Source organism: Rhamphochromis sp. 'chilingali' (assembly GCF_963969265.1).
Source record: "Rhamphochromis sp. 'chilingali' genome assembly, chromosome: 9".
NCBI classification, from domain to species: Eukaryota; Metazoa; Chordata; class Actinopteri; order Cichliformes; family Cichlidae; genus Rhamphochromis; species Rhamphochromis sp. 'chilingali'.
This window is the reverse complement of record NC_137936.1, coordinates 39,076,721-39,146,353: the sequence shown is the minus strand read 5'-3', so window position 1 is coordinate 39,146,353 and position 69,633 is coordinate 39,076,721. Positions and strand designations below refer to the sequence as shown.

Genomic DNA, 69,633 nt, shown 5'->3' with positions numbered 1-69,633 from the left:
AAATACCAAGGGCTCAGAGAACAGCTCGAGAGGATGTGGAGGGTGAAGGTAACGGTGGTCCCCGTGGTAATCGGAGCACTAGGTGCGGTGACTCCCAAGCTAGGCGAGTGGCTCCAGCAGATCCCGGGAACAACATCGGAGATCTCTGTCCAGAAGAGCGCAGTCCTGGGAACAGCTAAGATACTGCGCAGGACCCTCAAGCTCCCAGGCCTCTGGTAGAGGACCCGAGCTTGAAGGATAAACCGCCCGCAGGGGCGTGCTGGGTGTTTTTATATATAAAATGATGATGATGGAAAAAATGATGTGACTTACCTCTTTTGTAGCTCATGTATTATTTGTCACCTTACATACGAGGCTGCAGTCTTTGATCATTTACACCTGAACTAAAGGAATAAATAATGTAGAGATCAAATGCTATGACTCCATATGTGAAACTCTGCGTATGGGGATGAAAGAGAAGTTCCCCTTTGATGGTCCGCTCGCAGTGAACACACTCCTGTTTTATTTCCTGTTTCCGAGCTTAAGAGACAATAGAGATAATTTCATCAAGAAACCTAAACGACTTTGCCATAGTGAACACCTATCTGGCCTTTAAGGCTGACGTCATTAACTGTTTCCGGGTCCAAACTCTGCTTCAGATCCCAAAGTCAAACAAACACTGCGGCATCACTGAGAGTTACAAACTGTCTAAATTCTTTCATCTTTAATAAAATGATCAGCATTGCTGCTTTACCAGGTGTAACAATTAAGTTTAACATCCAGACATCCATGAAAACAAAATGTATTAAGTTAGCAGGGAGTTAGCTTGCTAGCTTCCACCTAAACATGATATAGCATGTTCTGACTGAGAGATTACTGAAAAATTCAAACGTACCGCTCTGCTATCACTTCCAACATAAATGAAGACAGAAAACTAAACAGCAGTGACGTTTGTAGGGTTACTGAAGTTGGGCTAGCTGGTATATAATGATGTGCTACGTGAGCGCTAGCGACACAGCTGTGTTAGCATAAACACAGTGAAGCTGGAGGATGAACGCTAACCTTGTTCAGATTAAATAGAACAAGATACAAAACATTAAAACATGTTAAAAACAAAAAAGACACACAAACACAAAAGTATTCAAAAGTATTTTCTCTCAGACGGCCAAACTGCAATACAAACAAATTAAAAAGCAAGGATCAAAAGCAAATTAGATTTTATTTTTCCCTTCAAGCGCATTTTTTAAACACAGCTGCGGGTGAATGACCCATGCCCCGGAAGTAGTCATTGACGCAAAGCCATGTAGCGCGTACGTAAACACAGAGCACATTGAACAGAGAAGAAAGCGGCGTTCCATTTCCAGCTGTCAAGGATCGGGTAGCGACACAAACTATCTGCAAATTGTAGCCTACTAGCAGCGCAAAGGTAGGACTCGCCGTGTGACAAAGTGCGCACTCCCATAAATAAACACCCGGCTCCCGCTGTGGAGAGTACCCAGAAAGTGTGAAAAAGTGGAAAATAAGTATCGTTAATTACCATTCAGTTTGAGGGTTACAACAGAAAATTATATTTCATCTAAGTTTAAGATAGCCTGGTGACGTCACGACGACTTCCTCCCTGTCTATGCGCCGTTTTAGTTGTTTACTTATTTTTTGCTCTGTTTTACATCCCCAAATCCTCTAGTTTTATAGTCTAAGACAGCAGATCACTTCTTAACGTCGGTGACAAGGTTGCATATGTAATCTTGGACACCTTTAAACCTGACCAGGCCGACTGAGATGTTAGGCAGGCCTAGACAGGCTGCTCATTCGAGGCGCAAGATGCGCCGGGTGAAACGCGCTGGCGTTCGGACCTTTTTTGATACATTTCAGTGCGTGTTGTACTTCTATAACTATGCGTGTGACAAAAAAAAGAATCTTGAATCTTATTGTTCACACGTGCTATCGTGTTATGTGACCTGTCGTGCCAAAGTAGATGGAACATGTTTCCACTGGATTGGGGTTATGCGCGAAGTTGTGTCTTTGTTTTCTGAAGAAAAAAAAGAGTGAAAAACTAGTATCGTTACATTATCATTCAGTTTAAGGGCTACAACTGAAAATTATATATTTGTTTTCACGCGATATCGGACGTGTTGCGCTGGGGACACTGACACCGGGACCCAAACACTATCCCATCGCTGGAGCTACTGGCAGTGGCCGTTGGAGCCGCTGGCGGCGGCGGCCGGACACACAACTTTCCCCAATTCCCAGCAACATAAATGTTCATGTTCAGAACTGAAGAAGCTTCTCGGATGAGAGGTGAAACATCTTCAAGCAACTTAAAGAAGTCCAGACGCTTTTATTTCCAAGCTCCTTTGACTACGATGACCTGGACGACTGAGAACCTTCACAGACACGTTCATGTTCATCCTTTTCTGGTTCAAAGTGATCTTGTCTTGTTATTTAGATCATTTTTTAATTTTTATTTTATAACAAAACACGGTAATAAGCATTTGGTGTAAGCAAAACATGATAAACCTGATATAGCACTATATTACATTTAGTGTGCTTCTGCAAAAAATAGTAATGTATCAAAATTAATGTTGGTGCCAATCTTTGGTCCATCTAAAGGCCTAATTATAATAACAATCAAATATTACTTCAAATGTATTTTATGGAAAATATTTTAATACTTTTAATAATTTATGTTTTTTTGTTTTTGGCTAAAAACCCAGTTCACTACCACTTAGTGAGTTTTCAGACACGTCAACCTCCAGTCGCCAGATGACTGCTGACCCGTCTTTAGGCCTCGAAGACTGAGGCCTTGTGACCTGATGTAAGCTCTATTTGTTTAACTGGTGATACGTGATAACCGACACGTCATGTCTTAGTGCAGCGGTCCCCAACCCCCGGGCCTCGGACCGGTACCAGTCCGTGAGTCGTTTGGTACCGGGCCGCGAGAGTTGAGGCTCGGGTGTGAAATGTATGGTTTTCAGGGTTTTTATCGGTTTTCAGCGTTATTTTGTTATCGTTTTTATCGTTAACTCGGTTTTCCTGGGTCTTTTCACGTGTGTTATGAATAAATCTTCTTTTTTTGGTACTAGTTTTATTTTGTTTTATTTATCCGCGACACCTTAAAGGCCGGTCCGTGAAAATATTGTCGGGCATAAACCGGTCCGTGGCGCAAAAAAGGTTGGAGACCGCTGACTTAGTGAGCCTTCCTTCAGTCAACGTGCCACCACGCCGAGTTTATGCTAAACAGTTTCCTGCAGTCACCGATGCCATTTTCACATCATAACTATTCACGCTGCCACAGTTTTACTGGCATGAGAGTTTCTCTTTCAAAGCTCAGTACGACTCTTATCCTGCCACAGTATATCATTCAGTGTAAGCCTCGCTCTCCTCCTCATTACAGCCTCTCATAAGGTCAGGCAGGCCCTCAAGAACAATATGGCAAGAGAAGACAGATGGGGAGAGACAGGCAGCCACTCAAACAGACAGGCAGAGCTGTGTCAAAACTGAAAGCTGCAGCTTTGCCATTCCGGCATGAGGAGCCATAAATGGGTCTCTTAATTAAGGTCCCTTAGCCCCGTGCGTGCCGCCAAAGGCTGGTGCTGCTGCTGACATCCAGCTAATATGGTTTTTATAAGGGCCTGGAGAAGGATAGTGAGGGATAAGAGAGGCACAGAGGAGTGAGGGAGACAAAGGAAGTGCACATCCTGACGGGCCACGTAAAACATGGAATTCTTTGAAATAAAGTCCGAGCATCAAAATCGGTGGAAATAAGAGCTAGAAAAGGGCGTTTAAACCAAAAATACACTTTGATTTTTACGGTGAGCCATTAAACTACAGCCCCAAACTGCTCTCACATGCCTCTGCATAGCCGTAGTTAATTTATCAGATGGTAGCTTTACCTGGCAGAGATACACCGGACCTCATTCCTGTTCACTTTTTGAGTTGTTGAGAACTTTCTGAGAGTCATCGTCGCTTTGGCCCATCAAGCGCGGCTGAACGCAGTGAGCTAAACAAGCTCTGTAGAGCGGGAATGCAGAGAAACGTACTCACAGCAGTGGCTGGCGCCGCTGTACACTCAGCACAAAATTATGAGACTGTCAAAGGTGCTGACAGATGAGCCACACACGTCTCAGTGCTGATGACAGAAATGTTTACTGTGAATAGATAACAGATGTGATGCTGAATTATTTATTTCAATAATGTCTTCCATTCCTGTAACGGCACCGCTGACGGCCGCAAGCAAGAGATGTACAGAGAGATGGAGGGCGAGAGACATGTGCTGTCAGCTATAGATGTGCCATTGTCACTCCTAATAAACCATGGCAGCCTGGTGACTAATTAGCCATAATTTTGCTCATTGGGGCTTTGAAAAATGTTTGAAAATCTTGCCCGAGTCACAGTCTCTCTGCCAGGAGGAATGTCACAGCCAGGCTGGGTCTAAGCGATGCTGGCACGGCATCAAGAGAGGCTGGCGTGTCGTCGAAAAACTCCCCGAATGCCCCCAGCCCTGCAAGAACTCGACAACAGTTGGAGGAAACTTCAGGGACAGCGCGGTTTAGTCTTTGGCCTCGATGACCTTGATTGAAATGAGGAGGAGCTCATTGGTATGAATGCTGTCTGAATGTGTCCCCAAGGCTCAAATACACGTGGAACTACTTTCAGGAAGTAGCCACTTAGTAATGCAAAGGTTGGCCGTCCGACTGCGGTCTGGAGTGTGGGGCCTCCCTGCTGCTGCGGAGTCGGGGTGGTCTGCCTCTCCCCACCGCAGGGAAAAGGGTAACACCACCTGGGTCTGGGTGCAGTTCCCCCCTCCAGGGGCAAGGGTACCTAGACCCGGTTTGTAGAGTACGCTTGGGGAGTGTGATTGTGTGTACAGCGTCTCTTTATGTCTGTCTCCACGTTGGTTGAGTGTGGAGTGAGTGCATATGAGAGCATGAGGGTGGGAATGGATGTTTGTATCTGTGTGTGCCTGTATGTCTGTGTCTATATGTCAGGTTGGGTATCAGACGCCACCTCTCTGGGGACACCTCAGGCCCTCCAAGGTTTGGAGGCCTATCTCCACCCACCACCACTTCCCCTGCCGGTGGCGGACTCCCTCAGGTGTCGGTGTGTTGGTGGTTCTTTGTGTCTGGGGGTGGGCGTCCGGGTACACACCGGCTCACTCCTTGGCGGCCGCTTGTCGGGGCCTGGGGCTCGCTCGGGCCCCTTTGGAGGTGGGGTGCCCCCGGCCTCTCGGCCTGGGGCTCGGTCACTCAGGCACAACTGGGGGCCGGCGGAGCTCACGGGCGCGTCACTGCAACTCCCCCTGACTTCTGCTCCGCGGCTGCTGGGCGAGCCCTCATCTGGGACTCTCCTCAGCTCTTACTGGAATAGTGGCGCGGCTGCCCCTCTGTTGGTCTTCCTTGGTCTCTTGTGTTCTGGGGGCCTCTGGATGTCTGGAGTTTTGATCTCCTCCATACCCGCTTCACACCCTGGAGGACGGGGCTGTGGCCCCCCCACACTCCCTAGCAGATCATTACATGGAGAAACCTTTGGAATGCAAGCATGCTGATCCACACAGGTATGCACACATGGGTATTCACAGACGCGGACTAAAGCTTTCTTGGCTGCTGCCTCAAAGCACACTGCGCGCTGTCTATCTTGCGTGCTGCACAATATCGTTTATTATTTAGTAAATATTGATATCTATGACTAGCTAGTTTATTGTGATGGTGCTTTGTTTTCTCTATTATTATGTTGCTCTTTGTTGTTTGCTGTCTCCTCTGTTTGTTTTTTTTGTTTGTTTTTTTTTTTTCTCCATACAGGTGACCCAGGAGTTCTTTTTTTTTTTTTTTTTTTCTCTCTCTTCCCCCCCCTTCTCACCGTCTCTTCTCCCCTTTGGTTTTCTTTCTTTCTCTCCCCCTCTCTCTCTCATTCATTCCCCCTGTCCTATTTATTAAAAAAAAAAAAAAAAAAAAAAAAAAAAAAATGACAAAGGATGAACTGAAGCTCTGCCATCACGTAATGTCGCATACTGCTGTTTCTGATGTCATTTAAAAAAAAAAAAAAAAAAAAAAAAAAAAAAAGTAATGCAAAGGTTATCACTACGCAGCTCAACAGTCACGCCAAATACGAGGCAATCGCAGGGAGGGGAGGCAGCTTTTAGAACAACGTTCTCTGCGGTCGGATAATCGAGTACATCTGCAAATGTGCTCCGAATAGCAATTCCACAGATTGTTTCCACGCTTAGTTTTGTGGTTGTGGTCCATAAATATGTCTGCTTCACAATCTAAATATCTGTGACAGCAATAATGAAATAGAGTTTAAGACGAGGCTGTAAATAAGGATTTCGTAGCTCTGTTTGCTGCAGCGTACACTGGATATATCTCTGGGGGGCAGAATGTGATATTGGTTACAGCAAGACAATATTTATGGGGTGGTTATATATCACCAGGTAGTGTGAAGACTTTCCAAATGTTTATGGCATTTAAAGGTCAGCGAGGCTAAGAAAAAAACAAAAATACCGTGTCCATGTTTACCCGCATTTTCGCTGACTCGACCACAAACTCCAGCTCATGCATTGACTTTTTTTAACTGAGCATTAATAAGTAAGTATTTAAAAACCATCAGGCTGATATAGATTCAACTGAGTCACATGAAAAAGTCCCCTGAACCTCGCCTAAAACCATAAATTTCACTGATCTTTACTTCAAAGTCATCTCCTCGTGCACCTGTGGGGCGCTCTCAGCTTGACTGCTTTTATAAAATCCCTCAGTAAAGGTTTTGGCCTCAGTTACAGGCCCGGAGACCAGCTGATGACCCCTGGCAACCACCCATCGCTAAGGAAATGTGTACTCCCGGACCAGCAGGCGAATTGTTGCTGGGTGAAATTAGTTGCAAAGATTGTGCTGCACCACAAACCTTGTTATTGCTTTGATTGCTAGCAGGTTGCCATGGTCACCCACAGTTTACATGCTCTGAGCTGAGTAAAACTTTAAAACTGTATGGAAATGAAAAACATTCACCTTCAAAGTAAAAGTTGTTCTTACTGCTACAAGCAAAAGGAACAGCTTTTAGTTTGAAGGTGAGTGGTCTCCCACTCTTCCACCGCGAAACGACTAATAACTGCCAACAATGTCCACCAGTGGCCTGCAGCTGCAGAACACTCCTTTTCCCACAGCGACCAGTGGTTTCCAGATGGTTGCTGACCAGTCTCTGGGTCCGTGTGACTGGGACCTCCTCAAGTGTCCAAATGATCCGAGGCAAATCTGTTGAATGGTGCAGGTCATGAATAAAGACTGTGCATCATATGTCTCACAGAAAGAGCGAGGGACTGAGATGCTTGTTGTTGGATTCTGTGGAGTTGGACGTGGTGACGGCACTTCTTTATTTTGACATTCGGTTTTACTGGTTTTACTGTGGTTTCACAATGGGACACAGACAGTCCCGCTCCGCTGTCACGTCCGCTCTCCTCCACTCCCACTGTCACTGTGAACATATAAAGAGTCACATTCACATCCCAGCACACCTGTTCGCCCCGCCCCTGCGCCGCCCCGGGAGCTCGCTGCGTCACCCCTCCTCTGCAGCCGGCCAGAGACCACACCCACGCCACAGATTCCATCAGCCAGTTTCCCTTTGGATCGTACCCAGCCGGCTGCAAAGAATGTGGGTTTGATCGACAGAGCAGCCATAGCAGGGTAGCAGAGGAAAACTGAAGGATCTGCAGTCAGAGCTCCGAGATGCTGGATCCATGTACCTGAGGAAATAAGCTCGGCCACTGTAAGTCTCATCATCAGAGAGAGAGCGACTGCAGCTTGCTCTACCGACTAGGATTTCTTTACTTTGTCTTATTCAGATTTTTGACTAGTGTAACTGATAGCATCTATAGTTATTTTTCACACTTTTATTTTATGGAAACATTTGATAACGTTTACATTTTCTGTCACTTCCACTCAAATAAGACTAAAATGAAAGTGCTCAAGGTTACAGACAGAGCTTTTATGCTCAAATAAAATCCAATTAATAACAGATGTGATAAAGCTCACCTTATCGGACATTTTTTACAAGTCTGTATCACTTTGTAATTACCAACACACTCTTTGGGTCGGACTGCCATTGTGTGTTCGGCTCTGTGTTGCTTGTGTATTCAGAGTTGACGGAGCTCAGCTGGTTGAGAGGATGTTGGCTCTAAAAAACGCTGAACAACAGTAATTTATACTTTTGTGAACATATGCACTGGCAGAACTTAAAATGAGTGACGAGGACGCTACGTCACGGCCAGAAACGTGTATTTATACCTAATGTTTCAGAGAAGCCTCCGTATGATGGCTTTATGCTGCTGTAGGTGCCGACACGCCATGTGGGACAGTCACGTGATGACACTGGAAAGCAGCCCATCGTCCCCGGCTCGGACTAATGAGACAGATGAATCCAGACAGCTCAACAGTCGCCGGTTACAGCCGAGCTGCCCAAAACCTTCTGATTCTGGTCTCGGGATCAACGACTGTTGGTGCCCACAAAGTTCTTTTAACAAGTACTGAAGGAAACTTTGGCAAATGATAATATTTGAGAATCATTTACACCATAATACTGCATCACCCAGCTAAGCTGCTGTGTTTTCAGTGTGACTGGTTTTCTGCTGGGATTCGGGGTTGCCACCACACACTCGCTCCATCTTTGTCTGTGTCACAGGCCGTGTTACCACAGCTCACTGCTTTATATAACCAGGAGATGCAGTTTTCTGACTGCAGCATGTGGGCATCGTCCTGAGGCAGCAAAACATAAATGTTTTTTTTGTTTTTACTTTTAAACTACATTTGTTATCCTTTTCTTGCCTTGATTTTATGGATACACAAGATCAAGGTAACTTTATTTATACCCAAAGGCAAGGTAAATTTGCTTTACAGAAAAAATGACAGCATTTGGCATCCCTTTAAAAACACACATACCTAGTAAAGATGTAAACCTCACTGTGGCACATATATAGTAATTTTAATATTTCGAATCAAAAACAATTCTTATTTAATTCAGTGACAGCAACGGGGACAAAGCTATTTCTATAACGCTTTGTCCTACATCTCGGAAATAGAAGCCTCCGTCCTGAGGGAAGAAGCTGAAATCCACCCCTTAGAGGATGGGAACCATTTTTAAGGATTGATAAAGCCATCCTCTGTACCTGCTCAGAGTACAGGGAGGCTAAACAAGACTGTGGCTCACCTATCGGACGACTGGACCATCTCACTATCTGATTTAGTTTTTCTCTGTGGCAGAAGTCTGACCGAACCATGCCACCAAACAAAAGGATAAAACAGACTCAATAACAGAACGAGAAAACAAAGTTACAATTTTTTGGTCAATGTGGAAATGAGCGAGTTTCCTAAGACGATAAAGGTGCTGGTGACACTTTTTACAAACTGATTTGCAATTTTGATCAAAGTTCAGTTTTTCATTGATTATGGTGACAAGATGTTTATATGATTGTACTTGCTCTATTTTCTGACCTTTAATTAAAGTGACTCCGTGCCCATTCTGTTAATGTTATTACCACTGGAGTTTTGATCTCCTCCATACCCGCTTCACACCCTGGAGGACAGGGCTGTGGCCCCCCCCACACTCCCTAGCAGATCATTACATGGAGAAACCTTTGGAATGCAAGCATGCTGATCCACACAGGTATGCACACATGGGTATTCACAGACGCGGACTACAGCTTTCTTGGCTGCTACCTCAAAGCACACTGTGCGCTGTCTATCTTGCGTGCTGCACAATATCGTTTATTATTTAGTAAATATTGATATCTATGACTAGCTAGTTTATTGTGATGGTGCTTTGTTTTCTCTATTATTATGTTGCTCTTTGTTGTTTGCTGTCTCCTCTGTTTGTTTTTTTTGTTTGTTTTTTTTTTTTCTCCATACAGGTGACCCAGGAGTTCTTTTTTTTTTTTTCTCTCTCTCTCTTCCCCCCCCCCCCCCCCTTCTCACCGTCTCTTCTCCCCTTTGGTTTTCTTTCTTTCTCTCCCCCTCTTTCTCTCATTCATTCCCCCTGTCCTATTTATTAAAAAAAAAAAAAAAAAAAAAAAATGACAGAGGATGAACTGAAGCTCTGCCATCACGTAATGTCGCATACTGCTGTTTCTGATGTCATTTTAGAAAAAAAAAAAAAAAAAAATGTTATTACCATTATTATTCTTATGATAAATTATTTGACATTCAAGCATTTCAGGAGCAAACCTCCGGTGCCGAACCTTCCCATCGCTCATCGGCTCCTGCTCCCTTTGCTCCGAGGAGTTTTTTGTGTGCGATCAGACTGCATCACTCCTGCAGTCACAGATGACTTCAACACAGTTTTTTCAGAGTTTTATGCCAAAACGATGTGGGAACTATTTGTTAACCCCCCCCCACCGTGTTCTGTATTTAAGTTGAACACTGCCTGGAGCGAGACATGGTGTAATTAGACTCATAGGTGAGAGACATTGTGCAAGCCTAGCAAGACTTTGGCTAATTAAAATCTGGAGTTACTCCAATTAAAAGGAACAATGTGCCAGTCTAGCAACTGTGAGGCCCCCAGAGTCACCAAAACGGTTATTCAGATTTATGGCTTCATTTAGGTTATTAGATTTTGAGTGAAACGCTTTTTCCTCTCAAATATTCATTAAAAGCTGATGTAGGTAAAATCTCTCAGAAAAGTGGATTAAATGAGAGTAATTTCAAACCGGAGAAGTGACGGGCTTCCCATTGGTCCTCTTTAATTTTCCAAACTCACAGAAAGTGATCAACAGGGTGGAGGAGAAGTTTTCTCAGCTGTACCGCTCCACACAAACAGCAGACTTGTCAGCTGTGCAGCAGTGAGGACACGGTTTAAAAATGTTGGGTCACTCTGATAGATTTCAGTTTGAGCACTAAAACACATCAATCTGGGACAGAACAGTTTACTAAACTGAACAGGAGCACTAAGACACTAAAGTCTAAGGCTGATCAGGGACAGGATGAAGCCCCCGAACACTTAAACTACAGCCTGTAACTCAAAAACTCATTTTCCTGCATAAACCCCACGTTTCAACCCTCAGGCTGCGAAAGCTCTGACCTCATCAAAAAAGCAGATGGAAGAAGCACCTGAAAACAAACAAACACACAAACAAACCCAGCAAAACAGAGACTAAATAGGAAATATCTGTCTAAAAATAGCTTATGATGCTGATCAAACGTTGCAATGAACAGAGCTGCATTAAGTTTGGCCCAAGTCACCTGCAGGTCATGTTTTGCAGCAGGTCCAGGCAGCGGTGGCAAACTTGTGCCTCCCTGATGGAGCTGGAACTCCTCCACCCTGCGACAGAGCTGCCTCCCAGTTTGATTTTTATTTAGTGGAGGAACTCGGCCACTGACCCCAAATAAATTTAGCATAGCCTGGCTCTGATGCCGAGTGACACAAATCTGAGTTTTGTTTTTGAATGAATAATTATTATAATAATAATTATCAATCTCTGGCTCTCTTCAGCAGCGTCTTTGTCCTGTCTTTCTCCCCTCAACCCCAACCGGTTGTTGGGCTTTTCTCTGCATATAGGGTCTCAATATAAAGCGCCTTAAAGCTGCTGTTGATGTGATTTGTTGGTATGTAAATAAAATTAAATTGAAACTGAAAGCTGAGTTTGGTAAAGCTTTCTACTTTCTACTGGACTTTAATAAAGACGATAGTCACAAATGAAGGTGGATCAGAATCGCCTTGTTACGCCTCACCTCTTTACAACCAGAGGCGCCCCCTGCTGGCCATCGGAAAGCTTACAGCTTTTAGAGATCAGCGCTAATATGACTAATGTGTATCTTGAACATGTTTTGTATGATTCAGATAACTACAAGATGCAACTACAAGATGCAAAAAATGAATGTTTAGTTTCTGCTGAGTGGAACCTGGGTGGATTTTGTTTATGTGTATAAACCCAGCAGTGTCATCTATCATAACAGACTTGCATTTAATTATTATGAGCTATGATGAGTCGATGTGGATGTGAAAGCATCACGTCAGTTGAACATTGTGTTGGGAACAACAGAAACTCTATCAAACTGATGAAACGTTCACGTGTTATACTAAAAGCAGCGTCTTCAGTCAGTTCAGCAGTAACCGTGGCAGAGCTCGCTTCTTTAACAGAGGTTATTAAGGGTGAGTGGACTGCAGCCCAAGGCTGCTCGACAAATCACTAATCCTGCCTCATAACGTGCAGGCTCCACTGTCATGACAAAACCAGCACAAATATGAATCATAAACTCTGGACATGCCGAAGAAAATCATTGTGCAGGAGATTTGGATCTTTAATACCCGAGCCCATATTGACTGAGCAGGCAGGTGCGTTACCCCTGAGAGACGCTGTGCTGGCAGCAAAATCATCCTGCATTTGTCTTACTTTGGCCTCCAGATGCTCCAAAAGGGGAAAAATCTCCAGCACTGCTTGCTTTGCAGAGGTTTCGTGATCTTTATGGAAATAGCGATCATGTCACAGTTAAAGGGATTATCACTTTTCATATGGACGACAAAAAAACACGCGTCAGTTTCTACGTTTCGCCGAGTGTTTGCTCAGCGAAGAGCAAACCGGAGGCGTCTGTATGTGAGGGTGGAGGCCATGCTTATTTTTCTTCCCCTGGTTTATGCATCACCCACAGAGATCACAGCGCTCATTTAAATACTGTTTGTCCTCGTACACACGTTTAACTTTTGCCTCTGAGAGCGTCAGGGCTTTAAAATAAGAGGTAGGTTCATGGTGATCGGCAGCTTCGTCCTGATCTCCAGCGCATCAAACAACTTGTCCTCCAACCTGAAGCTCGTTCCTGGGATGCAGCAGGCAGTGCTGAGGAAAAAGGAAATCTGTCCTCTTTTTAAAAATGAATGCATTTCTTTCTACCTTACACTACATGTTACTCCAGGACATTAAATAACACTATGTTTCCCACATGTCCACACTTCTCTCTGTCCTTATAAGGACACAGAGTTTTGTTTTAGCGGCCTGGTTGCGTCAGAGGAACGACGGCCAGTACAGACGAGTACAGACGAGTACAGGACGTGTTGAACCCTGATGTATCTGACAGGTTTTTTCTGGCAGCTGTTAGCAGACAAACAGCTGCTTTGCCTGAACTGCATGTGTGTATACACCTCTCTGCATTCAATCATAATTATTATTTATCTCTGGCTCTCGTCCACAGCGCGTCTTTGTCCTGTCTTCCTCCCCTCACCTCTTCCTGAGTCCGGTTCTGCCAGAGGTTTCTTCCTGTTTATATTTCAATCCCAACACTGTTCAAAGAGAGTTTTTCCTTCCCACTTTTGCCTTTTTGGGCTTGTTCATAGGGATCGTTTGATTGTTGGGTTTTCTCTGTATTATTGGGGCGATCGTGGCTCAAGAGTTGGGAGTTTGTCTTGTAATCAGAAGGTTGCCGGTTCGAGCCCCGGCTTGGACAGTCTCGGTCGTTGTGTCCTTGGGCAAGACACTTCACCCGTTGCCTACTGGTGGTGGTCAGAGGGCCCGGTGGCGCCAGTGTCCGGCAGCCTCACCTCTGTCAGTGCGCCCCAGGGTGGCTGTGGCTACAATGTAGCTGCCATCACCAGTGTGTGAATGGGTGGATGACTGGATATGTAAAGTGCTTTGGGGTCCTTAGGGACTAGTAAAGCACTATATAAATACAGGCCATTTACCATTGTAGGATCTTCATCTTCTGATATAAAGCACCTTCAGGGGACTATCGTTGTAGTTTGGTGCTCCATAAATAAAATAAAATTCAGTTTTTAAATTTCAGTTTGTTCAGAATTAGAAAAACAAACTGAAGTAAATATCAGAATCTGCTGTCAGACAAACTGTCGTCTCTAAACATCGACTTGAGCTCCGCGTTCGACAGTCAGCGTTCCCGTAACAAGAAAACGTAACGCTGATCTGAATGAAACAGTGATTTCACTGCTCAGAAAAATGTGATTTGTTCACGAGTAAAAGAAGCATTCATGTTGACATGATGACATCACATCAAGTGATTGGCTTATTTCACCACATCCTGAACTGAGATGTGCTGAGAGGTCATCTGAGTACAGTGGTCAGCAGCAATACTCAGGGAGGCTGCGGCGTTTAAACGATGCTCGGTGGGTCACCTTAAACCGCCTTTCTTCCACCGTCTGATGCTCGATTTGATTTCAGCAGAGGGTCTGGACCGTGTCTTGTTGCTGCCATGTGATTGGCTGATTAGATATGTGTGCTGAGGAGCAGATGAACAGGTGCATCATCGAGCACTGCATGTGGAAACATCTGAATTTCCCCCCATTAAATTTCATTTAATGTGACTTTTTTCCACAGCGGTGAAACTGAAGGATGTGAAGCTGTGTTCACGTGTTCAACACGTCGACTCCTTCCTGTCTGTAACTCCTCCTTCCTGTCTGTAACTCCTCCTTCCTGTCTGTAACTCCTCCTTCCTCTCTGTAACCCCTCCCTCCTCTCTGTAACTCCTCCTGACTAACATGAGATGTGCAGATATGTTTCCAGGACCATTTTTCACCTGCACCTTTCATGTGAGGGTAAACTTTGTTTTTGGCTCAGTATCTTTCACTTTTGCTAACCTTTTTAAGTCTTTCTAGGCCTCCTGCCCATTTCCCCTCACTTCACTCCTCTCGCCTCATCCACCAGTGTTCAATGTCAGTCTGCCAGAAAAAAAAAGAAACTCTTTAATTAAGTTTACTGCTCTGGAGACTTATCCTCTCATCAGAGTCTTCTCCCTCTCTTTGCAGCGCTCTCAATAATGTATTTCTCGCTCTCCCTCTCTCTTCTCATTCACAATATCCCTTCTCTTCCACCTCCACTCATTCACTTCTTTGCCATCACTCTCATGCATCCTGCTTCTCCCCCGTCTCTCTCCGACTCTCCAACCCACTCACATTCCCATCAGACAAATTCAAGCATTCTTCTTCTCTTCTCTCCCACTTTCTCCTCGTCTGCTCTACAGCTCTCATGTTCCCAGCGCTCTGATTGGCACGCAGCAGATGTTAGACAGCTGTTGCAGAGGAGATAGGTTGCTCATTTTTGCCTGTTCAGCCTCCAACTCCGTTACCTCGCCTGCTCCCCGTCCGTCTCCATCTGTCTGTCCAGCTTTCTGTCTTTAGTCTCAGAGGAGAGCAGGACCCGTCCTGTCTCTTTGACCCTGAATCTCACTCTGGTGCTTTGTTGTTTGGCATCAAGCCTTCTACACACACACACACACACACACACACACACACACACACACACACACACACACACACACACCTACCTGTGTGCTTTTCAAGGTGAATTGCCAAAGTTGATGCTCGTGTTGCAGGCTGGCTGCTGGAAAAGCAGCATTGATTTCTCTAAACTTTTTTTCTGACATCGCCGCAGACCTGAGGTGAAAAATGACATTTCAGAGTAGGGTTGCCAACTCCCTGAAAAATAAATAAGGGACACCTCGTGGCCAGGGCCGGGCGACCCAGTTGTCTTCACCCTTCCCAGTGTGGTGAATTTTCTAGCTCTTTTTTTGTGTGTGAAATTATTTTTTTAACCCTTTGACTTGAATTTGATTTAAGTAGATGTGTATTCTTTGTGATATGAACACATGTGAAACAAATGATCATTTAGCCATTTATTTTTAGCTCAAAATGACAACATTAACACAATAAAACAGGTCTCCTTCTTAAACAGAAGCCTGTCATGCTTAATTTTTGAGAATATAAGTAAATCTTTCTTTAAAAGAACTCTGTCCTGCTTAACTTAAAATAATAGAAAACAATAGAAAGAAAAACATTCTTGTAACAGTGCACATTTAGTGCATTTAGTACAATTGGCTTCAGTTGAGGTATTATTTCAGCTTTTCTAATGCTAATCAGCTGCTCCTGTTTGTAAACCCGCTTGTTCCCATGATTACGCATCTTAACTCATCATCATTATTCATCTATGTATTACTTTTATGTATTAGTCATCTATTTGTTGTAATCATCTATCCTTGCAGTTGTTTATTACACAAAATAAATTATATTATCACACTTCTGGCCACATAGTGCTGATATTCACTGCACATGCCCATATTAACTTTTTCCAGCCAGGTGTTTTCCTTTTCCCATTCTTCCCTTTCTCTGAGGGGAACAAACATTGCTGCTCTAATGCTGGGCTTACACTGTGCGGTTTTTGGCCCATTTTGAGACGATTTTTGAGTGATCGGACCGATTTTGGCCTTCATCGTGCATCGTGTAGTATACGTGGGGTAACGAGAAGTGATTAACACCTCACGACCAGCTCCCGATCATCAATCGCTCGTGAGCCGCTCACACTGCTCGCGCGCAAACACGTAAACGCCGTGAAAAAGACGGAGCAGCACGGCTGTGCAGCGTGTGATCTGGACACAAGCGATGGAGGCACAACTTGTAGAACTTTGGAAAGCTCATCCGAGCCTTTTCGATGTGGCCTCACAAAATTATCACGACCACAACAACCATGAAAATAGTTGGATGTACATGCTGCTCAATCACAGCTGCCTGATCATGTTTTTCATTAGCAATTTAGCAAAGTTGATGGTGGTGGTGTGTCTGTGTGAGTGAAAGACAGAGAGCGAGCGACAGATTTTCTGTTATAACCTTCATGTTATGGAGGCACAGTGTGAGCACTCAGGTCGCATCAGAGCATCGGGCCGTATAGTGTGAGACCTGCATCGTGACCTATGAACTTCTAACCCCTGCGAGTCAATCGTGCAGTTTGAGCAGGAGCTGAATAACGTGACTGAAAAAATCGCACAGTGTCTGCCCAGCTTTAGGTGTACTGTCGTCCGAGACTTGCACCGCAGTGTCGGCGTTTGTTCCCCTGTTGGCCATGCTTCTTGTTGTGGTCATCTGTTGTCTTCCGGTATTTTCTCCGTAAGCGACCTTTCCTCGACCAATGAGATGAGCGGTAATCTGAATTGTCATACTCGAATTGTCATAAGTGTGCTGTCAGCTCATTGGTCACAAAGCAGGAGAGGGGCTGGGAATTATGTTTTCCAACAAAGCGTTAATTCCATTAACATTTATAGACTACTTTTGATTCTCACTGTATTACGGGACAAAGTGCGTCCCTTATTAGCTCAATACGGGACGTGTACTTTTGTTTCTAAATACGGGACGATTCCGTATTTTAAGGGACGGTTGGCAACCCTATTTCAGAGACATTTCTGAAAAATCACCACGACAGTCGGCGCGTGGTTGCTCGGCTGAGGTCGGCACATTTTCCCACTCGAGCACAACTCTGGATCAGTGTTGGACGTAACACATTATTGCAATCACACCTTTTTTAAATGCAGAAATGTAACCTGTCAGGTTACTAAATTCAGTAATCACATTACAGCTACAGTTATTAAATGGACCCAAGAAATTAAAAACATATGGTTTCATATTTTCTGTTTATCAGTTTATTTTGAAAATACAAGAATGAGGACGGAGGATGCAGGAGCTCAAACACTTCCACGTCAGTCGTTTTTCCACAGTCACAGTGGGAAAACTCAACACTGTCACATTTTGGAAAATGTAGCCTTTGGAGCTACACCACAGTCCATAAAGCATGAGGATGTAATTCTGGACATCCCGTGTTTAAATATTTGATTCCATCCTTTCAAATAAATCAATATTGTTTTAATTCAACGGCATTAAGTTTTTTTCACAAGCCAATAAACTCTGAGCCACTCTAATCTGCGGGTTGTTGGTTTGGACAATAAATTATTATTAATAATAATTAATGTTTTCAGCAGTGCAAAAACTGGTCTCGTAATAATGTCAGGGAGTTTTTATGCCTTAAATAAAATAAGATATATACGTAATCTACACTGACTGTGACCTTTGACTGGACCCGAGACTATTTATATATTGTTACATATAAAAGATCTAATTTTCAAATACAATCAAAGGTTTTAGTTTAGTTTTTTTTCAGCAGATGCTGTTTGCAGGTAGAACCAGTTTCTCAAATGGAAACCAGTGAGCAGTTTGTTTTGAAAGATGTGTTTGTTTGCTTTTGAATATTTATTATTGCTGATTAATATGACAAAGGTATTTCTTATCAGATTACTGGATTATTAAAATAATCAGCTTGTCAGAGTCTCTAAGCTGACCGGATCCCAGATCGAACGATGGAAGTGTTTTTTCCTCTATTATTTCTGATGACTGAAATATACAAACCAGACCTCGAACACCTGAAAACTTTGGTTTTAAAGGAGAACAGACTCAATTGTTTTCTCATCAAAGGTTAGATATGAAGATCAACAACTCTCATGCTTGTACAATAAATTTAGGCGTGCAGCGAGCAGCTGACCAGCTGTCATAAAAAGGATTTCCAGCCTGCCCAGGTCGGTCTGATTTAGCCACGCCACACTGAGCCGTGCCGAGCCGTGCCACGATGACATGTGTTTCCATTACAGCATCACTGCAGGAGGCCAAGCTGTGCTAATGCGGTCCTGCTCAGCAGCAGCAGCGACCGTCAGTGGACGTCAGTTTCCTCCTCTCGGGTGTTTCTGGCAGCTAAATTTGTGTCAGTGCTGAAGATGTGTCTGTTCAGCTGCTGGGACTTTACAGCTTCCACCTGAATCTGTTCTGAGGGGATGAAGTAGTTTTCCTAGAGTTTCATTTGGAGCCCGGTCCTCTAAGGGTTCCTAGTCTGTCTCTGACCTGGTAACAGTTATTTTTAAAGGATTTTCTCTGGGTGTTTGTTCTTAGGTCAAAGCAAATCGATTGTGTGCAATATCCGCAGTACTGCACTGAAATTAAAGCTGGGACATGGATTATACTCAGAGGAAGAATAGAAACAATAATACATGAAAGCAAAGCGACAATCAACACAGAAGAGCAAGAAAATTTGAAAAAATGGAACCAAATCATCTTTTAATGTTACAGCTACAGCAGAATGGAATCAGCTGCTTTGTGTGGTCCTATGGTGGCTGCTATGGGACAAACATGTTTTAGTCGGCCAACTGAGATCAAAAACATTTAGAGGCCCTTTAACAGCTGCAGCTCGGGCTATCAGTTCACCGTTTACCTCAGCTGGGTGACGAGTGCCCACCTTCATTATTGTGGAGGAGTCTGAGAGAAGTCAGTGAAGCAGAGAAGCTCACGTCTGACTGATGACAGTGATACTGAGGCTGAGGACATGCTACTCTGTTCAAATATGGTGGGGGAACATGGTCGCTACCAAAAACCACAAACCTGCTCTTATTATTAATGCGTTAAAAATACACAAGTTTATGAGAATATATCTGTTTGTTGGAAGACACTATCCTATGTATATTTATGAGTATCCTATAATAATAAAGCTCATACAGGGGACAGTTAGTGAAAGCAGAGCAATGTTAACGAGGCTGTACAACACTTACTTTACCATAACACTGCAGTTCCTCCTTAGTACGACTAATGAACCATAATGACACTACAGCGCACAGAGAGTCCAAGTGCTGCACAGTCTCAGTGCAGTTAAGTGGCAGCGATGCGCTTTTATCAGAATTTACTGCTCCGCTCTCGTGGAGGTGCCGTGGGTTTAATTTAACGAAACATCTGTGTTGGGAGGCGCCCGTTTGATAACCCCTATACCAAACTAATTACACACACACACACACACACACACCCACACACACACACCCACACACACACACACACAGGAACTGGCAGAAAAGATGAGGAAATGTGTTCATCTGAGTTTAATAGAGCAGCACAAAAGGTGGTTGCATAAGAAGCTGATGTAAAGGCTGATTCACAATGAAGCGCACCAAAAGAGTATATCGATACAGAATCTGAGTGCATTCAACCTCTTTACAGGAAGGAAGCTCTCTTTCTGGTGAGAGCCGAATGAATTATTCATCAGGAGAATTTTAAAGTGAACTCGGCGTTTGCTGTTTAACATGTCGGTTAACTTAGCGTGCACAGTTTTTTCTTTCTTTCATTCTTTGCTCTGATTTTCCTGAAGTAGAATAAACTGGATGTTTGCTCCGTGTTGGTTTATATGTCAGTAATTGTCCGGATCCTGGGAGTCTGTTCAGCTTCAGCTCATTCTCACCCCCAGTGCATACGTTACTGTGTGTTTCCCTCTGGTGTGGCTAACTTACAGCTAAGGTGCTGTGATGCGAGTGAGTTTTTCAGTGCCAAAATCTAAGGAGCAAGTGGAGTATAGAATAAAATAGAATAGAATAAAATAGAATAGAATAAAATAGAATAGAATAGCACTTTATTGCCATTGTAAGAGAGGAAGCAGAAAAAGAACCTGAGGGTAAGACTTGATGTCCTAAATGATGCAAACCCGGGTCAGTTGGCTGCTCACCGTCCAGCAGGGAGGAGGTAAAATCTTATTTCCTGTTATGACTCACAATTGCTGATTCTGTTTTTAGCTCGGTTTAATTTATGTTACTTTCCAAAGCAGGATGGCTCATTTCAGTTTATTTAGTTTCTGTTTTTCTAATTATTGTGCTGCTGTGTGCAGAAGTCTTGAGCCACCCCCCAGGTCTTTATATTTAATGACTTTCTGCTCAGTTTCTGGAGCAATAACTCTTCAGCCTTTCTGAAAGTCTGGCAGATTTTTTCTCCTGAACATTTTCAAACCGTTGTCTGTCTCAAAAGTGTCCAGTCAGAGCCATTTCTGACATGTTGTAGACTTCCACTAGTCTACAACACCCGAGTATAAAATGGACAGCTGTACTATATCCAGTACAAATAATTAAGCGGTGCTTAAAAAGTATTCAAAGCATCCCGAGCCGTGGGCTCTTTGCTCGTTTCTTTGAGGCCTCGAACACTTCCAGGATCACACGTTTTCTCCTGATTAAAGATCAAATACGGAAAATGATCAGGAAAAACTCTCCCTGATGTCCCGTCTAATTTCCAGGAAGAAACACCTCGACATCCATTGATCAGCTTCAGATTTTCCATTTTGATATGATTTCGCTCTCACGCCAGTGGTTTTAATGTTTGTGTTAAATTGACTGCCCCAAACCTCAGAGATCATCTCTGCTTTAATCTCACAGATCAGAGACGTCTGCACGCAGAGGAGATTAACGTCCAATTAATTTATGCAGCTAACCTGCAAAGTTAAAGGTTCATTTGGAAATGAAGGCGGTTAGAAAAGAAAACCTGGTTAAATGTTTGTTAAATTGTATCAACTGCTGGAAGGGAATTCCTAAAATGAAAAGATGCTGAAGCCTGAGGGGAGCTTCAGCTCAGCTGTCTCAGGACTAAAAATCAGAGCCTGAAAATAATGTTACAGCCTCGCACATCTGTTCTTTTCACCACCGTCCAGCACCTTTCGCTCCTTTGGGTCAATTAAATTCCCCTTCTCCCGCTAAACCTTCTATTTTGCTCTTCAAACCTCACAGCTTTTGTAGTTGTTCGATCTTTTTTCATAAAAATCATCTACAGTTGGGTCCAAAATCATTTTGGGGGTAATTTTCCCTCTGTACACCAACACAGTGGATTTCAGATCAATCAAAATGTGATTAAAATGCACACTTTGAGGATTTTTCCACTTTTTTTCCATTTTCAGAGGTTCAAACATGATTGGACAAAGTAAAGTAAAATCCTTTGCAGTCCGTGATGAAGTCTGGAGCTCGTGGACAGATGCTGTTTCCTCCCAGAGATGCTCTGCAGGTCGTTACTGCAGCACCTTCAGCTGCTGCTTGCTTTGGGTGTCTGCCGTCAGTTTTGTCTTGCATCTCACATTTCTGGGCCTCGAGTAGCTGCTGAGTCGTGTTTGCAGTTTCCTTTGTGAAGCTGTTTTTCTGAACCACGGTACAAACGTTGTCATCGTGCACTTCAGCTGTCTTCTCCGGTCTTTCGGGCTTTGAGCTGCTGCGTTCCAAAGTTTCTGATCACTCGTTGGTTTATTGTGGTTTCCCAGCCTAACTATGCCTCCTTTGCTTGTGCTCTTCCAAGTTCGCCTCTTGGAATCAGCTCCACATCTTTGATCTGCTTCATGTATCGTCTAATAACAGAGGAACAAACCTCTGTAACATTGTGGGGTCTACTGTACCTTACAGGAGACTGAACTGAATTCATTTTTGGCCTCTGAAAAGGAAGGAGTGTATAAAAACACAAAAAAGTTCATGCACTACTGTTAAGCCATGCGACTCAAAGCTGAACGTCTGCACTTTATCCTCTGAATTAAAATCCACTTAAAGTTGATCTTATTTAATATTTCTGGCAATGAGACGGCCTCGTTTCAGTCATCTTGCCAAATGTTGCAAATCTTTTTAAACCTGCACTCTCTCGCTTTTCTGCCCCATCGCTCCCTTTACATCATCTGCATTTGTTGACCGACTGTCTCTGAGACACGACACCCATTGATTCAAAAAGGAGGGGGGCAGAAAAAGACAGAGTGGAAAATCTTTCAAAGCCTTTGACGGTTCGTCTTTGATAGACGCCGGCACGTCCAGAGGCCAGCGGGGACAGAGATGGAGAGGAAGAGATTTCGGCGAGGTACACAGACCGCTGTGCAAACACACGCTGCGCTTTCTTAGATGTGCTCTGTTGCTTCCCAGGAACAAGCTCCCTTTCCCCTGAAGTGAACTCTAGGCTGTGCACCATCACCCCCACGCTCCCTATCCCCTCACAGTTCCTCCATGTTCCACTCAAATCATCCTGGAAACTCTGTATTCTGCATCAGGCCTCGGCTACATTAACTCTAACCCTCACTACGCCGCTCTGATGCTCGTTATGAGCCGCGGGAACGCATCTGCTAAACAACAGCCACACAGATCTCTGCACAGCTGCAGCGTTTCTTTGATGTCCTGTGGATTTCAGAAATCCTCAGATTGTTAGTTTTGACTTACTGCTTTGCATGTAAGTTCACAGAGAGGAGCTGGGTAATCACGTCGCGTGACAGCTCAGACAAAAAGAGGTGTTCTGTTTGTTTACATCAGTGATGGGTTAAAAAGAAGAACCACTCTGTACTGCAGAGGCTTTTATCTTCAAGCACATAATTGCTCAATCTACTGAGCCAATTGATGCAAAATGATGGTAGGAATTAAAGGCCGAACAGGGGAAGGCCAAAGCTGCAGATACATTTAGAGACGGGGAAATGGCTGAGACCTCAAAATGCTGATTAACTGTTACAGCGACCGCTCGCCCCGACGCTGTTCTTTAATACAGACTGCACAGCGTTCACAAACAGCGATTAGATTCCTCGCTGCTTGGAATAAACAACAGTGATTCATGTAGCGCCGCTTAGTTACAGGAAACAAATCACAGGCACCATTTTCCACAAACTTTTTATCCAATTCAGATGAAAAACTAATTGTTCTTCTTCCAGCTGCTCCTTCGCCACAGCAGATCATCAGCCTCCACCTCCTCCTATCCCAGCATCCTCCTCCGTCACACCAACCCTCTGCATGTCCTTCACTACATCCATTCTTCCCCTCCTGACTGGCAGCTCCATCTTCATCATCATTTGTCCAGCATATCCACCCTCCCTCTCGCTGTCCCTCTGACGGGGAACATCTGAACGTCCATGATCAGAAAGGGCTCACTGAAGGCAGCATGGTTAAGAGCTTGGAGGCGCTTACGACTGCAGTGAATGCTCAGAATAACACCTTTGAGCGTATGTATGTTGGATTACATCAGGAAAGAATCAACTCAGAACAACATCTCTGGGCGGAGCTGGATTACACCTCGGATCAGTTGGCTGCGGTCGTGATGTCTCAGAATCTGCTATGTGAGCAAAAAGAGTGACAAGACCACAGAATCGACGGCTAATAACATCACGGAGAAGCTCGCAGCTATTAACGGGAGACTGAGAGACCAGTGTCGGAGTGTTAAAAAACAGCTTAAAATTCTCAATTACCATCATAACCCGGCTACCCCTTCGGCGCCAGCTCAAGGCTGGAGCCGAACAACAACTCCCTGATGACGACTGTGTTGAGTCTGTTCCTTCCCATTCCCTGCAAGGCCACCTGGGTTGGCTGGAAGACTGTTTACTTAGCCTGGCAGGGCGAAGGACACTGTCTCAGCTGAACTATGGACACGCACACACACACATATACTGATACTGATAAGCACTCACTGATGCATCACCCTCCCTACCCCGGATCCAACGCCACCTCCAACGCTTACCTCCCCCATGATGTGGACATCGGGTCAGTTGGAGGCGCAGTCGAAGATTGCAGCGGTCCCAGATCAGATGTACACACTGGAACTCTTTCCCATGTTGCTTGTCTGTGTTTATTGTGCTGTGGTGTGTTGATATCTGTGCATTCCTGTATTATCCTTTTGTGTTGCACATTTCAATGTTTTTTTCCTCGCTACCTAGCCTGACCTGTCTCCCCAATGTGATGTTTGTGTATTGTATGTACGGTCGGCAAGGTCTGTCATCTCGGTTGTGGGCAAAAGACCTGCAACTGACAAATAAAGGCTATCTCATCTCATCTCAGCTCTCACCGCCATCTTTAAACCTTCCCTTTCATCTCCACCCTGCCTGCTCTCTCTCCTTAACTTCTCTTGTGCACAATCGATAGTCATCTACTTCTCGCGTGCTCGCCTTTCCACCTCTCATTCACACACATGTATGCTGTCTTAGAGCCACACTGCTGTTCTCTAATCATCACCTCTCTTCTTAGTGCATACCTCCACCTCTCCCACGGCCACCCCAACACTAACATGTACATGCAAAAACAAATACACTTCCGGACAGCGGTGATTAAAACTCTAAAAATAAAAGTAAAACATAAATAAAATCAAAATTTAAAAAAACGACAGCCTCATAATGGAATCAAACCCAAGAGTATTAACAGATCCTAGTTTGTGTGTTTTAATATACATCAGCTGCAGAAGTGTGCAGCATGCTGCAGGAGCTCCTGCTGTAGACAGCAGTGCGCTCTGGCAGATAACTTTCTCTACATCTGGTCTTACTTGGCTCTGTTGCTTCTGGCAGGACTTCACGCTCCTGTTTCAGAAAGGCTAATGGGCTCGGTCAGCCTGACCACACTCCACTGCATAGCACCGTAATGAAACTCAAAATCTGCTACCAGGGATGAGGAGTCTTTGCTTCCAGCTTTTCCTCCTCCTGCCGGCCCCGGAGCACATTTTTCTTCTTCCTGAACAATGCGCTGCGTCTGGAGATTACCGTGTTCCTGCTGTTACTGTCGTTGTGCGTCATGTCGTGTAGACTGCATTACTTTGTTTGGATGGCTGCTGATACCTCGGTCAGGTCTGTCTTGTAAGAGACTTGATCTCAACTGACCTCCAGGTAAAAACAAAAAAGCAAATAAAGATAAATTGACTGAGCAGCGAAGTTTCTGAAGCTCCAGGAGAAACTATACAGATGTTTTAACAGCAGCCGGCCCGCTCTGCAGAAAATACACCGCCACGGCAGATAAAACGCTCCAGAGGAACGCAAACTGTACGAGCGTGACACACAAGTGTTTACGAGTCGGAGAGACACGTCTCTGATTTGCTGCTCGGGTTTGAAATAATCATCGAGTTTACAGAATAAAGAGGAGCGCTTCAGGAAGGGGCAGGACTTCAACCTCATCGATTCTCCACAGACAGAAATGTGATCCCGCTGAGCTCATCTGCCCCAATAATGAACTCCAGTAAACACAGAAATGTGAATGCATTACGTTATTGTCACACAGCCGTGCAGCTACAGGAACATCCCTTAGTTATGCTGCAGTAGACTCTGGGAGGATTCCCACGATGCATTAAATGTTTCTTCGTCACTCTGTGTTCATAATGCAAAAGGTGACCAGCTGGGTTATGGCTGAAATGCAGTAGAACGACGGTCCAGATCAGAGCGTGATTTCTGACACTTTTACAGCCAAAATGACCAAAGTAGTGCACGCGGCCTCTACGGTACTTGGTGAGTAAAGGGTTAAAAGGTATCTGATTAGGTTTCAACCTTAACTTCTTTCTCAGAGTTATGAGTCGATGGTCAGTAAGTCCCAGAACAGATCAGATGAGGGAATGATGAGTCAGCCAACTCAGGGTTGGCAACGTCACAAGTCTGGAGCAGTTTCTCGGAGCTCTAGCTCGACCTGACCTGTATCTACAAACACGATGTCACCTCACTCTCAATACAATTCTTTCTTGTATAACAACTGAATTTTAAGTTCAACAATTAAACAATAACTGCAATTTGCAATTATTTAACATCCAGAAAACGTGTGGTCCTCTCCAGGTAACCCATTCAATTGTAACTGATGTTAGAATTGCTTCAGGCTAACCAACATAGCAGCGATACACACATGAACACAAATGCTAGACAATTAAAATATGAATGTTACAGCTCACAGTTTCCTTAGTCCAAACACAACGACCAAAGTCAGCATACAAGTGATCAAATTATGTTCTCAACATACGCTAATGAGCAAGTGATTAATGCACAGCGGAAAGTCTCCTCATTGGTATGACAGATATAACAGTGAAATCATATTTTATGCGTCAAATATTGTAATTAAAATCAGCAAAAGTAAACACCTGCAACACATAAAGACAATAACACGATTGCAGTAAACATTTAGCACAGAGGCTAAGTTCAATCAGTCAAACCCGATAAAATCAAGTTTCTGCAGGTTTAATGTCTGCTTTGGTCCAAATGACATACAGTACATACCTGTGCAGGTATGGAGATGGCAGTGGACTTTTAACCAGATTAACACAGTGTTGGAGAGTTAGATGACAGCTGATGAATGGAGAAGAGTACATCAAGAGCGAGGCTGATGTGCAGCTGCGGTAAACACAGAGGGATAAATCTGACGAGCCGTACTTTGAAGATAAAGAAAGAGCTGCTGAAGCTCGGTGAAGAAGAGAGCTGATGATCAGTGAGCAGCTTCATGTTGAGAATGTTGAAGCAAACATCACATCTACAGATGTTTGAGAGTGTGGTGGAAGTTTAGAGAAGGTCAGAAGGAGCTTCAGTGTGTCTTTGGATCAGAGGAAGCAGATGATTGGCTGCTAAGAGAGGAACTGTGGTACTGCAGAGAAGAATGTGAGGGTGGTGCAGGTATGAGGACAGAGAGGCAGTGGTGAACGGTGTGGTGGGACTGACAGATGGGTTAAAGTTGAGGGATCTGCTCTGAGCTCCTTCTTATGGTGACGGACAGGTGATGTCAGGCAGGAGTCTCTGTGGACCACACTGTGATTGGTAGTGAAAGTAGGGAGCAGGTGGAGGAGAACCTGGAGAGGAGGAGGCATGCTCTGGGAAGAACAGGTATTCTTTTCAGATTTTAATTTATATTTAATTGTGTTGTGGTTTGCAGTGTTTTGTGTTGTTTCATTTTTAATTTATTTAAAAGGAAAAAGCTGAAAGTTTAAATAATTAAAAGTTGAACTGTGACTAGTTGGTTGTTGTATTACATGATTTATTTATTACATTTTATGTGGAGTGAATAAATAAAAGTATATTTACGGTGGCCCCTAGAGTTTTTACGTGCTTTGTCTCTTGGATCCACCACATATATTTATATATAAATATATATAAATAAAACCACTTTTTTTTACATTAGTAATTCCTTTTGTGCATAATTTTATATTATTGTTAATAATAAATTTATTAAAGCAACAAAACAACCTGAAGAGCTGGTTTGGAGCCGAAAGAGCCGGAAGTCCCATCACTACCATAGAAGCAAGACAAAACACACGTGTGTGAAAGAGACACGCAAACAGTGAAGGTAGATGAGTTTAAATTCCTGGGCTCAACGCAGACAGAAGAAGAAGAGAGTGCAGGCAGGGTGGAGTGGGTGGAGATGAGTGTCAGGGGTGGTTTGGGACAGAAGGAGAGCAGCAAGAATGAAAGAGAAGGTTTAAAGATGGTGGCGAGAGCTGCTGTGATGGTTTGGAGACGGGGGAGGCCGAAGATGTTCAGATGTTCACTGAGCAGCATGGATCACAAAAGAGTCCATCAGAGGGACAGAGAGGAGAGGCTGAGAGGGTCTGGACATGTGCAGAGGAGGGAGGGTGGATGTGATGGACAAGGGAGGATGAAAGTGGAGCTGCCAGGCGAGAGGAGAAGAAGGATGCAGTGAAGGAGGACATGCAGAGGGTTGTTGTGACGAGGGAGCAGCTGGAAGGAGGAGGATTTTTACCACATTTTGTGCTTTTACTGAATTTCCCTTCAGGAATCTGATCATCTTTTATGAGCTCTGTGGTAATAAACATTCACAGAGCAAAGTCCTTCCTGCTGATTCCATCTGGCATAAACGTTCTGTAAACTTCGGTCACTTCATTCTGTGACGTGTAGACTTTTAATGCCCCCCGATGAGGCTGGAAAATGATTTTGTTCTTTTTAAACATGCATGTCTTTTAAAGTTCCTCCTGCACTTCAAACTGACTGAGACGTAACAGAAGCGCCTGTGTGGATATTACATTTGCGCACACAGACAGTAGGCCGCCATCACCCCTGCAGACGTATGCTGCAGATCGTTACGCTGCCGTACGTCACATTTCATAAAGGCCGGACTTCTCAGCGAGTCCGTCTTCCCCCCTTTCACCGTCTGACGAGTGAGCTGAGTGAAGTGCAGGCGCAGCAGCGACTGTACAGCAGAAGAAATGCCACCGTGCTGCAACTACGATGAGGGATGATTAGCTGTTAAAGCAGCCTGCCCGTCCCCTCCTAATGGCATGTTTGTGCCGACCCTCTCCTTGACCTGTTATTGTTAACCACCAACACAGAGGGAGGTGGCATTCACAGGCAAACGCTGGGATTCTCTGCTGCCGTACTGCAGTGTGTTGTTGTTGTTCACACATCTCCTGTTTTCCTTCCACAGAGATAATGGGCTCTGTGATGAGTCAGGCCACCTCTCCGGGTCTCTCTGCTCCCCGTCCTGTAATTTCTGGGCTGTCACCGTTTCTTCATATAGCAGTAATTTCTTTCTCTGCCATCTTCATTTTCCGATTCTGTCCGATCACTGAAAAGCACTCAGGGAGCTCAGTTCTCCTGATTGTTTGGTGAAAGTATACGGCACAATAGCGTCTGGATTTTAGCCAAAGGTGCGCTGAAATATGTGCAAAGGAGAGATCAGGACACTCGGGTCAACAGTGTCTCGTTACAAATTCACGCTTTTAGACTTTAATTGACAAAAATAATGGTTATAATGACTCTGTTCTGCTAGTTGTGTCAAACAAAGGGGGAAATGGGTCAACTTCAACAAGGGTAGAAAAATGAAGCCCCAAACCTGCAGTTCCTCTAACGTCCAGCAGAGGCAGCAGTGAATCAGTCCCCATAGACTCCAATGTTAAAACTTTACAACAGAAATAAACACGTTTACAGCCTGATGCACAAACTGATTGGTGTCTGTACGTTTTTATAAGTCACCTATTCAAAGGCTCAACGTTTGACTGACAGGCGGATGGTGACACAGGCGGCTGTAACTGCTAGCTGTCTGCTAGCTTCCTATGCTATGGAAGGTGAATGTTTGCGGTCTCAGGTTGGTATCTTCTGAGCTACAATCCTTTTACTCACTCAGTAAAATAAACTGGTTCAAATACTCATGTCACCACTTAGTAAACCTGCACCTGATCATGTAAATACACGCATGTGTCTTCACTGGGCTGCATGAGCCTCCAAATTTGGTCCCTACAACTATAAATGTGAACCTGCTGGTGGCGTTGGAGGGGTTAAGGTGAGGCTCTGGTCTGTGGGAAACAATCACTGCAGTCCATCTAGTATCTGTGGGGATATTTCTGAGTGGAGCCGGCAGCCGGAGATTGTTCTGAATGCACAGTTTCCATTGAGTTACAAACTATTAGAAGTTCCTGTTCTGTTATTTTTCTCAGTCGACCCACTTTTGTACCGACTGTCACTTCCTGGGGTTCTTGCTCTCCCTCTGCTAATCTTCCCATCTTTCTCTTCCAATTCTCCTTTCCCTTCCTTTTTTGTTCTGCTCTGTCTCATTTCGTGACCCCTCCCTTGCTCTTACCCTCCCCATTATCTTCCCGGGTGACCCCAGAGGTCTGTGCACTGAGCTAACTTGTCACGAATCATTTGGTCATCGGCTAGTGAGCATCCCCCCTCTTCCTCTGTGTCTTGCGCTTGCAGTCGCCCCTCCTCTGCCTTCTCTCTTTTCCTTTGTCGTGCATTTCCTTTATTATCTTCTTCTCCGTCTCAGTTTTCTTTGAAGAACAAGAGCACAGGCACAGTGCGGCCATAACGACGATATGACAGCAGCCTTTCGATAATCTGACCTGTGCTTTGTGTCAAAGGAATCCTTCTTCACACTCACAGCTGACAGTTAATGAAAGAGGCAAACACGCCACTGCAGGCCTGTCTGACAGGCGGCCATTTTCCCCATTTCCCTCTTCGAAATATTCTCAGCGACCGGCGGCTCCCGGGAGCAGTCATGCTTTTTTAATGAGCGGCCTGGGTTGTTTATTTTGCATTTAATGTAAAAGCGCTCACAGAGCAAAGTCGGATGATTCCATGGAGACGTCGCCAGAGGCAGTGTGCAGATTGGCACTCACCTGACACGGTGGGAGGAAGAGTGTTAGCGGAGAGGAGGTGAGTGCAGTCAGGCAGGACACATACTTTCACCTCCACTGACCCACGTTTGAGGGGTTTTCACTCGCTGTAATGTGACCATCAGGTTACACGTTTACTGGACAAGCACCAAAGCCAAACATTTTAGTGTCCACGCATGAAGTAACCAACACATCTGCATTTTTCTGCATGTTAACAGGGCTGACATTTTGCAGCTTTCTAAAGTCCATGCTGCGCTCTCTGGGGTTTTTGTTTTGGTGTGTTATATATGGATAGCTGATCAATTACAGGAAATTTGGGGAGGGCTAATGTGGCCCTGCTAGGCTGCAGGAAGAACTAACAGAACAAACCAGAAACCCAAAACACGGCGCAGTCCACTCCCACCCAGCACCGATTTGTTTTCTTTCTCCTCTTCGTTTTTTTAAATGAGCATCAGCAGCAGCTGAAATTGCAGCTTGCATGTTTCTCAGTGTGGTTTCTCTTTGGGCTGGTGAGGCCATAAGCAAAGTGCGAATGTGTAACAGGATCGCACATCTAATTGACCACATGGTGGCGCTGTTGTGACACGAGCTCGTTATTTTTTCTAAATGGACGCATGTTTGTAGGACTGGTTCTGAGCAGCACTGATTTGTTTCCAGCAACACTTTGCAAAGCTGAGCCCAACGTGGCTGCCGATGGTCTGGAGTTTCAGCTCCCACCAAAAACCTCGGACCAAACATTTATTTATCATTTATGCGTGTTTGTAATTCTTTGGTTGTGTTTGTTGATGACTTTAAGACTCTTCACCTCATGTCCCCGTGATACAAAGTCAGTCAAATTCTTATTGCTTCAGCATAACGTGAGAATAAAAATGCACCATAAGAATGGAAAGCAATGGAAAACTACATCAAACAGCAAATTCATTAAAAGCTTGTCTGTCTAAAAATGTCTCAGCTGCTTTTGAAAGAGAATTCCACCACCTCGGTGCCACTGCCTGAAAAGCCAGATCCCCATGACCTCTGACCTGAAGACCTAAGAGCTCAGGAAGAAGAATGAGGTGTCAGCAGAGATGTGATGAAACAGTCGTCTCATATTTAATTAGTCCAGCCGTTACTCTGAAGGGTGTTTTAGTGCTTCAGGGGTATTTTCCCGTGATTCACACATTTAGCTTTCCAAAGCACAGATAACAGCTGCTGCACCTGTTTATAACAAATACTAATATGAGGCTTTTAAGGCACGACGCTGCTCTTCATCCTGGATCATAAACACTTACTGAGTGTCCATGAAGTCATAGTTTTATTTCCTCTGCACATTTGGCTCACTGATGTTCCACCTGTTTACCGACGTACATACACGAGAGTTTACAGGTGTGAAAGCTAAACCTTCAAAGCTTCGGGTTTGCAACAGTGCATGCTGGGAAATGTACAGGGTAGGTGGCAATAACACACACACACACACACACACACACACACTGCTCAATCAGACCAAGGCAGAAGCAGGGATTTAAGAGACAACCAAGATGCTACCTACCTAACACACACACACACACACACAAAGAAAAGAGAGGACCAACAGAGTGTGAGCAGGTGGACAGCTTTACCAGATGGCAGCTCTTCTGTTCCACTGTTATGCACAGAGAGACACATCCACACACACCCTTTACCTTCACACACAGATGCAGCAGACGCACAAACACACACACACACACACACACACTGAGCTTTCGTTTTAAATAACACCAACCACCTCTGCCAGTCTTGGCTCCACTTTCCAATAAGATCTTATAGTATTTCAGCACGTTGGGACTGAGGTTCAGATCCGTTACAGAACTGAATGTGATTCACGATTAAAAAAACCTTTTTATGGCACGTTTCCTCCGAAAGAGCAGCTGAAAGTGGCGTATTTGAGACACAAAAGCATTACAGAAAGACAAAGCCATAAAAGCAGATTAGAGGAGCGTCTCAGTAGAAGACTGCAGCGATGCCGGGGAGCTGTAAACCAAACATTAACTGTAACTTGGGCGTTCACAGACGAAGAACTGTTCCCGTCTCAATAACCTCGGCATCGCCGAGAGCAGCTGATGAATCAGCAGCGATGCATAAATGACAAATGTGCAGAAATCAGTTTGACGAATAGCACTGGAAGCTTATGTTATTGTCAGCTGTGTGTGTGTGTGTGTGTGTGTGCGTGCGTGCGTGTGCGTGTGACACACAGGCTGGTCTTAGAGAGCAGTGATTAAGTGTATCACCTGCAGAAAATTATTTCCAATTGTGAAAGAAACTATTTTCCATATAATTACACTCCTATAACTATGGTTGAAGTTAATTGAAGTAATAAAAACTATCATCTTACAAATAATTAAAGAAATCACTGCATGTTCTTCACCAAGTGACTGATTTTAGATTCTTTTACTCTCGTTTCCCCAAAGACTGTACATAAAAGATGGGCATGACCACATGTTGTTCTTCTAAAGCTACACTGTAATCCCTAACAGTTGTCCTAGCTCATAACTAATAAGCTCATAACACTCAAATGTCGTTTTGTAGTTAAGCAAACTATAAAGTATTGAGCTCTGTTGGCTTTTATGCAGCTTTAATTGAATAGGGCTCAATATCTTTTAGCTAATTTGTTTGGAACGCTCAAAAAGTTTAAGAAGCATATATTAGTGACGTTCTGGTGGGTGGAGTCTTGTCGCTCCTTCAGGAAAGCTGAGTCAGCCATCTTGAATTTACCTTGATGCGGGGAAGATTTGGCCAGACGTGTGGATTAAGAGTCCCCAACTTCAACCCACCACGACCACCACCTTATTTCTTTTCATCAACTGCCATAAATTTGGTAAGTCTAACGTGTTTTTGTTTTGTTTAAATTTAATTTCGATAAACATTCTTTTTTTTATTTTTTACTGGAAATATATTCGTACTTTGTGCACAGTGAATGTTTGTTATAAATGAATTCGAATCCAAGTAATTGTAATTTTAGAAATTTTCGAATGTGACAAATACGTAATGTTATTTCAAATTAGAATGGTGTAACGTTTTGGCGGTTTTCCGTGGGGGACAACATTTCCCATAATGCATTGTATTCTTGCCCGGGAAGTTGACGGTGGCAGTTCTACCTCCATGCATTTGAACTTTCTACTAAAACTTTCCACTGTCCGTTTCTACCGGTTGTCGTATTCGCCGGTAATGCACGTGCGTATTGTGAGTATACTTATTTCAATAAGTGTCCGTGTTACACAGTCAGTAGTTTACGCTGTTGAGCTGTGTGTGTGTGTGTGTGTGTGTGTGTGTGTGTGTGTGTGTGTGTGTGTGTGTGTGTGTGTGTGTGTGTGTGTGCGCGCTAGCATGAAGCGAACAATAATAAACAACATGAGTGTGTTATCATGATGGTAATTAGACACATGTTTGTATTTTTTCGTAGTCTCAAATGTGTGGTTGTGAGATAATCTCGAAATCCTTTTAACAGTTTAGAGGGGTATTCCACTAAGCGAGCTCTACAAGTCAAGGCTTGCGGAAAAACGCATCGCCTGATTCAGCCTAACATTATACACTGGTCGAACTCGGTGCTACGAACGAAGTTCAGCTAAATTGTTCACGCTAATTCGACAAGGCTCAGCCAGCCAGACTGAGGCGCCTCCTTGACACCTTTAAGCCAGACCCTATCGATCTTTGATAGATAAATGAAATGAAATGAAAATAAAGAGCCGCGTTCTGCTCCCAGGCTAAGAAAAAATCATTGATGCAGACTGTGCGGATCACAAATACTCCCTAACCTGTAAGGCTGGGGTGTCCAAACTTTTTTCACTGAGGACCACTTACTAGAAATTGGGTAAATAACCTTAACTTTAGTGTATTAAAGATCACAAAATCACTTAAAAGTGGTCGAATATGTTATATTGTTGAATATAATTAAAGACAAAACTGCCTTCATCACAGCTTTCCATAAATGGATCTTTATTGATTCATTCAGAAAAAGCTTTGGTAGCTTATTTTCAGAACAGGAGCCTCAGATTTCTTCTTAGATAGAAGATTTACAGCACAGAGAAAAAACAATAAAAGGGAAAATAGGACGGGTAAATTTCAAGTTTGTTATTTAAGTTATTAAGCTTAGCAACACACCTATTAACATTAGTTTGAAACGGTTAACATTAACAGACTGAACTGGACTTAATAACAGGAGTGCATATAATCTTAGTAAATTATTGTGGTGAGTATCAGCTGCGCTGGGTATGTAAATCGGGCCATCCAGCTGCTGTGCTGATTCGACGTCACTCGTGCCAAAAATCTGGACAAATGTCACTTGATCAAGGAGCAGATCTGCATAAGATGAGATCAGCTGACTACTTGTGTGTGTGTGCTGTGCAAAAAATGTTTTTGAACATTAATAAGTCGTCTTTGTGCACATATTGTTTACAGATATGAGACTGCAAGGAGCGCTACAGAGAATCAACATTTCACCAGTTGTCAGTGGGTGAGTTATATAATTTGTGTCCTAATTTAAATAAAAAATAAATACAAAGAAACTAGAGAATTTTGCCCTGAATTATTCAAAATTTTTAGATTTTTTTTGGGTTACCCTTCAAGATTGACAGGTTTAGCCCGTTACACAAAAAGTTTGGACACCCCTGATCTATAACAATGACAATCAGAACATGGCTATCCAACACTTTGTTTTTACTCTGCATTTGTGTAAATACTATTCTAATAGATATTGTATGTTCATCTAGGAACAGCATGATGTGAATACAAGACGGGCCCTCGTCCTTCTTGCACTTCCTGTGTACCTGCGTGAAGATGCCTCCACGTTATTCAGGACTTGTGATGTAAGTGTACTGGCCTCAGCATCAACCCCTTTGCCTAGCTGTTCAGTCGAACATATGACATCGCTCAGAACTCAAGGAGAACCAGGGTGTATATCAGGAAGGAGGTTCAACACAGTCCTCATCTGACTTGTTTTCTCCCATATATCAACTATTGTTGAATAAGATTGCAAGAAGATTGTTACGCATAAACCAGAAAACATGAAAATAGTTGAAAGTTTTTATCTGCAGATTTTTTTTGTATAATAATCTATCTCCCTTTTTAAAATTCAAGTGTTCTATTTTTTTGGAGGTGCCATGTTGTGGTCAGAGAAATGTTTGATAAATAACAAAAACAAATATCTTGGCATATATTTATTATTGAAAACACTTATTTAAACATATGTTTTGAAACCAAACCCAAATTAAGATTATTGTAATGCATCATGATAATGCAATATCAAATTAAATCGTTGACATTATAATTAGGGGTGGGTTTTTATAATCGATTCATCGATTAAAATCGATTCTGGCTTGGATAACGTAAAATCCATCCATCCATCTTCATCCGCTTTATCCGGAGCCAGGTCGCGGGGGCAGCAGCCTAAGCAAACGTAAAATCGATTCATTAAAATCCTGAATCGATTTTTTAATATAAATTTATTTTGCCCGAAATGCCAGAATCTCAGGTGACATCTCACAAAATTTCAAGAACCACCAAACAGTTAAGACAGTAAATGAGAGCAGGTACACGGATTCTGCACATAGACGTAAACACACAGCGCGACCCGCGGATCAGAATCAGTTAGATGTCGCCTTTCTCACGGTCGGGGCTGAAAGCCGACAGCTCGCTGATTCTAATCTGTCGGCGGGTCCGCGCTTTGTGTTCACGCCCTTTATGCGCTGATTCTAAAGCTGTTAGTTTGATCTCTCTCCAACAATATTGACCGAACCAGCAGCAAAAGAAGATCCAAACGCTTCACATAAACATCATGAATTCACTCTGACTTTTACTGTTTTGCTTCCATCTCTCTCTCTCTCTCTCTCTCTCTCTCTCTCTCTCTCTCTCTCTCTCTCTCTCTCTCTCTCTCTCGCTCGCTACGCACAAGTCTACTGTTGCTTACAGCGCTGTCGGCCGCTGTTTTTTTCCCTTTTACATTCTTCCGAAAAGAAAACCTAATTTCTGCTGTTCAATACTGAACAAATTTAAACTTTTTAAAATTATTCAAAATGTAAAACGCTGTGTCTCTAATAAAACCGCTGTAACGTCAGAGGTAATGTTCATATGTTGATTAATGGTTTTCTTTCGTTTTTGATGTACTGCAGAATATTTTTATAAAATCCCAGGCCAGGAAAATCACCTTCATGTTTTTCTGTGTTTTATTCTCAGCTACTTTGACACAAAGGCATCTGCTGTGACGCTCACACCTTTGATAAAGTCTTGCATGTGTCAGCTTCCTTTTTATTGATACAAAAATATGTAAATGTACTGATCTGAATTATATTTCTGACTGTCAAAATTTCCCAGAATTAAATCGAATCGTGGATCGAAGCGATTCGGGACCTTGTGAATCGGAATTGAATCGATTCTAGAAATCAGTGACGATACCCAGCCCTAATTATAATCCTAAAAGAAACGTGTGACTTATGAAGATTCACACCTCTAATCAATAGCATGATTTGTGTCCTTGTGGGGCTGAACTCATTCTTGTATTATTTTTGTTTTGCAGTCAGCAGATGGTCCAGACCTCACTGACACTCCTGTGGCTCTGCTGACAGTTGTCACGGATGACACTACTGATTCGGCCCTCTTCAGTCCCGAAAGCATCTGCATCGTCGTTGAGGATGAAATACTTGTGAATGGTCCCACAAATCTGGCTGAGTCATTTCTCCTGCTCTTTGGGTACATCTATGCACTAGACCTACAATACCCAAAGAAACTTGAGCTTACATTCACATTTATCCAGAAGGTTGTGATGTGCCTTGAGGACAACAAACCACTGAAAGGGCGTCTACTGATGCTGAAGAATGATTTGTTCAATGAGTGAATCACTCACAATGGACTACTTGTTGAGCTGAGTATTGAGGAAGCTTTTTTGTTTGTTTGTTTTTCCTAATCATTTGCCTCTTCTACCTCACATTTAAGATGAATGACTGTTCAGTTCACTATTCATGTTTAATGTTCTGTTGCCTAATACGTAAATGCACTGCCTTGATGTTTGTTCCCTATAAGTACAGCAGTGGAAACCAGTACTGTTTTTTTTTTTTTTTTTAATGTATTTTTAAAAAAGAAAGTGAGCTGCAGCTGTCAAGGTACAGTAAGTGTTAAATGCCTCAATGTTCTAATAGCTGCAATTGCTGTTAATACTGAAAATGTTATTGAATTTTAGAATTGAGATGGAGACCCTTGGAGTCTTTTTCTCTTGTTTTATTTATGAAGCACTTTTTTATGAGTGAGCTCTGTTGTTTGTGCCTTTTTAAAAGCACATTGTGTTTAATAAAAAGTTGTTAAATTGTTAGTGTTGTTACTTTCATGTTTTCTAACACTTTTAGCTGATTATAATTTACTGGGCAAACAGTTTAGAATTATTTGTAAGTGTATTTCCCACAGTATTTTAAAAATATTGAAGATTAAGTGTTATTTCCCATATTATAAGTTAGAAAATATGAAAAAGTTTGAGTTTATTTCCCACATCGTATGAGTTGCAATATGTAAAATATTTTAAGTGTATTTCCAACCTTAATTAAGTTGAAAAATATTGAACATTTTGAGTTTATTACTCCCTAATTATAAGTTGAGGAATATCAACATTTATGAGTTAACATTGAGGTAATTTAAGGCAACTGCAACTATAATTTTTATTTTAGTTAAACTTAAAACTTTTAAAAACATCACTAAAAAATTGTTGTGTAATCTGTTACACAACAATTTTTGAGTTCTGTGAACTTATTAGGTTTTACAGTGTAGATGTGAATATGTTTGGGCGAGAGGGTTGAGTAATAAGTTGTCAGTTACTGAAATAGATGTCGCTGCTCAGTCATGAATAAAATCCTAGAATTCCTCTCAGCAGCGCTGGAGCGCAGCCCTCTCAGACGCACAGCAGCCATATTATTGGTCAGATAAGTGGAGGGTGATTGTCTCAAAGAAGGTGGGCGAGAGGATTGGACTAGAGTAATGATGTCAGTACTGTGATTGACAGTGTTGGAAGGCAATAGTCATGTGAAGAACAGATATGCAGCCAAACACACAGGAAAACAAGCAGTCCACTGATTACAGAACTTCATTACTGAACTTAATTCAATTCAGTTTTATTTACAAATCACAACAACACCCCAAGGCGCTTTATACTGTAAGGCAGACCCTACAATAATACATACAGAGAAAAACCCAACAATCATATGACCCGACAGTGGGAAGGAAAAACTCCCTTTTAACAGGAAGAAACCTCTGACAGAACCAGGCTCAGGGAGGGGCGGGGCCATCTGCTGTGATTGGTTGAGAAAAGGAAGACAGGATAAAGACATGCACATAAGCTTCATCATTCATACTCCAAAAGGCTCCGACAGCACAAACACGCTTCAGCGTGAGCTGCGGTAAAGCCTAGCCAGCGGCTACAGCAGTGTAACCATCCACCTCTTAGTCAAAGAGGCCACGCCCCTAATACTGAAATACGGTAATTACCGGGACCAACCGGTTTTTGTATCAGGCTGTAAATGTGTTTATTTCTGCTGGAAACTTGTAACATGAGAGTCTATGGGGACTGACTCACCGCTGGAGCCTCTGGTGGACATTGGAGGGACTGCAGCTGTTGGTTCTTTAGCGCCATCTTCATTATTCAGGCCCGAGTCTCAGCTATAAAACAACAACAAAGCCTCTCAGTTCCAACATTTCTTATTTTTGTGCTGTTTTCACAGAGGTGTGCACATTAAATATGCAGTGTGGTGGTTTGCATGATCAAATTCCTGCTCCAGTCCTGCACTTCTCTGGTTTAAAAAAGCCTCAGCAGCAGCAGCGCTTTCAAACAGCATCATCCCCTCTCTGGCCCCTCCTGTAGCTTCAGAGCAGAAATCTTCCCAGCAGGTTGCTCGCTCAGCCGTTCATTTCTCAATCGCCAGCGTTCGGCAATCACAGCCTATGTTTACTGAATGTAGAATATAACCTCTAATGTGTCTGAGGTTATTTTTCCACTGTTTATGGGGGTAGTACGAGAGTTAATGTGATTCAGGATATGGGATTTAAATGTTTTTAATATTTAATAAATGTGAGCCGCCACAGCAGCCTTCGCTCTCAGAGAGCGCGTGAACCACGGCGTGTTTTTGTGTTGAGCGGTCATAGCAGGGAAAGGGCAATATTTTCCTTTATTTTAAGGACCAACTGTTCCAACTATAATGGACAGAATCCCTTGTTATTGGCCTTATAGGATGGACATCGTTTTCATCCTTTATGAGTGTAGCATTCATCGGTTTGTTTTTAAAGTTAAGAAAATGAAATTAAGCCTGTGTAAGGCTCTCACAAGGACAATAAAAACCGGCTGCATCTTCGAACCTCGTTACGAATGCTGATGCTGAGGCCAGAGGCTAAGTGTTAGGCCAAGAGGGCAGTAATGTTGAATCAGACTAAATAAGTGACATTTTATTATCGTACAGCAATAAATATGAGCGTTTCTTCTCGCCTCTAAAGGGGTTTTACTGCTCTGAACGTGCTCCAGAGCCACGTGGGTCAGCACAAAGGAGCACATCGCAGCATTAAATGTGACACAAAAGCTCATCTGATGCACGCCTCGCCCTTCAGCCCCCGACTGCAAATCCCCCGAGCTGCTCGGTGTAAATATTTAACAGAAACAGCAGCGAGACCTGCAGTCTAATATTCAATAAATTCTGGAGTGTAGTCTCCATACATTTCCATCTGCCGCAGATAAGGTTCATTTAAAAGGAAAGAAAACAAATTACATGAGCAAAACAAACTGCATCTGAAATTAGAGTCTGATTCCTGTGGGACAAGTTTCATCAGGGGACTTCATCACCAGCATGCAGCAGGAAATTTCCTCCACAAATTGGAGACATGATCGATTTGCACAGAAATGAAAATCAGCCGTGACCTCCCATCGGTTATTACAAATAAGCAGACGCGAGCACGTGGGGATCACTTGGCCAGTAAGAACACATCCTGTAGTTTTGCTGCTACTGAAGCAATTTGAATTGATATTTCATCCAAACTTTGGAATAACTCTGATCTATCTGACGGCTTTGGCTGTGAGCGCTTCTGAAAAACTCATCAGGCTCTTAATGTGAACTAGTTTTACCTGGAGACCATCTTAAAAGCACGGTGATCCATCTAGTTGTTATTTTTCCGAGTTTTCTGTTCATAACTTGCCTTACAATTCCACTCATCCATTATCTCCTGTAATACCCAGAGGCATAAATCAGGGAACTGCTGTGTCGGTACTGTAAAATAAAACAGATGTGATTCTGACTGAGGAGGAGTTGGGGTGGAAGTGGGTCGCAAAGTGGCTGGCAGACACAGAAACAAATAAAATTGTCCACTGAGCTATCAGCTGATGTTGGCTGAACTGGACTTTGAGGCAGGCCCGCTCCCTTTCCCACATCATCAGACATTCGGTGCAATATTATTTAAATAACAGTTACCTCAAAGTAAAAGAAAATGCAAAGAAACCCCAACATACAAATATAATTCCTTTTAACAGCAGCCTACGTCTAGTGCAGCACAACTAAGGGAGGATTCAGGGTCACCTGGTCCAGCACTAACTATATGCTTTAGCAAAAAGGAAAGTTTGAAGCCTAATACTACAACCACAGAGGGTGTCAGTCTCCTGAATCCAGAAGGCTTTGCCTCCTCTTCTACTTTTAAGGAACCATATTCTCCTTCAGCTAAAAATCAATCAAACTCTGAGACACCACCGAGAGTTGAAAGTGGCTCAAATTCTTTTGGCTCCAACAAAAGGCTCAGTGTTGCTGTTCGCTGTTTAACATCCAGCAGACAAGAAGGACTTCTGGGTTAGAAGTGAGCTGTTAGCCTTAATCTAAAGGTGAAACACCGTATTCAGAGTGAAGGACTTCTAAAAGAAAGCTGAAATGTGCAGCTGTGCTAGCACTTTGGATGCAAACTGTTCCCAGCATCGTTCATGATGATGAGCTGCGTCATGTGTCAGGACTCGCTGTGAGGAAGAATATGAATGCTCAGATATACAAAAATACAGATGCATCACATTCATGTTGCAGGGTTTCTCAGCTATTCCAGGCACATCGGTTCCACACTCTGATGTCTGACTGTTACACAGCGTAACGCTGACCTCGTGCCACCCATCTAATAAAGCCCAGTCCAACCTCATGGCTTGTTTCAGCGCACTTTCTCATCTCTCTCCACAAATCTCCACCCTAAAGGCCGTGACCTGACATTATTGCTACTGCGTCCTGCTAATTCCAGCCTCTCTCTCTCTCTCTCTCGTACCCTCTTTCAGCTCTTTCTCCCTCACACCTCCTCACCTTTCCCCGACTCTCTCCCTCCTCCTCTCTCCATCCTCACAGACTATTTCCTGTGGTTTGTCATGGGTCACTTGGCTCATTCTCTTTACGGGTCACACGGCTTTGTCTCAGCCAGTTAGGGGAAGAAAAAAAACACACACAAAAAAAGAGGATTCTGGGAGTTTCTTTAATTAGTTGGTACCAGACTGCTCTCCCTCCTCATCACCCCCGCCAGCACCACTGTCTGTCTCTTGTCATGTGAAGGGAACGTCTGGGGGAGAGGTTTTTACAGCCGCACTACTCTGTAATTCTTTAACAAAGCTAGAAGCCACCAGATTGATTGGGTTTGATGAGCTGTGAAAAAAGAACGAAAGGAAGGAGGGTGAGACGGGGACGTGGACGAAGTCTGATTTGGGTTAGACAGGAAGTGAGACGGAACGAGTGGGAGGAAGGAAGGCAGAGAGAGAGTTGGACTCGGGGAGAGACGGAGAGGGAGGAAAAATGTCAAAGTCCGACATTCACAGAAATCAACGAGCCCGTCGAAAGGACGCGAGGCAGCAGTGCGAAGTGGCGCTAACGCGTTTAATCGTTCAGCAGCGTTTTGTTTCCAGAGTTCAAGTTTGGCGTTTCAGACTCTCAGATAATCAAGTCAAAGTACAAAGCTTGGTTATTAAATCGATATCACGTGACCTCATCTCGCTCACTTCCAGTTTATTTGTTTTGCCTCTAGACTCGTGACTTTTAAAATTCCTGAATTGTGAAAATGAAACAGACGATTTCATTTGTTTGCTCATAAGAAAAAATGTGCAAAGTGGAAAAATATACTGATAACACAAAAAAATAAAAACCTGAGAGTGAGAGGGTCACATGGCTGCTGTCAGGAGTATGTTGGATCCATTTATCTGCTTACGCTTGGATTAAAGCACTGAGTTTACTCTTTAAGTATTTCCATGTAGCCTGAAATGTAAATGATGCTTGTGCAGTCGTTCTGGGTTCATTAACTCAGTGTGTTTGACTTTTATTTAAATATTCTGTGTGATTCGTGGTTTTCTTAGAGTTCATATAAAGTATTTTTAGTGTATTTAGTCTTGTTCTTCGTCCTGGGTTGATTTGGAGTCGAATTCTTCTATCGGTGTTCTCTCCTCCTGTGCCAAGTTTCCTGTGTTAAAGTACCTTCTGTTATGGCTGAGCAGCCAGTGTGTTTGCGGTGTGGACCCGAGTGCAGACACAGAAGAGACAGGACTGAACTTTAACAAAAAGCCGAGCCGTTTATAAGGCTGAAAAACACGAGTACAAAACAAAACACAGGTGAAAACTAAACTGGGAAAAAACTAGACTATAATAACTGTGACCAACAGAGACGTGAACATGATTCTGAGCAGAAGCATGAGAGAAACATGAGCATGCCCTGAACAGTGGAAAGAGGACAACAGACGCACCGACACTGAACAGAGGAAGACAGAGGACTTAAATACACAGAGGGGTAATGAGGGAAGTGGAAACACCTGAACACCACAGAGGAAGCAAAACTAAACACACTGAACATGGAGCACGACACTCAAAATAAAACAGGAAACACAATGGGACGTAGATATGACAACACGAGCTTGACAACATACTGGGGAGACAGAATTCAAGGAGAACCAACATAGACAAGGACGCATAGAAACATAAAACAGACAAGCTAATAATAATACTAGAACATTATCTCACAAGTAATACAAAATACGCAAATTCAACATTATTTTAGCAAAAGAAATCAACAATATAGAATAAACTCAAGCTGCTTGTCACAAACCCAGAGCCCCGACACCTTCATGTGTTTCCCCGCTTAGTTATCACACTGCCTGTTTTATTTTATGAGGTAGTGTAATCTTCATTCAATGCCCCACACGGTCAGTAGAAACAGCTCAAGCAGCTCTCCTGAAAGCAGATGAATTGGCTGATTCAAGTCTGCAATTTGCAGGTTTTTATGTAAATTTAGTTTCATTCCAAAAGATCCGTGGATGTGTTTTCTTTTTCAAATTCAGTTCTCCAACCCTGACAATATAAAACCAAAAGAAGTGCATGTGAAGTCAAAAACACTGCGTTTGGTTTTATTCTACCTGCAGCTGTTACATTTATGCTTATGAAACAGGTTTGGAGAGCTGGCTTTGTATGCCCTGACACAAGTCGGCTCAAATCAAGCCTACTCTGGTTCCAGGGTGGGGTGGCCAGGGTCGGCAGCTAACCCTAATCCAGGTAATGTAGTGCGGTCATAACTTTTCTTTAGTCTGGCTCTTCACCCAAGACCAATTTGATCAACGGGGCACTCAAAGCCCTCCAGGTGGTGATTCATGGAGGGATTTTTATTTCTTATCAACTTTAATGATGTCAAAAACTACATGTCTCCCAGAGGTTTTTTCTTTGCTTCTTGGACTAATAAGCATTTTTTCAGATGTGTGTTTCTATATTTTCCCTCAGGTAAATATTTTCACTTGTTGCTCACAGAAAGGAAGGAAAAAAAGTCAAAACACTACATTAAGACTTCAAAGTGTCCAGAAACTAGTGCATGATGTCATAATGGTTACATCCATGTTTTATATAGAGTTTATGGTATTAACACTAGTTACCAGTTAGTTCACCAGTTAGGCTCCAGCCTTATCACCGATGGATGCATGGGAGGTAGTTTAGGATTCAGCATCTTTGCCTGGACATACAGAGGTGGTGGCGATTTAACAACCAGCCCTCCAGCTATTACAGTGGATTGTACTTTTGTCAAGGTCACCTTTAAAAAAGTTGTTTGTAAAGGCTGAAGTGATGGAGACGTCATCTTGGCTGTCCTCTGTGCAGCTTTTCTGCATGCAGAGGTGATTTATTGCTCATGCAGAATTCATGCAGAGAGGAAAGCAACACGTTTGCTTGTTAGTTCAGCAATGACAGCTCTGTTAGGAGCCATGGTCCTTATTATCTGTCGATTGTCCCTTTAATTGGCGTTCGCTTTATTTTAATCCATAACTGCGCCTCCACGATGTTGCTTTGTCCTCTGTCACAGCCAAAATCGTTCGTCGGTTGATTCGGCTCGTCATGGCAACCAAATGTCAGCAAGTTGCTAATAATATCAGTGACCTTAGCAGCTCTGGCTGGGTTTGCAGGGCTGTAAGAAGGGGCTAATTTTTCCCATCTGACAGAGTTGGGCCCCTGATTGAGGATTTGAAGGTTGGATCGAGTTAACTCTGGAGCGCTGAGGAAGTTGCAGCTGTCTTCCAGGCAGCAGCGTTTACTGTTTTCTGTGCACCGTGTAACAGATAGGACAGCTGGTCTGCATTAATATGCAACATTAAGCTATTAAAGAGCTCCATCAGTTTTCCACAGTGTGTGGAACACAGTTTTCTCTCTTCATGATGCTGGGAATCAGAACTGAGAAAGAATCTGTGAAAGGGAGGATCTGTGGGAAAGCAAAGCAGCCAAGTGACGCTTTATCTGCTGGCCATGGCGCCCAAACTACAGATTAGGGACGCTTGTTTTCTCTGCACACTGCAAAGCTGCACACTGCTGATGTTTTTAAATTATACTATTTATCATAACATCAAGGAGGAAAAGTCGTCATTCAGTTACAGCTTTACTTCCTGTCCACATTACAGAAGCTGTTTAAGTCTCTATTGGGTCTTTAAGTGATGACGATCCTGCTTCTGGGTCCAAACTACTCTGTGTTTATTAAGCCTGTTGTGTTTTTAACATGTTTTAATTCTTTGTATCTTGTTCTATTTAATCTCAACAAGCCCCTAAAAACATTCAGTGATCACTGTCGGCCTCCATCGGTTTTTCATCACCACTGTTCATTTTAAAGCTCAGTTTTTAAACCCTTACGACGTAACTACAGCCCAGGCAGCAGTATATGAATGACTAACCTGGTATTGTGGATGGATTATCTCAGTTGTTCTCCTGACTGAAGTTTGGTCCGTTTACAGCATCCTGCCATGCGATTGCATTTGTCTCTAACCATCAGGAACCTTCACGTTAACTTTTATCGAGTGGAAAAAAGTTAGCGTTCATCCTCCAGCTTCACTGTGTTTATGCTAACATAGCTGTGTCGCTAGCGGTCACGTAGCACATCATTATATACCAGCTAGCCCAACTGCAGTAACCCTACAAACGTCACTGCTGTTTAGTTTTCTGTCTTCATTTATGTTGGAAGTGATAGCAGAGCTGTACGTTTGAATTTTTCAGAAATCTCTCAGTCAGAACATGCTATATCATGCTTAGGTGGAAGCTAGCGAGCTAACTTCCTGCTAAATTTTAACTCTGTTAAATTTCATAAATCCTGTTTTCATTGATGCCTGGATGTTAAACTTAATTGTTACACCTGGTAGAGCAGAACGCTGATTGTTTTATTAAAGATGAAAGACTTTAGACAGTTTTTCAACTCTCAGTAATGCCATAGTGATCGTGTGACTTTGGGACCTGCAGCGGAGTTTGGACCCAGAAACAGCTAATGACGTCAGACTTAAAGACCAGATAGATAATCTCCCCCTAAATGTTTCTATAACTCAGCTGTTCAAATGGTATCAAATCTTCACTTTTTGCATTAATAGGTTTTTATTATTGACTGAAAGCTGGTTGGCTAATTGGATCAGCTAATTCGGCTGCCTGTGGACTGTGTTTCGATATTTAGTCAATTACAAAAGCGCGATACAAAATGCTCCAAAAACTGATCATATTAGTGCCCCAACTACAAATATTGAATCTTCAAACTGTGGACTTCAGAAAAACAAAGGATCTGCTCTCTCACGCAAGGCGGCAGAGTGCCTCCTCTGTGGCTCCACCCTCTTGTTTTCATCAGATAAATAATGACATCAAAACTTCACAATCCAAAGCAGCTGATCCGTCACACAAGTTGCCTCAGTCGAGCCTGCTAGGATGAACATTTGTGAGCGTGCTGCGAGCGCGCAGCCCTCTGGCATCCAAAACAGGAGGCAGCCATGCCAAATGTTTCCCCGAATGCCACGCTGCCAGATTTGCTGCCACTGTTGAACTGTTTGCTGCTGGAATAGACTCCATTTTCAATTTACAGTTGAAATGATTATATTATTAGCATAATAATACAAGATTAAGACTGAATGAATTACAAGTGTGACAGTAAGAGCGTCTGAAGGAGGAAAGAGCAGATACGGCTTTAATTTGTGAACAGAATGGATAGCAGGGCTCGGGCGTGCACAAAGGCTCGGGTTTGTGCACGGCACGGCCGGTGACATCACTTCAAATGAAACCTGCTCAAAGCAGAAACACATCAACGGTCGCCATCGCTCTCTGTTTTCCACACCAGTGAGCCATTGGAGGGAAGAGGGCTCATTAAGGTGCTGTTTACCTGTTGGAAGTGCACTGCACGTGCAGCTAAAGTGCACCCTGTCACATTCTGTGGTTGGAGAAGCTCGATGCCGAACACATCGTGTTTCAATTAGCAGCTCTGCAGATGTCTCGTGGCAGAAAACAATCTGTCCAGCATCGGAGTGCCCGTTATTTCACTGACTGCATGCTGATTGACTCATTATACACTGCTACACTATTTACCATGTAAAGTGGGAAAAAATGAATGCAAACATGGAACAAGCATTTTACAACCCGTCGCCCAGATCGAAGATACTCTAACGTTAACACAGAGATGCACTTTCAGTTTATTCTGCACCGGGTCATGAAGGAAGCAGCTTCGTCACACTAGAGGGGGGTACTGTGAAGCAACATTAATGTGTTACTGAGGTGCAGTCATGAGCAAAACAAAGGCCACCCTTACTGCTTCCATAGGAATTCAGAGCTCATACTGAGAATGAGCTGAAACCAGTTCTTCTTGGTATTAATTTGATGATCTCTGCCAGCTTTTTGGTGCGGTTCTCCACGAAATTGAAATGCCCACCTCCGGTCTACAACAATGCTGCAGACTTCCCATGAGTGTTGGAGAGGCTGATGACTCTGGGGACATCTCAGACCCTCAAGGTTTGGAGGCCTATCTCCCCCCACCACTCCCCCTGCCGGTGGCGGACTCCCTCAGACTTTGGTGCGTTGGTGGTTCTTTGTGTCTGGGGATGGGCGTCCAGGTACACACAGGCTCACTCCTGGTGGCTGCTTGTCGGGGCCTGGAGCCTGGAGCTCGCTCGGGCCACTTCGGGGGTGGGGTGCCCTCAGCCTCTCGGCCTGGGGCTCGGTCACTCAGGCACGGCTGGCTGCCGGCGGAGCTCACGGGCGCGTCACTGCAACCCCCCCTGGCTTCTGCTCCGCGGCTGCTGAGTGAGCCCTCATCTGGGACTCTCCTCAGCTCTTTCCGGGACAGTGGCGCAGCTGCCCCTCTGTTGGTCTTCCTTGGTCTCTTGTGTTCTGGGGACTCTTGATGTCTGGAGTTTTGATCTCCTCCATACCTGCTTCACGCCCTGGAGGACGGGGCTGTGGCCCCCCCACACCCTCTAGCAGATCATTACATGAAGGAACCTTTTAAAAAAACAAAAAACAAGCGCGTCCATGCTCACAGGTGTACACACGGGTGATCACACCCACAAACTACACCCTTTTTGGCTCCTACCTCAAAGCACACTGTGTTCTGTTGATCTTATGTGCTGCACAATAATGTTTAACATTTAGTATTTACTGTCATATTCCCATATATCATTGTGATGTTGTTTATTCTGTTGCTCTGTTTTTTTGCTTGTTTTCTCTTTTTTCTTTCTCAACAGGTGATCCAGGTGATCGATATTTGTATTTTTTGCCTGTTTGTTTTGTTGGTTTTTGTTTTTTGACCTTTATTACCGTTCCTCTTCCCCGCTGTTTTCCTTTCCGTCTTTCTTTCTCCCCTTTTCTTCCCCCCAGTCATGTCTGTCCCGTGTGTAGCAAGCGAAAATAAAATAAACGATAAAAGCAAAGATGAATCAAATAGACCAATACAGCAAGGTGTGGACCGGGATGGTCCATTTGATAAAGCAAATCCGTTGGGCATCTTTCTTTGCCTTTAGACAACAATTCTGAGGGCAAAAGAACCAAACGGGACAGGGGGGGGAAAAAAAGGAGAGGCTGATGACTCAACCTGACTGAGATGCTGTGGGGGGACCTTCAGAGAGCTGTGCATACAGGAATGCTGCAAACTTCAATGAAGTGAGGTTGAACAACACTGTAAAAGAAGAGTGGGCCAAAATTCCTCCACAGTGATGTGACCGAGTGATAAAGTCACAGAAACCATCACTGTAACAGACTAAAGTCTGAGTTTCAGCATCACAAAGATGGCTATATTTTTACTAGGCTAGATCACCATGGTAACTGATGCTGAACATATCCTGATCTGGAGCAGCTGTATGTTCTGAAAGTGACACATTTTTACTGATTCTTTTGTTTCTCTCAGCTTTAAATGTGATATAGTTTCTCTGCTGTCTGCACAAACTTTATTCACTCAGCTGATGAAGCAGAAAATGTTTTTATGCTTGGTCCTAATTTCCTGTTTGCTTTTACACAGCTGGACGTGCAACAGCTGAAACACAGATCAGAAACTCATCAGTCACATCGGTAGGCTGTTTTTACCCAAGAACATTCAACTCACTGTATTATAATATTATAGAACATTTACATTTACTAGACTTGCATTATTTCCTTTATCAGACATTGAGACAGACTCTGCACTCGCTGCATAACCTTTAATATTTATGTGTATGCAGTTTGAAGTTTCAGGGCTCTAATGTGCAGCTGCCATGCCAGAAAAAAAACAGCAGCACCAAGCAGTGAAATGAATAAATGAACTCACACACGGTACTCAGCTGATCGACGTCGCGTGGAAGACGAGTGAAATGATGCGTCAAACACCCTTTAATGTGAGCGTGCTCAGAGCCTAAAGTGGACGGCGTGGGCAGAGTAAGCTGATGGTCGTGCTTACCTCTAACTGCAGCTTTAGGTTTTGATGAACCGGCTAACTCAGGGGTCAGCAACCTTTAACACCCAAAGAGCCATTTGGAGCCGGTTTCCAGGCAAACGAAAACTCTGGGAGCCGCAAATACTTTTTGACATCTAAAATGAAGATAACACTGTATATATTGTTTTTTACCTTTATGCTTTGTGTGGACAACTAAGGTGTGTTGCTCATGAAATCCTTGAAGTGCTACAAAGAAAATTACATTTTATTTATGTATATGATATATATATGATATGATATGTTTACAATGGGACTTCTGCTCCTGAACCTCTGCGCACAGCGTCTGCAGATCGGGGCTGTACGAAGCCACTTTCATCTTTACAGGGCTGTAAGCTGTCGTCTGTGAGGCGTGAGCGGTGTTTGTTTGTAACACAGTTCACGGTGGAGAACAGCTGCCGACATAATGTGGATCCGAAGGTCCATAACTGGCCTACCTGGGGTTGAAAGTCTCGATAAATGCACGGCGTTTCTGCGGGTACACCGGTTTCCGCGAGTGTGACGCTTATTTTGAGCGATGAAAAAAAAATTAATTAAAAGAAATAATAGAATATAATTGTATTTTTATATTTCAATATCACAATAATCTTCCAATTTAGAACTACAAGTTAAAAAAGAACTAACATAAATAAAATACACTTCTGCTAAATACTTCTAATTTATTTTCCCAAACCACGCGGAGCCGCACTATGAGGACTAAAGAGCCGCAGGTTGCCGACCCCTGGACTAACTCAAAGAACATCTGGCTATGCTGAACTTGCTCCTAGTTCCACCCGTCTGATGTCTGTTATTAGTGTTCTTCTATCTGCGCCTAGAGAGCCTGGCCATGCAGAAACAATTCATCTTAATTTAGTTCAAGAAGGAACGACTCCTTTTTTAACAGGAAGAGACCTTCAGTGAACGGGGATCAGGGAGGCGTAGCCATCGACTTCAACATGAGAGAGGAAAGAAAAGAAGCACAGAGACAGGGATGGAAAAAACCTGCAGAAGAACAAAGTTAATGACTCACAGTAGCGACTAAAAACACAGCGATGCACATTCAGAAAATGAAGGTCCGTATATATCACATCATACGCAGTTTATGAAAGCACTTTAACTGAGTCTCATGCAAAGCTCTGAACGAGTCCACAAAGTAGTGCATGGTAGACTTTACAGGAATAATGGAGCAACATAATAAAAACACCACCGTACAGCCTGATACTGACAACTGCTGCAAGTCTGGGACAGTTAAGAGCTGAACGTGACGGCTCAGTCACTGTGTTACGTTTACCCGACTGACCTGATGTGAAAGGAGCTGCACGTAAAATGACATTTGTTCTGTGTAGGCTCTCAGTCATCCAGGCTACGGTAGCAACTCTTTGAAAACAAAAGCTGCTTCATGAAAAATGGATGTAGTGGGCTTTCGCTATGCTCTGTAAAGACAGTCACCCATCTCTGCTGAAAGCATCTGCTTCTGCAGAATCAGCTTTGCTGTTTCATGCCACTCTGTTAGCTTAAACCTAAAGCAATCTGCTGTCCTAGGTAAAACTTGTGAGCGACCAGATTTGTCCTGCAGGCTCTGGTTTTGCTGTTGCACCTGTGACAGGTGGTAGTTATCTGCACCCTCGTGGTTTGAGCTTTACAGACCGGCGTTTTACCTTGTGATAATGTCATGATTCAGACTCAGTAATTTAGATAATAAATCATCATTAACTGGCATTTCTATAGCACTCATCTAGTCTTACTGACCTCTTAGAGCTTCATTCATATCTGCCCCCCTAATAAACTGGAACACTGTAAGAAAACCCAGAAGACCAAGGAAGCACATCCCAGAATCATCCAGATGTGGGGTGATGGTGATAACCTCAGTGTGGCAGCAACAACAATAAGGAAACCGGCCAGATACCAAACAAAATTAGGTAGCCCTAGATTTTAACAAACAAGGACCATCTCAACTGATACTGTGCCCTAAAATCTGGACGAAACGGTGCAAAGTTGAACTTTTTAATGCCTTAGAAGAGATATTATACATGCCCACTTCTTTTATTTCTTAGTCCCAGCTGTTTTTTCTCAGACTCGCTCAGTCCAGATTTCGTTGCAGCAGGAGAACCGGGAGGGAGGCCTACAGGATAGAGGGTGTCCTCACCGACAACAACCCTGCGAGGTGTGGAAAAGCATCCAAACCCTCACCAACTACCGAGGACAGAGCCCCCCAACCCCTCACAGCAGCCTCAAACCTGCAGAGGAGCTCAACACCTGGTTTGAGACCACTCCTCCCCTGCAGCTCTTTCCCCCACCACCTCTTCCCCTTCACCCAGCTCTATGCCAATGACACCACTGTGGTTAGGCTCATCTCTGATGGAGATAAGACAGCGTACAGGGTGGAGGTAGAGAAGTTGTCCTGCTGGTGCTCCGAAAATAACCTGAAGCTGAACGTCCTTAAAACCAAAGAACTCGTAATGGACTTCAGGAGGCACAGACAGGTCCACCACGGGTGGAATCTGTCTCCACCCTCAGGTCTCTGGGCACCCACATCTCCACTGATCTCACCCACAACTCAGAGTACGCAGGGGCCACAACTGAGAACAGGAAGGCTCCACAGAGGGCCATTAACACCGCCCAAAAAAAACCTTGGGTGCCCTCTGCCACCCCTGGAAGCCATCGCCAGATCCTCCTGGGGCAGAGCCATCACAGGTGACCCATAAACCCCGCCCACCACCTATTTGACCTTCTGCCCTCTAGTCAAGCTTCAGGTCAGTCATGTCCCACAACTCCAGACTCACTAACAGCTTCTTCACCTGGTCGATTCAGACTGTTAACAAACAGTATCCCCCACACCGCACCAATCTGAGCCAGGGTCTGAGTAACCACTCAGACTACGTCTTCGTTTGCTCCGAGCACTTTGTTCTCCAGTGTGTGCCGTTCTGTTGTTTTGGAGATATTCCTCCTGACTGTATATTTATTCCTGCTGTCCTACTATTTATATTTTATTCCTGCACAGTTGGTGGGGTGCACCCATAATTTTGTTGTACATGTACAATGCCAAAAAAGGGCTATTCTATTCTGTTATTAAAACTATTGCCCACCTCCTTATATAAGCAGTTTCTACTGTGTGTGTGTGTGTGTGTGTGTGTGTGTGTGTGTGTGTGTGTGTGTGTGTGTGTGTGTGTGTGTGTGTGTGTGTGTGTGTGTGTACTGGGGAAAATGGCATTGCTGTTTGTTCATAATGTTCTCTGGAATTATATTTGCCAATTTTTTAATGAGGTTCTGCTGTGAGAAAAAGAGAAGGAAAAGCATTACACCGGAAATCTATTTCCGTAGCTTAATAGATTACGTTTTATTAAAGCGTTTCATTATCCTCCCTCCCTTTGAAGCAATAAAAATACCTCAATTACATTATTATTAATAGGAAAACGTTTGAAAATGGAGCAGTACCTCCACTAAGCTAGAAATGCCTTCATACCACGCATGGATCAAGTCACTGGATCCAGATTAGTTTGTGATATTTCATGAAGAACATCAAGAAACTGAATAAAACGTGTTTCTGAAGATAAGACAGCTGATCATCCCTGAAATGATAAAGCTGACAAATGAGCTTCACCTGCAGGACGTCAGGGTTCAACCTCAGAAACCTCCAGAGGGAAGTCAGGTGATCAGCTCCAAAAGACACAGCTTCATTATTTATTTCTACGTTTGGAGCCTTTTCTGGGCACATCCAAAAAACTGAAGACCTAAAACTCATTAACAAGATTTCCTTTCAACATGTAAATGAATCAGAACTGTAGCAATATTGAGATGTATTGACTTTTGTATAGTATTTTTTTCTCTTCTCTCTCTTTTTTCTTTACTAAATGTACCTGTTTATTGTTTACATGTTTGAAATAAATTAACGAACAAACAGATCATGTCTCCTCTGGGAGGACCTCTCAGATGTGTTGGAGAATGCAATACTTGACTAGACTTTAATGGACAGACATGCAATGGAAAGGTTTATTGCACCGCTAAAGAATCATTTGAAAACTTGATCGCTCCAAAGTTGGTTGCGTGTTTATGTAAATCAACTTTTTCAGCAATCCAACAATAAGACAAACTGATGTATGTCCCTGGCAGAGGTTTTCATAAGATGGAGAGATGAGAGCAGCTTAAAGTGCAGCAATGATGACAAATGAAGAACTTTTAATAATTCAAAGCTGATCGTTGTGGAGCAGGCGGAGACCTCATATCAACACAAGATTTGATTTTCACTTGTTCTGTGAACCTGTTAGCATCCGCCAACCAACTGTTGACTCTTCTGGGGTTAGGGTTGGGTTTCGTTTTAGCCTCAAGCTAAATGAGCAAATATTCATAAACTGCAACATTTTATCTTCCAAATGAGGTCTGGCGCTGAGCGGGCGGACGGTGAGAGGTTAGCGTTCAAACAGAAACAACAGGAGCACTGCGGAGCTGAAAAATTGGATGAGAACGACTAAATTACAGACAGAGCATTTAGAGGGGGCAGAGTGTCAACCGCTATCATGTCAGAGGTCAGAAGTAACACAGCTGATTAATTTACATGCAAATGTAATGGATTATTACTTTAACCCTAAACCGGAGCTCCGGCGCTGATTGAGCTGCCCGAAGCGAGGTAGGGCTTTCAGAAAACCTTTAGCTGATAAAAAGACAATAAATATAATGCGGTATGTCTCTAAAGGGTGAGTGGCAGGACGACACTTGCTCCTGATGAATGAACCAAATTTCCATGCACAGGTGATCTGGATCACCAGAATATACCAGAATCTGAATTTTGTGTATGAAAGTGTATAATTTTTTCGCCGCCTGCTCTCGTTCTCTTTCGACGGGTGGCTGAAGGTCAAAGAGCTAAAAGACAATACTGAAGAAACGGCCTTGGAAGGATCCAGAAAGCATAAATACATTTATTAAATCACATGAAAATATATTTTTTGTGTATGTATGAATTGACATTATGAGGCTTATTTTAAACAGCTTTAAAACAGCTCCAGTAAAACCATGAAGGAGGAAAAACCAGAGCAGTGGCTGCTGTGAGATAAAAACTTCATATCTCTAAAACGTCAGATTTACAAAAAGACTGAAACTGGTGGTGAATTTAAAGTTGGCTCAGTGATCCCTCGAGCCATGAAACCTAATCAGCGCTAAACCAACCATGTAAACTTTTAAGATTTAGAAGGAAAAACTGCAGCTAAGCCCCCAAATTTCACACAGTGTTCTCAACAAAATTAGAGGCTTGTTGCTGCCCACATCCCCGCGGACGCTCTACAAAGGGTTCGGGGGTCAGCCACCCCTGTGAGCAGCACACCTGGATTAGGTGGAGATGATGCGACTCATGCAAGGGCACTTTCACCAGGATGAATATAATGCAACTGAGCTGGAAAGCTTCTGGCTACTGGATGATCCTCTTTAACTATCAGGCTGCAGAAATCCCCCCACAGGCTGAAAACCTCAGTGAGGTGCACAACACATAAACACTCCTGCGGTGCCCCACATAGCCTGCAGAATTAATAAGCTTGTGTCTGCCCGTCACACATTGTAGAGTTGTTCCAATTTCAAAGAAAAGCAGAGTGTAACATGTACAACGTGAAGAGTCTGGAGGCTTTTTTTCAGTGGCTGCTTCATCAAATTCAAACCTCAGAGACAGTCGGTCAAATATCTGAATGCTGCAGCAGTTCAATAACCTGAATAAAGTTTTGCATTGTTTTTCTGCAATCCAGGGATTAGCACAAACTCAACGTTTCGCAACCAGCATACGTGTGAATCAGCATCAGAGAAGATGAGCCTGCTGCTCACCTGATCAGACTTCAGTAAAGTCTTCATGTTGATCTCTTTTCTGGCTTCTTGTTTCAAATCTTACCGAATGAAACACGATGAATATTTGACCATTTATGATGAACATGTCGTGTCTCTTGGTCTCTCAGTCAAATCCACTCCTTATTAATAATGGATTGGATTTATATAGCGCTTTTCAAGGCACCCAAAGTGCTTTACAATACCACTATTCATTCACTCTCACATCCACACACTGGTGGAGGCAGTTGTAGCCACAGCTGCCCTGGGGCAGACTGAAAGAAGCGAGGCTGCCATATCGCACCATCGGCCCCTCTGGCCAACACCAGTAGGCTGTAGGGTAAAGTGTCTTGCCCAAGGACACAACGACCAGGACAGAGAGCCCAGGGATCGAACCGGCGACCTTCCGGTTACAGATACGCGTCCCAACCCCCTGAGCAACGGTCGCCCCCACTACTGATGTTTAGTGTCGAAAAAAGTAAGATGGCCGTATTTAGATGCTTCAACAATCAACGACATGCCACCATAGGGCAGGGGTGGGGAATAGGGCTGGGTATCATCACTGATTTCTAGAATCGATTCAATTGGATTTGAATCTGGGAAATTTTGCCTCACACAGTCAGAAATATTATCATTCAGATCAGCACATTTACATATTTTTGTATCTTTAAAAAGGAAGCTGACACTTGTGAGACTTTATCAAAGGTGTGAGCATCACAGCAGAGGCCTTTGTGTCAAAGTAGCTGAGGATGAAACAGAAACACATGAAGGTGGTTTTCCTTTCCTGGGATTTTATAAAAATATTCTGCAGTCGATCAAAAACGAAAGAAAACCATTAATCAACATATGAACATCACCTCTGAAGTTACAGCGGTTTTAGTAGAGACACGGCTGAGCGTTTTGCATTTTGTATAACAGCTGCCGACAGATTTTTAGACAGAAAACTGTTGTTGAAGTACAGAGAGAGAGAGAGCTGTGCATGAAGTGCATCGGGTGAGAAAGCCACATCTCACTGATTCTGATGCGTCGGCGGGTCGAGCTTTGTGTTTACGTCTCTGTGCAGGATCCGTGTTCCTGCTCTCGTTTACTGTTTTACCTGTTTGGTGGTTGTTGAACTTTTGTGAGGTTTAACCTGAGATTCTGGCGTTTTGGGCAAAATAAATTTATATTAAAAAAAAAAATCGATTCAGGATTTTAATGAATTGATATCACGTTAGATGATATACCAGAATCGATTTTAATCGATAAATCGATAATCAAAACCCACCCCTAGTGGGGAACTTCTCGAGGGCCGGTGTCCTGCAGGTTTAGATGTGCTCTTGATCCATCACAGCTGATTCAAATGGCTAAATGACCTCAACATGTCCTGAAGTTCTCCAGAGGCCTGGTAATGAACTAATCATTTGATTCAGGTGTGCTGACCCAGGGTGGGACCAAAAATCTGCAGGACACCGGCCCTTGAGGCCTGGTGTTCAATTCAATCTTATTTATATAGCGCCAAATCACAACAAAAGTGCACCCCTGATTTAGATAAGATAAGATAAGATAAGATAACCTTTATTAGTCCCACACGTGGGAAATTTGTTTTGTCACAGCAGGAAGTGGACAGTGCAAAAGTTATGAGGCAAAAATTAGAATACAATAAGAATAAATACAGTACACAGCTGTACAGAATAGAATAAAATACTATATACAGTAGAATAAAATAAAATAAATATACAATAAGATAAAAATAGAATACAAATACAAATACTATATACAACTGAGTAAAATACAACGATGACAGAAAGGATTATTGCACTTAGTGTTATTGCATATGTATGGATGTGTGTGCTTGATCAGTTAAAGTCTTTATTATGGAGTCTGACAGCAGTGGGGAGGAAAGACCTGCGAAATCTCTCCGTCCCACACCGTGGGTGCCGCAGTCTCCCACTGAAGGAGCTGCTCAGTGCTGTCACAGTCTGCTGCATGGGGTGGGAGATGTTGTCCATCAGGGATGACAGCTTAGCCGCCGTTCTCCTGTCACTCACCACCTCCACTGGGTCCAGAGGGCATCCTAGAACAGAGCTGGCCCTTCGGATCACCCTGTTCAGCCTCTTCCTGTCCCCAGCAGAGATGCTGCCGCCCCAGCAGACCACACCATAAAAGATAGCAGAAGCCACCACAGAGTCATAGAAGGTCTTCAGGAGTGGGCCCTCCACTCCAAACGACCTGAGTCTCCGCAGCAGGTACAGCCTGCTCTGCCCTTTCCTGTAGAGGGCGTCTGAGTTATGAGTCCAGTCCAGTCTGTTGTTCAGATGAACACCAAGGTACCTGTAGCTGTCCACAGCCTCAATGTCCATACCTTGGATGTTCAGTGGTTGCAGTGGAGAATGCTTGTGCCTGCGGAAGTCTACCACCAGTTCCTTGGTTTTACTGGCGTTGATCTGGAGGTAGTTCAGCTGGCACCAGTCCACAAAGTCTTGGGTCAGACCTCTGTACTCCTTGTCGTCCCCATCAGTGATGAGGCTGACTATTGCAGAGTCATCAGAGAACTTCTGCAGGAAGCACTGGGTGGAATTGTGGGAGAAGTCTGCAGTGTAGATGGTGAAGAGGAACGGAGCCAGAACCGTTCCCTGTGGGCCCCCGTACTGCAGACGACCCTGTCCGACACACAGCCCTGAGTCCTCACATACTGTGGTCGGTCGGTGAGGTAGTCCAAAATCCAGGTAGTGAGGTGATGGTCCACTCCAGAGTTCACCAGCTTGTCCTTTAGAACCGAGGGAAGAATGGTGTTGAAGGCACTGGAGAAATCAAAGAACATGATTCTCACAGTGCTTCCAGCGGTCTCCAGGTGAGCGAGGGAACGATGTAGGAGGTGAATGACGGCATCATCCGCTCCAATGCCAGGCTGGTAGGCAAACTGAAGTGGGTCCAGTGATGAGCTTATTAGGCGCCGAAGCTGAGCCAGGACCAACCGCTCCAGGGTCTTCATCAGGTGGGATGTCAGAGCCACCGGCCTGTAGCTGTTGAGGTCCTTGGGGCGTGAAGTCTTTGGCACTGGTACAACACAGGAGGTTTTCCAGAGCTGTGGGACTCTTCCCAACCTCAGGCTCAGATTGTGGGTCAACAAATAAATCCCAGAGTCACATTAGAAACTGGGATTGTTGTGGAGGGCCGCAAACCACCCAAAAAACAACCAGTTCAGCCAATAAGCTGGAATCACTTCTGCTCTTTATAAACTGCTGGTGTTGAGCAGATGTTACAATAAGGCTATGAGAATGTGAAAAGGACAAACATTTAATCTATGTTACTGTTTTGTTCCTTTTAGCCCCAACTTGTCCCCTTTCAATTCACTCAGTGCACCGCTGCCACCCCCTCTGTAATCTCTTTTATGCCACGTACAAAGACGAGTGACTGGGCCGTGCCACAGACATCACACCTCGCATCCAGAGCCAAGGTCGAACCGTGGGAACCTGGTCTGGAGCGCTCCACCTCTGGGTGGTAAAACGTTGCAAAGGTTGCATGAATAAGTAAACCTGTGATCAAAGGTTTCTCTTGCCTCACTCTGACCATATCTTGACCAACAGCAAAGCTTTTGTTTCCAAAAGACGTAATGTGACTCTATGGGAACAGACTTATGTCCTCACTAATAATAATAAGAATAATGATAAGTTGTGCATAACAGGAAGGTTATGTTTTTTTGCCTTGACCCAGCCCACATTGGATGGAGGTGTGGCAGGTGAACACATCCTGTTTGAGTTGTTTTCTTTGCCGTTTTCCCCACTTGCTGATTCTTTTTCTCTGGGAATGAGAACAGCCTCTCCACCGACCACTGCTGCAGACAAAACACCCACCCTCCAAAGCCGACGGCACTCCCCAGGACAGCCTGCCCTGGCAAACTGCAAAAAACAGCTCAGCAACAGCTCGAGGGACACATTCAGGAGTCCGACCTCTAAATTCTGTAGATCACAATCTGATCAAATATCTGCTCCAGTACCACCACAGGACAGCCCCAGAGGCGGAGCGCTCATGCCTCGACAGGTCAGAGCTGCTGTGGTGACAGAATATCAGACAGAGGCAGCGTGAAAGGGCCCGAATCTGAGAGAGGATTCGTACATGCTGAGATCCCGGTGTGCACACAGAAGCAATAAAAGCACCTCTAATGGGCTTCAGTCCGGGTTGTCAGAGGAAACAAGGCCTCCTCTCTGAGCTTACAGGTAAGTCTGCATGATGCATGCTGTATGAAGCTTCAGCCTCTGCTAGCTTAGCTTAACAGCAAGGCTGGAGGCAGGGAGAACGAGTGAGTCAGCGCCTCTAAAACTCACTAATTAACACGTTATGTCTTCTTGTCTTACGCAGCGAGCTGTTTCATGGCTCTGAGCAGCTGCCAGACAAATGAAGGAGAAACACCAGGAAACTACGGAGCCAGGCCAAGAAATAATGCTGTAGCATTACTGTGGTCTAACCACTGACACTGCTACATTATGTTCAGCCTTTTGCTTTGTTAGGCCACACATGAGTGACGTTATGGTGTGAGACAACAAAGAGCGAACTCACAAATGCTCGTGAACAGGTGAACACGCAGAGTTTCACAAGGTTTGAGTCACATTTCATTTATTAGGTTCAGCTCGTCCGGGAGCTAAAACCATGAGGATCTGCCTAAATTAGATCTCCTTTAGTTTTACATCTAGTGATTTATTTCCATGTACTTCAAGTGAATGACTTGTGCCTCAGAAGAGTCAGAAGTTGGTGCACGTGTCTACCCCACATCAAAGACCACACAGAGAACCGACGATTAATGAATGACTTAATTTTCTAGTGAAAAATGAAGCCGTGGCTAATCAGACCAGGTGGTATTTCATGGTGGATCAAAATCTGACGGTCCATTTCTGCGTTTACAATTCCATAAATTTCACAAGATACCCGGCACCACACATTGGAAATATAGCTGTGCTTCCAGCTGTTGGCTGAGCAGCATCGATGGCCCGTCCATAGCTGACAGTGTCCACTGTGTGTTTTTCTATCCAGGTGTGCTTTCACTGCACTGGCCCAGTGTTTGGGATCATTTTCATCCAAAGAAATAACGCCGCTCGGATGTTTTCCAGATGCTGGATCAAAATCTGCTGGTACTTTTCAAACCATGACAGAGCCTCCACTGTGTTTAACAGATAGCTGTAGATTCTCTTTGACAAACTCCATCACTTTCGTTTTCAGCCCAGTTCTTGTGTAACGTGTCATAACTCAGCCTTCTCACACTTACTCCCTTCGCTTCCACTGAGACTGTTCTGTTGAGGTTTCTGTGAACAGTAGAAGTTTTAATTGAAGGTCCTGATGCATCTCTCAGTTCTTGTGTCAGGTCTTTGCTGGATTGTTTTCCTGTTTCTTAACAACATGCCTTTCAGATCTGAGTATCCTTCATCAGATAGCATTAAGGCACACCAGGGCTTGCAAAATCGCTAGCCCGACGTCCCAGGGCTAGCGATATCTCCAGTCGGGCGACCAAAATCTATCTCAGCCCCGCCCGTCGGGCTATATAATTTTGCGAGCCCTGCAGACGCAGGGATAGGAGCCTTTTAGGCTCCTATCCCAAGGGTAAAGCGTACCCTGGTGGCCAGTCAGGGTATGACTCGCTGCTGGTTGCCAGCAGAGGTCACCATTCGACATGCCCTTCAGCATCATGGTTTGGTGTGTTGTAGGTTGTAGAGACAAAAAAAATCCAGTTTTAGGTTTTAAAAAGATCTTTAGACATGAAAATCAGCTGGTTTAGGTTTTAGAAAAAGATCCAGGTTTTCTTTTTTTTCCATGGTGAGGCCTCCCCACTGCATCTATGCACACACTAACTAAACTGACTTTTTGTAACTACTTCACATTACGCCAGGAGATTTCTGTTGTGCGTGTGAGCTGCTTGTAAGTTTTACTGACTTCAGTTGCACCTGCTAATTTTTGAATGAGGAGACAGCATTTACCCGTCCGAAGGAAAGGTCTACTTTAGCTTTCAGCACCGATTAGATTCAAGAACCCAGGCACATGACACAAAAATAAGCACGTAAAAGCAGAAACCAGCATTTGTTTCAGTGTTGCAGGAACCAGGAAGACAAACAGAGCCAGGATACAACCAGAAGGTGGACTGCAGATGAAGCGGAGGACAGGAGGAAGAAGAGGAAAAGACCTCAGTGTGACAGTCTGAGGAGAGTGCACGGTGGGGTGATGGTGAGAGACTAATGAGGGAGGGAACAAGCGAAGACGACTGGTTTTTAATTATGGTGCTCACTTTAATATAAACTCACTGTCCAAACAGGGGAGGAGTAAAACGGAGGCTGTTGTTCCTTTGAGTTTTCAGATAATAGAGTACGTGTTCAGTTCCATCTCCATGTTTCTATTGTTGGAATAAAATATGAGAGCAGCTTTGCATGACTCATAGTTCAAAATAATCTGTTTCTTATAAGCTGCCTCGGTGCTGCCATTCAGTTCATCCTCTGCAGCCGTTTCCACTTCCAGTTAAGCTCATTGTGCAGAAACTGGCTGCAGTTCAGCTGGACGTGCTCGAGAGGTAGCCCTCAGTCAATGAGCTGAACAGGAAAAAATATTAATTTCGCTGCTTTGAGACAAAAAACACCATGTTGTTTTGATTTTTGCAAACACAGCATTGATAATGGATCCAAGGTGAAATAAAGGGACATCTGTGTGCTTTAGTTTTTTTCACAGTGAAGAAGATTCGATCATATAACACAAGGATGTGTTTTAGTCCTCGAGGATGCAACGGCCCAACGATAAATCATCATGTTTCCAAACTCCAGCAGACGATATGAACGTAACTAAATCCAAGCAGAAGCTTCACGTGTGTAGAAGAAGCAGCTGACTGAGGCTGCTCGCTTTACACCTTAAATCAAAAATGGAGGACGCTATAAGGCGCCTCTGGTATTCCAGTTTAAACCCGTAAAAGTGTTTAAAATGAAATTATAATTGTTGTCTTCAGAAAACTGCAAAGAATTCCCAGAAGAAAAACCAACACTTCTGTGTAAATTTACACTTTTGCTCTAAAGCTTCATATTGGACTAACTCGAGAGCGCCCCCTATGGAGCAGGAAGATCACAGACTGGGAAACTAGTCTGAAACAAGCTAGTCATAGTCAAAAATGTGTCCACTTTCAGTTGCCATGGTGATATGGTGACCATATGGTGTTTCCTGTGCCTGAGATGACCATATTGGCCCCTTCTCATGAAAAACTCAAACTGTGTGTTGAGAGCAGTCTGCAGGGCGAGCTGCAGCGTCACAGGGCGAGCATACACCGACCTCACTATTACAAACTTTGGTCATGTCTACCATGAACAGCCACCACTGAAATGTGACGTATATTTTCTTCTGGTGATGCATCGTGGGAGCATTAAGGCAAAGAACTAAAAGGATTAAAAGTAGCTGCACCACATCCTCAACTTCTGCCACAGACCCTTTGATCCAACACGAAATGCTCCATGTGCAAACCTAAGTCTTGGGAGATTGTGACTACGTGTGAGTGAAGTGTTTGTGCCTCCCTTTAAAGCCGTCCTAGACAAATTCTGTTTACACATCAAGAGCCACCATTTCAAATCTGCACACTTTCCACTGAAAATCGTGAGGACTTGCACACTGCGAGATAAGAAGCCGGACAAACGGGGGTTTGAACATGAGGTCAGAGCAGAAATGTTATTCATGAGTCGTCGCTTTGCCAGCTAAATGGGTGACAAAACCCACAGCCAGAGGAACTCCTTGTGTTGGTCCGCTGTCAGCTCTGCAAACACATCCGAGCAGCTCTGCTGAGCTCATTTCACTTTTTAAAAACATTCGTTTATTGTGAAGGTTTGCAGGGTTTTACTTTGTAGAGCCATTTTCTGAAGTTAAAGATCTGGTTGGTTTTTGCCAAAACAAAAACCTGTCATGTGTCGCTGTGTGCAGGCGGGAGTAGTGGACCCAAAGTGCAGGCTCACGGCAGGCAAAAGTGTACTTCAAACTCTGCTTTTATTGCTGGATGGCAAAACGTAACAAAAATCCAAATAAACGTACATAAGCAAGCAGGCAGAACACACAGCATACATGAGGGTAAATCGTGACACAGAGAAACACAGGGCTTAAATACACAGAGGGAGCAATCAGGGAATGGGTAACAGGAGGGAAACACAGCTGGGGCAAATCAGGCCTAACGAAACTGGGGAAGCAAAACCAGACACATTAACATAAGACATGGACCTTCAAAATAAAACAGGAAACATAACACAGACTGAACTTACAGACTCACAGGCAGGCACTGCAACAGAGGGAACAGAGACGTGGGACCAGGGCAGACACATACACTGACTGGACACGGGGTTATAGCAGACAGGGGAGACAGCAACTAAGGATTACACAGAGACATAAACCATAAGACAGAACTCTAACAAAGAAACCAAAGACTAGAAATGATAAATAATATAATAAACTCAAAAACCCTGGGTCAATGACCCAGGCATCGTAACAAAACCAAACAGATCTTCAACTTCAGCTACAGCAGAGTCCTGACATCTGAGACCATGTTGACAATGTCTCATATTTTCTTGTTAATGTAGAAATAATCAGAAAGTTCAAGGATCCAGTGAAATTAGAAACAAAAATGAGGTCTTCAAAGGTGAAACAATTTAGGTTCGGCTCAGGTTCTCAGTCGTTAATCAAACTGGATCAGATTTGTAGCATCGACCTCCTTTGTGTAAAGACTTGGTTCTTTCCTTTGACGCAGCATTCAGTCACATGCAGGTGGAGTCCCTGTTCCTCTGTTGGAAACACCGACAGTGTAAAAGGTGGACGTAGTTCCCATGATGTCACCCATTGACCCAAACTGTGGAATCTTGAGCTGAGTCTTCCCCCAACATATTCCACAATCATCTCAAAGTTTTCCATGGATTATCTTGGATGAAAGAAATTTCATGCACTGACTTGTTGCAGAGGTCCCATCCTGTTACAGCACCACACTTAAAATCAGTGAGTGCTTCACAAAACTTTGTACAGGTAGACTGCATGACTCGGTGCCTACACACCTGTGGCAGTGGGACTCAATGAAACTCCTGAATTCAAAGATCAAGAAGGGTGGCCCACTACTTTAGTCCATGCAGTGTATGTATATCCTTTATAGCTGAGGTTTGTGGTTAGAAATAAAGCTGTGCTTCCAGCTTCCTGCAGAATCAGAGGCAAGTAAAAGGGGAGCTTTCTAAGCACTGGACTGATACCTCAAAGATTTGACTGACTGCCATGGACTTCCCTCCACCGTCACCTGACCTCAACCTCTCTGAACAATTATGGAGTAACATGAAAGCTGAAAAATCCCAAACTTTTTAAACATTATGAGGCAATGTTCAAATCAAGTGCACAATATGCACAAACAACAATGTTTTGGTGCTAAAACAAAATCTCAGCAGAGCGATTTGGAGGTTCCTGCTCGCAGCTTCTGCCTCCGCCTTCGATCTTCTGGTCACAGCCGAGTGTGTCTCGCCTCCTCGGAGGCCATGGGAGCCCGCACCTCTCCGGTGAGCTCAGCAGCTTACCCTCCGCCTGCTGGATCTTGTTTCCCTTCATCAGCCTACACCTCATATTCTTTTATTCTCAGTGAATAATACGGGCGTGTTATTCTGAAGCCCTGTCGGCTGTTATCCTCCGTGTAGATTACAGCTGAGGTGTGATATTAAGGAATTTCTCTTCTCCGTCAGACACACAGAGCAAAGGATGGTGGATGTTTAAGGGTGTACATGTAGGCCAGTTGGTGTCTTCTCATTTATTAATTAAGGTAACTTTTTTTATGTCCTTGCAGGTTATAATTTAGCTTAAAAAAAACTACTCTTCTCTTGTAACAGCCTGTGGAGCGACCTCTGTGTGAAGGATTCAGGCTGAACTTTAATTGATGCCGCCCTCCTGAATGCTCAGCCAACCCAAAGTCAAACCCCCAACCCTGATGTTGCCTCAAAGCACTTTGATAGTGACAATGGCAGATACAAATACTTGCTGATTAGTGCTCGGTAACATCCAAAGCTGGAGCTCAGACGTCTGCAACCATCTGTTAGTAAGTAAAAGCGATTTATAGAGGTGGAGCTGAAAAAGCGAGCTAATACAAGGCCAAGTCTTAGTTTTCAGACGAGTTCGCAGAATCACAAGAACACCTGTGACTGTTGATTTCAAGATCAGCTTGAAGAGCCGGGGTGGAGCAGATTGAGAGCATGCGTGGGTTTATGTGCAGTTCAGATACTACAGTTAGCTAAGGAGAAGGCTAGCATACAGCTAGCAGCTTTAGCCACCTGTGTAGCAAACCTCCTGTCAGTCAAAGAGGCCACGCCCCCTAAAAAGGCAAACTTTAAGCCAGGGGTGGGGGAGCTCCAGGCCTCGAGGGCCGGTGTCCTGCAGGTTCAGATGTGTCCTTGATCCATCACAGCTGATTTAAATGGCTAAATGACCTCCTCAACATGTCTTGAAGTTCTCCAGAGGCTGGTAATGAACTAATCATTTGATTCAGGTGTGCTGACTCAGGGTGAGATCTAAAACCTGCAGGACACCGGCCCTCGAGGCCTGGAGTTCCCCACCCCTGATTTAAGCCTTAATGCATTTTAAACAGGTTGTCTCATCACTGCAGGAGTAACAGTGGCTTCTTCGGAGCTCCTTTCTTTTTTAACATTAATCTTTCTTTAGAAAATCAAAAACGAGACACTTGCTGGCTTCAGGCTGCAGTTAAGACCCCCTCCACACACACACACACACACACACACACACACACACACACACACACACACACACACACTACAGCACCACACTTGTTAAATTCCAATGACTCACCACATCAGCAGCTCACACGCAGGCAAACAACCCCCCGTGTTTCATAGCAGTTCTTCCCCCAACAGGTCCAGAAAATGAATTGGATATGATAATCCGGCGTGTGCACCATGACTGCGAGTCTCACGGCGCGCTGCAGGCTCAAAACTCATCTGCTCAATAAGAGCCTCCCGGCGGCCTCCCCACACTGAATCACAGCCCCGCTTCCTCCGCTGCTTCAGCTTATTCGTGTGCATCAAAACTTTCACCTTTCTCGCACGCTTTGATTTTTATTGGCTTTTTATGATGACGGCGAGCTGAAAGAAACACTGCATTATTTTGTCGTGCGTGTACTTTCTCGTACATTTATACAGCTCTGGGTGATTGGGTGATTAATTTTGCAGTGTTTTCTTGGTTTGAGCACTCAAATACTAAAAAAGCAGTTTGTGGTTAAAATATTTGATCATTCTGTTCATTTCTTAATTGTTTGCTCTGTTGTGGATCAAAGGGAATAAAAGACTGCAGTCAGAACTTGAACTGCTTCTTTTGAGTGACGAATGAAGAAACTCGTCACTCCCCAGAAAAAGCATCTCAGCGCATTTTCAAATGTGCTTTCAGGAGTGACCCAGATAAATATGCTGAATAACCCTCCTCCTCCTCCCCCCACCACACTTACAACCATCAATTATTAATTCATGCAGCTTCATCTGAAGGCCACAGACTCTCGGGTGTACCAGGACATGAACAATAAAAACAAGCTTCTGCAGCCTGGAGAAGGCATTTTAATGTGGAGAGCTTATATTCACGGCGGTTTATGCTACGCAGGAAATGTAAATATGATTCTAGCTGTTGTGTTTTGTAAATAATGATCACGTTACACTCAAAGTGTGAAAGAAGTGGTGAGGTTTTCTGTATTTTATGGGGCACAAAGGCTCCACAACATGAAGGTTTTCATAAAGTTATGTGCATGAAATTCACCAGAAGGCCTCCTGGAGCCAGACCCCGGACCAAACAGGAAGTCAGACATTTTGGATTCATTTTTGCTGTTTCACAAAAACTTCCTGGAGATTTAAATGTGTTGTTCCATTTAAACTGAACCTTGGTGATGAAGAGCGTGTCCTGATGCTTCGCCATGGCACAACTACTCGACTCAAAGGTGCACAAGCTTCTCAGAGCCTGGAGACAAGAAACCAGGATTATTTAATAGAAACATCTGTGGATGCACGTCTGCCCTGGGATCTCCTCCCTGAAACACCTCACCTCCAAATCAGCTGCTTTATTCCGTGGAGGAGCAGCGGCTCCACTCTGAGCTCCTTCCTCACCTGGAGTTGTAGCTCCACCCTTTTCTGGTGACTCGGAGGTTGCAATTCTCCACCTAGACGCTTCGCACTCGGCGGCAAACCGCCTCAGTGGATAATTAGCGATTTAGTGAAGGTTTTGGTGTGATGTTGGCACTGAATCATCTCTGTGTTCGGATTTATTTTGGATGTAGGGCTTGTTTTGAAGAAACAAAGGTGACCTTTGATTCCACTTCCTGCAGACCGTGGCTCGGGTGTCATTTTTCAGCGAGGACGGCTGCTGAAAATCACTGTCCATTACTGTGAAAGCGCTGTAGCACTAAAAAGCAATCTTCAAACATTATCCCAATTTGCAGAATAAAGTTCAATTTAAAGCCACTAAGAGTCTTATCAAGGTGTTATTTTTGTGCCACTCTTATTTAAAAGCAGAGCTTTAGGCCCTTTGGACTGGATTATCACTGGGGGAGGTGGTGGTAGGTGCGGAGAAGGGGAGGGAGGTGAGCTTGCTGAAAAACAGCAGGTAACTTTATCCAATTATTACTGCAGAGGGGCTGATTAAAATCTCCGACAAGGGCGGGCAATATTAAAATGGGAATATTCGCATACTTACCTGCGTCTGGCGGCAGTAAACGCAGTCTGGGTTAAAAAAGCATCACATCTGTGCCCCATAAAACTTCCTGCTACCTCGGCCTCGTCTGTGAGGAAAAGATGAGGCGCCCCACTCATTACACGTGCTTTATCTGACTACTTTCACTGTGCTGATGAATGTGGATCATATGCACAGAGCTGCACCTTACAGAAGCGAGCTTCTGATGTCATCTGTTTGGTGGACAGATTCGACTAATAGAGCGTTGTAGCTGCACAGTGCAGGACGAGCGGCTGTCAGGCTGCTTGGTATCTTATTTTTGAGTCGAACAGACTCACACAAGTCTGCACACACACACGGACGGCAGATTTAAGCGGATATACATGCACACTCACACGCTCACACCGACAGATGATCCCATGGGGAGAGATTTATTTGTGGCTTTGCAGTCCAGAGGCCCGCCCACCGAGGGTTGGCTTGGCGATATATATCACGCTGTGACCTCATATCCTGTTTGTGTGGTTTGTGTCTCAGCAGGAATCTGGGGAGGACACAAAGTGAGTCTGGAAGTTACTTTGACCGAGTCCTTGACAAAAAAAAAATCAAGCCTGCGTGAGCGCGCCTGGCGCCGGGCCTCACTCTAATTTCATTAAGCTGAAGGTTAAAAAGGGCTTGAAAAATGAGATAAAGCACATACGTGTAATCACTTTGGTTCACAGAGATGTTCACAACATCTGGACTGTCGGCAACTACGAAAAACTTTATATATTGCGATTTTTAAGACACCTGGACAGAGACGTCGACACATTGGGCACACGGTGACGCGGTCCGACTGTAATTTGTGCGAGCTGCTGTTGTACATGTGAGTGATTCATATATGGAGGCAGCAAAAATAGGTTAATAGGGTACACTGTCACCCCCTGCTTGTAAACTGAAATCTAAACCGGGTGCTATTAATTAAGGTGCTGTCATAGCAGACAGCTATGGCTGCCACCTGCGCCACTTCTTATGTAAAGGCAGCCCCCGCCGCCCCGGCACACGGGAGCAGCAGCATCAACAAGGGCAGAGAGGACGGTCGACAATCTCATATATGCGCGGTTTCATTAGCCGCCTGGGTCGGGGTGGCCATGGTAACAAGCGAGCCAAAGAATACAATGTGGAGCCACGGCGCTGCAGTATAACCCCTGCTCATATTATTGAACAGGATCATTATTTTTAATGGAGCTGATGCATCTTTGGCTTGTTTTCCTTCCTTTTGTGAGTGTTGTGTTCCAGGTCCCACGGATGATAAAAGCATCTGGATGCATCGAGTCCGGCTCGCTCATTTGTCCTGAAGAAAATCTGATTTCCCTGATCTACCTGCACTCAGTCCCAAGGATGCAAACCAGCACAGGCGAAAGAAAGTCATTATATTACATCTGCTGTAATTTTTTTTAAATTGCTGGCATGGCTTTGTTTTGACAGGCTCAGTCCTGCAGCAAAGACAGGGTCAGATATGTCATGGTCCAAGGGCTTGAACGCTTTCAGTTTCATTTCCTTCCTGTTTGTTGTTGTCGTCGTGTCACTTCTCGTGATATTCTTGTGTTTTGGTTATTTAGCCTGCCCAGTGTTTGCCTGGCTGTGATCCTCTGT

At 43.9% G+C, this 69,633-nt stretch overlaps 1 long non-coding RNA gene across 2 annotated transcripts; it reads left to right on the top strand.

Moving 5' to 3' along the window:
* The first annotated feature begins 32,841 nt into the window (after positions 1-32,841).
* Positions 32,842-37,727, top strand: LOC308402800. 2 transcript variants are annotated; one of them, XR_013972806.1, is made up of 4 exons: positions 32,842-33,193; positions 34,774-34,828; positions 35,085-35,180; positions 36,887-37,727. It is a non-coding gene; the product is annotated as an uncharacterized lncRNA (long non-coding RNA). The 2 variants fall into 2 exon arrangements; XR_013972807.1 differs by having other exon boundaries at positions 32,843-33,558.
* The last annotated feature ends 31,906 nt before the right edge of the window (positions 37,728-69,633 follow it).